We start from the raw sequence: 72089 nt of genomic DNA on the forward strand, positions 1-72089 counted from the left end.
TCAGAGACCCAGAACGATTACAGGACCCACAGCACAGGGGAGGTAAGGATCACTGACTGTGAAAGTCCAAAACGACAGGGCTAGCCTCCTGCCATACACACCCGTGAAGTATCAGAGCTTCCAACCTAGGGAAATCGTGAGAAAACAAGTGAATCTATCATCAGACTCCCTCCATCCAAATTTTGAAGCTACCCAACAAAAACAAAGATGGCAAGATGTCTAAAGGACAGCGTAAAAGCATATGCAAAAAACTCCAAAACAATATGACGTCTCCAGTTTCCAGCTATCCCAAACAAAACAACACAGAGAACTCAAATACAATGGAATTACAAGAAAATGACCTTAAATCCTTAGTAATGAGGATACTAATGGAGGAAACAAATAAAATTCCTAATCAAATACAGGAAGACACAGAAAAACAGGTGAGAGACATAAAAGAATCACTTAGAGTGGAACTGGAAAAATTTCAGGAAAATGCAAACAACCAGATGAAAGAAATAATTAAAACGGTGCAAGCTCTGAAGACCTATGAAGAGGCAATGGAAGAAACTCAGGAATGTACAAACAATCAGTTGAAAGAAATAAAAAAATCAGTTCAAGAACTGAAGATGAAAATGGATTCAATGATAAACACAAAGACAGAAGAAAAACGAGGACGTGCGACATCAGAGAAGAAGGCGAGCAACACAGAGGCGAGCTTTTCTAACAGAATCCAAGAGATGGAAGAATGAATCTCAGGTCTAGAAGATACAATCACAGATCTTGAAGCAACCATTAAAGAAAATGAAAATATGGAGAACTCCTGACACAAAACCTCCAAGAAATTAAGGACACCATGAAAAGAAGAAATCAGAGGATAATAGGCATTGAAGAAAGAGAAGATATCAGTCTCCAAGGCCCAGAAACTATTCTCAACAAAATCATAGAAGAAAATTTCCCCAATCTAAAGAAAGAGATGCCTGTAAACATACAAGAGTCATACAGAACGCGAAATAGAATTGACCAGAAAAGAAAAACTGCGTGTCACATAATAATCAAAACACAAAACATACAGAACAAAGAAAAAATATTAAAAGCTGCAAGGGAAAAGGGACAAATAACATTTAATGGCAAACCTATCAAAATTACACCCGACTTCTCAGCAGAGACCATAAAAGCCAGAGAGGCCTGGCCAGAGACCCTGCAAATCCAAAGTGATCACAGATGCCAGGCCAGACTACTTTACCAAGCAAAACTATCAATAACCATTGATGGAGAAAACAAAATATTCCATGACAAAACCATATTCAAACAGTACCTATCCACTAATCCAGCTTTACAGAAGGTACTAGAAGGAAAACTCCATCCCAAAGGGTCAAGCTACAACCAAAACTACTCAGGAAATAGAAAACTATATCATGGCAAAAACACAACTACACAAACGCTCGACTAGAACCAACATCAAAATTAAGACACTTAACAGTCACTGGTCATTAATATCTTTCAACATCAATGGTCTCAATTCTCCAATAAAAGACACAGACTAACTGAATGGGTGCATAAACAAGATCCAACATTCTTCTGCATTTAAGAAACACATCTCACCCATAACGATAGGCATTACCTCAGGGTAAAAGGTTGGGAAAAAATATTCCAAGCAAATGGTCACAAGAAGCAAGTAGGCATAGCCATTTTAATATCAAACAAAATAGACTTTCAACCAAAATTAATCAAAAGGGATGAGGACGGACACTTCATACTCATCAAAGGTAAAGTCAACCAAGATGACATCACAATTCTGAACACCTATGCTCCCAATAAAAAGGCACCCACATTTGTAAAAGATTTGCTAAAAAAGCTTAAACCACACATTGATCCCCACACAATAATAATGGGAGACTTCAACAACCCACTCTCACTGAAAGATAAGTCATTGAAACAGAAAGTAAACCGAGAAATAACATCATTAACCAACGCCATGGGTCAAATGGATCTAACAGATATCTATAGAACCTTTCACCCAAACAAGAAAGAATATACCTTCTTCTCTGCACCCCATGGAACCTTCTATCAAAATTGATCACATCGTAGGTTACAAAGCAAGCCTCAACAAATACAAGAGGATTGAAATAGTACCTTGTATCCTATCAGATCACCATGCTCTTAGGCTGCAATTCAACAATAACAGAAATAACAAAAAGCCTACACGTACCTTGAAAATAAACAACTCTCTGCTAAATGACACCTGAGTCAGGGAAGAAATAAAGAGAGAAATCAAAGAGTTGATGAAATTCAATGAAAATGAATGAAGAACGTACCCAAATTGGTGGGATACATTGAAAGCAGTGCTAAGAGGAAAATTCATAGCACTAAGTGCCTTTAAAAAGAAATTGGAAACATCTCACATAAGCATCTTAACGACACAACTGGAAGCCCTAGAAAAAAAAGAAGCAGAAAAACCCAAAAGGAGTAGACTTCTGGAAATAATAAAACTAAGAGCTGTAATTAACAAATTAGAAACTAAGAAAACAGTCCAAAGAATTAACAAAACCAAGAGCTGGTTCTTGGAGAAAATCAACAAAATAGACAAGCCATTAGCCAAACTAACTAAAGGGCAGAGAGACAGTATTCAAATGATCAAAATCAGAAATGAAAAGGGAGACATAACAACAGACACTGAAGAAATACAAAGAATCATAGGATCCTACTTTGAAGGCATATATGCCACAAAATTTCAAAATATAAGGGAAATGGATGATTTTCTTGATCAATTTCACTTGCAAAAGTTAAGTGAAGAACAGATAAACAAGCTAAATAGTCCCATTTCCACTACAGAAATAGAAGCAATCATTGATAGTCTCCCAACCAAAAAAAAGCCCAGGGCCAGATGGTTTGAGTGCAGAATTCTACCAGACCTTCTAGGGCAAGCTAATACCGATACTCTTCAAGCTACTCCAAAAGATAGAATTGGAATTGGATATTACCAAATTCATTCTATGAGGCCATAGTCGCATTGATACCTAAACCTCACAAAGACTCAACAAAGAAAGAGAATTTCAGACCAATTTCTCTTATGAACATCGATGCAAAAATACTAAAAAAAATACTTGCAAAACGAATACAAGTACACTATCATTCATCATGACCAAGTAGGCTTCATTCCAGGCATGCAGGGATGATTTAATGTATGTAAATCCATCAATGTAATCCACCATATATACAAACAGAAAATAAGAAACCACATGATCATCTCTTTAGATGCAGAGAAAGCATTTGATAAAATCCAAAACCCATTCATATTTAAAGATTTACAGAGATCGGGGATACAAGGAACTTTCCTCAGATTAATAAAGGCTACACACAGCAAGCCAAGAGCCAAAATAAAAGTAAATAGTGAGATACTCAAGGAAAATCCTCTAATATTGGGAACAAAGCAAGGCTGCCCACCCTCTCCATATCTTTTCAATATAGTCCTCGAAGTTCTAGTCAGAGCAATAAGACAACAAAAGGAGATCAAGGGTATCCAAGTGGGAAAGGAGGAAGTAAATTATCCCTATTTGCAGATGATATGATAGTGTATATAAGTGACCCTCAAAATTCCACCAGAGAACTCCTACAGCTGATAAACACCTTCAGCAACCTGGCTGGATAAAAAATTAACTCAAAAAAGTGTATAGCCTTCCTATACACAAATGACAAGCTTGCAGAGGAAGAAATTAGAAAACCCACACCTTTCACATTACTCACAAGCAATATAAAATATTTAGGAGTTACTCTAACTAAGCAAGTGAAGGACTTGTTTGAAAAAAATTTCAAAACTCTGAAGAAAGACATTGAAGATGACATGAGAAGATGGAATGATCTTCCTTGCTCATGGAATGGGAGAATTAACATAGTAAACATGGCCATCCTACCAAAAGCAATCTACAGATTCAATGCAATCTCTATCAAAATACCTGCACAGTTTTTTAAAGACATTGAGAGTTCAATTTTTAACTTCATATGGAAAAACAAAAAACCCAGAATAGCAAAAACAATTTTGTACAATGAAAGTTGCTCTGGAGGAATCTCCATACCTGATCTCAATCTGTACTATAAAGCAATAGTAATTAAAACAGCATAGTACTGGCACAGCAACAGGCTGGTTGATCATTGGAATCGAATTGAAGACCCAGATATGAACCCATAAACATATGGTCACTTGATTTTTGACAAAGAAGCCAAACCCATTCAATGGAAATAGGATAGCATCTTCAACAAATGGTGTTAGTCTAACTGGATGTCTATTTGTAAAACAATGAAACTGGACCCATACTTGTCACCTTGCACAAAATTCAAATCCAAGTGGATTAAAGACCTCAACATAAAACCAGAGACACTAAGTCAGATAGAAGAAAAGGTGGGGAAGAGCTTGGAACATATTAGCACAAGAGACAACTTCCTGAACAGATCCCCGACAGCACAGGCCTTAATGTCAACAATTAATTAATGGGACCTCATGTGACTGAAAAGCTTCTGTAAGGCAGGAGACACTGTCAAGAGAACAAAGTGACAGCCTACTTCCCAAAGTGACTGGGAAAATATCTTCACCAACCCTTCATCTGACAAAGGTCTAATATCCAAAATATATAAAGAACTCAAGAAATTAAACACCACCAAACCAAATAACCCAATTGAGAAATAGGTCTTGGAACTAAACACAGAATTCTCAACACAGGAATATCAAAGGACTGAGAAACACTTAAAGAAATGCTCAACCTCTTTAGTTATCAGAGAAATGCAAATCAAAACAACTCTGAGATTCCATCTTACACCCATCAGAATGGCTAAAATCAAAAATTCAAGCGAAACAACATGCTGGTGAGGATGTGGGGAGAGAGGAACATACCTTCATTGCTGGTGGGAATGTAAACTAGTACAGCCACTTTGGAAATCTATCTGGTGCTATTTCAGAAAAATGGGAATAGGGCTTCCTCAAGACCCAGCTATTCCACTCCTTGGAATATATCCAGAAGATGCTCCAGCACACAACAAGAAAATTTGCTCAACCATGTTCATAGAAGCCTTATTCAAAATAACCAGATCATTGAAACAGCCTAAGTGTCCCTCAATAGAAGAATGGATAAAGAAACTGTGGTACATATACACTATGGACTACTACTCAGCTATTAAAAACAAGGATTTTCCAAAATTTGTGGATTAATTGATTGAGCTAGAAATGATCATAATGAGTGAATTAAGCCAGAAGCAGAAAGACTCAAATGGTATATACTCACTTACATCTGCATACTAGCCCAAGGGGCATGTCCCATGAAAGCCTTCACTTACAAGGAAACTGGGACAGAAGAGAGGACATCCCATTGAGACTCTGGATGAGAGAACCATGGGGGAATAGCAAAGTAGAAGGATCCAGAGGGTCCTAGAATCCTACAAGTAGAACATTATGGTAGGCATATTTGGGCCCAGGGGTCCTTCTCAAACTAAGGCACCAGCCAAGAACAATACAGGTGGTAAACTTTAAATCCCTACCCAGATCTATTCAATGGTCAGAACAGTCTCCACAATTGAATGGAGAGTGGGATATGACTTTCTCATGTACTCTGGTGCCTCACATTTGACCAAGTCCCCTGGAGGGGGAGACCAGGTGGCACTCAGAGGAAGGATAGCAGGTTACCAAGAAGAGACTTGATACCCTATGAGCATATACAAGGGGAAGTAATCCCCCTCAGGAACAGTCATAAGGGAGGGGGATAAGGGGAAAATGGAGGGAGGGAAGAATGGGAGGATACAAGGGATGGGATTACCATTGAGATGTAACAAGAATAAATTATTAAAAAAGAGAAAGAAATAGGTTTCTTAGGGAGGAGCCTTCAGCCTGAAAAGGGCTAGTGGCAGGAGTTTTACCTAGTCAAGGTGAAGTTCCTATGACAGTTTGGTAAGAGTCTTTTTAAGGAGTGGTTAGTTCATTCTATCTTTCCTGAGGACTGGGGGTTGTATAGGATATGAAAAACCAAGGAATGTTTAAAGCTTTAGATAAGGCTTGGAAAACATGAGAGGTGAACTCAGGGCCATTTTCTGACTGGAGGGATGTGGGTAGCCCAAAAAGAGGGATGATGTCTAAAAGGAGATGGACAGAAACTCTCTGAGCCCTTTTGTTAGTAGTGGGGAAGGCTTCTACCTATCCTGTGAAAGTGTCTACCAGGACCAGGAGATACTGGGCACACTTGACTGTGGGCATGTGTGTAAAATCAAGTTGCCAGTCAGTCCTGGGGAGCAGAGTGAGCCCCTAGCCTGGTGAGTAGGGAAAGGGGTTACAGTACCTTGAATTGGGGTTTGATGTCTGACAGGTCTTACAGGAGGTAGTAATAGTCATTAGGAATTTTAAATCCTTGGAGGTATGCTATACATGACATTACAATGTAAGAGTTTATGTAGATAGGATAGGATGTGACAAGTATTAGGAGGTAAGAGGTGGTGTAGGTTGTAATGTGAGAATTTACACTGGTGGGTGGGACATGTTTAGGGCTCCAAATGCCGCAGACCTAGCTGACTCATCAGCACAATTATTTCCTTTAGAGACTACGGAATTGCCGAGTTGTTGTGACTGACAGTGGATAATTCTAATAGCTGCAGAAAGGTGGGAGGCATTCAGCATTGTCAAAATATGGTCTGCATTAGTTATAGATTTTCCATTTGTTGTTAGACATCTGCAATCTTTCCAGATTGCAACTCTAAATATGCCTTTCATATCCTCTTGTTTAGAGTCTATATAAACATTTAAGGATTGTCCCTGTTCCAAGTTGAAAGGCTATTAGTTTGACCTGTTGATTAGTGGTATGGATAGGGAAGGTCTGTGGCTTGAATACCTCAGTATCCAACACTATGGCATAGGCAGTTTTTGAGCTCCTTTGTTTACAAAGGAGCTACCATCTGTGTACCAGGTATGGATGGCCTGGAGAAATGTGCCCTCCTGTAAGTGTGAGGGATGGGACAAAAGTTCTTCCAATGTTTCAATGCAGGAATGAGATGGAAGATACTTAGTATTAGGTTGGGAAAGGAGATATTAAGAGGTGGGCATGGTTGGAAGGTAAGTGTAGAGTCCTCTAGTAGTGCCACTGGAGGTAGAGAACACTAGAGTGAGGTAGAGTTTGTAAACCTTTATACATTAAAAAAGGAGACATGTTATGAGAAGAACAAACTGTAATGGGTAAACCAAATGTTAGTCAGCAGCAGCTAAGACACATATGCAAGGTGCCTATCCTTGGGTGGTAAAGTCCAGTTTCTTTGGCAGATATGCTACAGGCACAAAGGAAGGTCCCATCTGATGATCTAGCACTCCAAGAGAATATTCCTCCTTTTCTGTTGCATAGAGAGAAAATTGTCTCAGTTAAGTCTGGGAGATACAAAGCTAGTGCCTTGAGAAGGGCCTTTTGTAGCCTATGAAAGGGCTTTGTAACAGGTTTAATAAGGGGAATGGATCATCCAAATATCATCATAACTACATGTGGCTCCCTATTAAAAATGGCTGTGGTCAGGACAAGTGAGTCCAGCTACCTTCGGTTGCTGATGGTCAGGCCTAGGATATCAGCTGGAGGATGATCTGGTAATGATGTCCTCATATCGTGAGAGAAGTGGTTTCACCTATCAGCCCAATGTCCCTCTTGATGGCACCTTCCACAAGGCTTCTGTTTAATGAAGGGGCCCAATGACCATTCTGACCATATTTATAACAAAAACCCAGTGGCCCTTGTCATTCAAATGTGGGAAGTAAGGGAGAATGGGCAATAGCCTGGGCCACTTGGAAGGCCTCGGCCAGCATTTGGTATTATGTTTATGAGCCTTTTCTTCTCACTTATGGTACACCTTAAAATCCAGTGCTAAGACTTACACCTGCTAAGTTAGGGGTTTCTCTCCAAACCTTTAAGTTTAGCCCTAATGTCACGATAGTGGTAGGAAAGAAATAGGTCCTCAAATGTTTGCCCTCTGGATTGTCAGCACCTAAATTAGTATATTGTCAGAGGGCTTTTGTAAGATGTTCTATAAACCAGCATGCATTTTCTTTCTTCTCTTGAATGACCTCTTGGAGTTTCAGAAAAATTTATTGACTTAAGGGCAGCCTTGTGGAGAATAGGCTGTAGGTAGGTTATGTACTGGTTTCTCTTTTCTTTTTTTCCTTGAAGACAAAGTCCATTCTGCTTTTTAATTAAGATCCAAATTGGCAACCCAGTTTTTAATTAAATGTTTGTTTGAATGAAATGTTTTTATCTTTTTTCTAAGATGTATATTATTTTATTAATTTATTCTTGTTACTTCTCAATGGTTATCCCATCCCTTGTATCCTCCCATTCTTTCCTACCTCCCATTTTCCCCTTATTCCATTCCCCTATGACTGTTCCTGAGGGGGACTTCCTCCCCCTGTATATGCTCATAGGGTATCAAGTCTCTTCTTGGTAACCTGCTGTCCTTCCTCTGAGTGCCACCAGGTCTCCCCCTCCAGGGAAAATGGTCAAATATGAGGCACCAGAGTACGTGAGAAAGTCATATCCAACTCTCCACTCTACTGTGGAGAATGTTCTGACCATTGGCTAGATCTGGGTAGGGGTTTAAAGTTTACAGCCTGTATTGTCCTTGGCTGTTTTAGTTTGAGCGGGACCCCTGGACCCAAATCTGCCTATCATAATGTTCTACTTGTAGGTTTCTAGAACCCTTTGGATCCTTCTACTTTGCTATTCTCCCATGATTCTCTCATCTAGAGTCCCAATATGATGTCGTCCCCTCGTCCCAGTTTCCAGTTACTTGAAGGCTTTCCTGGGACATGCCCCTTGGGCTAATATGCAGATATAAGTGAATATATACCATTTGAGTCTTTCTGCTTCTGGCTTAACTCACTGATTATGATCATTTCTAGCTCAATCCATTTATCTACAAATTTCGGGAATTCCTTGTTTTTAATAGTTGAATAGTATTCCATAGTGTATATGTACCACAATTTCTTTATCCATTCCTCTATTGATGGACACTTAGGCTGTTTTCATATTCTGGCTATTATGAATAAAGCTGCTATGAACATGGTTGAGCAAATTTTCTTGTTGTGTGCTGGAACATCTTCTGGGTATATTCTAAGGAGTGGAATAGCTGGGTCTTGAGGAAGCCCTATTCCCATTTTTCTGAGATAGCACCAGATAGATTTCCAAAGTGGCTGTACTAGTTTGCATTCCCACCAGCAATGAAGGAGTGTTCCTCGCTCCCCACATCCTTGCCAGCATGTGGTTTTGCTTGAATTTTTGATTTAGCCATTCTGATGAGTGTAAGATGGAATCTCAGAGTTGTTTTGATTTGCATTTCCCTGATGATTAAGGAGGTTGAGCATTTCTTTAAGTGTTTCTCAGCCATTTGGTATTCCTGTGTTGAGAATTCTCTGTTTTGTTCCAAGCCCCATTTCTCAATTGGGTTATTTGGTTTGGTGGTGTTTAATTTCTTGAGTTCTTTATATATTTTGGATATTAGACCTTTGTCAGATGTAGGGTTGGTGAAGATCTTTTCCCAGTCTGTAGGCTGTCACTTTGTTCTCTTGACAGTGTCTCCTGCCTTTCAGAAGTTTCTCAGCCTCATGGTTTCTTGCTAAAATGCCTTCTGAAGTATTATAATTCCAGTTTGGATTTTGGTCAAGAACCACCTGAGCTCTGAATAGGTGACTTGCATTAGTCTGATGACCTTCAGCTGGGTGTGTTCTTGTCTGTTCCCTAACTCACCTGCATTCCATAGGTAGTTGGTTATTGGTAAGTTACATATAATATATGTGTATGTTTATATATTAAAATTGTGAAAAAGCAATGTGCACCCTATGTAAGCCATCCACCCCAGTGACTTCCTGCAAAGCAAAAACTGAAGCAGTTGTAGGTTGAGTAGAGGGGGGAAGAAGATTTTGCTGCAGAGTGAGAATGAGTGGTAGCAGAAGTAAATTCTTTTGGTGGTGTGAAAGGTGGTGCCAGTATAGTAAAGCTAGGGTGGATTGAGGTAGGTGTCAGGGTGAGGAATCTGAGGAGGGTGGAAGGGAAAAATCAGATTGGCAAGAAGGTCTTTGATTAGGATTGGAGGCTTGAGAATGGGGACTTATAGGTTGACTAGGAGATGAAGGAGAACTTGTAGGTCAATGACAGATAGGTGGAGGTCACTGACAGAACATGGCAAATGATTCCTGAGATTCAGAGTTCACAGCTAAAATGAGTTGAGTAGGAGAACAAGAAGTGCAGAGTGAAGGTTGGGAGGGAAGAAGATAAAAGGATTTAACATATAGGGTACCTCCTTCCATTGTCCCAATTCTTGGCAGTAGTTAAAAAGTTCTCGTATAATATCATGATTTAATGTGTCATTAGTTGGCCTTTTTGACCCATTTTCTTTTTTTTTTTTTAAAGATTTCTTTATTTATTATGTATACAGTTTCCTGCCTGCAAGCTAGAAGAGGACACCAGATCTCATTATAGATGGTTGTGAGCCACCATGTGGTTGCTGGGAATTGAACTCATGACCTTTGGAAGAGCAATCGGTGCTCTTAACCTCTGAGCCATCTCTCAGCCCCTTTGACCCATTTTCTAAGGGATAATGAGGCCAAGTTTGGTTACAGATGGGTGCAAGCTTAGAAGCCTTTAAAGTGGGTGCTAAATGTAAGGGTTTAAAATTCCCTAAAAAGCATCCCAAAGGTGTGCTAGGAGGAACAGGCAACTGAGGATTTCCCATGGGGAAGTGAAGCCAGTAACCCATTAGGGCATCCCCAGAAATTCATAGTGCCTCAAAAAAAAAAAAGTGTACAGACCATTCCAGTGATTCATCAGTATTGGACAGTGACCAAAATATCACAACTCTATAGCTGAGTTAGCCCAGGGACACAGCCGCCTACCTATTGCACTAGGAATTTTCAGAGGCCAAACAGCTCACCCATTGGGAACTGTTCTAATCATAGATCTGTGAAAAGGAACAGCCCCACATGTGAACACTGGGGTTGGGTTACCTCCACTCCCTAAGTCCCTATGAATTGGAAAGGGCAGGCTTTCTCTCTGACTAAGGTAAGTGTTTACACTAAGTAAGGGAAAAAACTTACCTATCAGCTAGTGCATATATGGAAGAAGCCTGAAACAGGAGATCAGGAAATGGATCTCTGAGTGACGGGCCATGTGGGTCGGTGGGCAAGTGCATGGTACAACCAGAGAATTCCTGCAGCTCTTATTTACAGTGGTGATCCCATGGAGATAACCCAGTTGGAATTGGTACCACTGCCAGAAGAGCCTATCTGAAGTAGGTTTACCAAATATTAGGTGGATAGGGTGTATCTGTATGATGAAATGGAAATCACATCAAGCAGCAGATCCACTTCAGAGGTTTATTCAGGGAACAGAGTATAGAGACAGTTTCCGGAGACACTCAAGGGAAAAAGAGAGGGGAGAATAGAAAGAGTTTCCCTTGTAGGCTGCCTAGCACATGTGCAAAAAGTACAAACGCATTCAAAGTAAGTGCACAAGTGGATTGGGGACCCTGAATCCTGACAGAGGGCAGTGACATGTTTCCGGTGATATGTTTCTAAGGAGGCTTTGGTGCTTCCTGTTTTTCCAACATCAACAACAAAATCTATTATAATTTATTCATATTACATCCAGATTATTATCGCTTCACTTGATCCTTCCATTTCCCATCCACTTTCCCTCTTTTGTGCTGTTATCCTCCTCTAGACCTTTGAAGAGGAGGCTTCTCCCTCATTATCTCACCATAGGCTATCAGGTCTCAACTGAATAGTCTTCATCCTTACCCTCTGTGTGCCTGTAGGGCTTTCCCACCAAGGAGACATGATCACAACACAGACATCAGAATTCATGTCAGATGCAGTCAGTGCTACCATCCTTGGAGAATGACCAGTCCATTGGCTATATCTTAACAGAATGTTTAGGTTCTCTGAATGCATTGTCCTTTGTTGGTACATAGTTTGTGCAGGGCCCCTGGGTCTAGATCCACTAGCCATGATGGTCTCCCTATGGGACTCATGAACTCTCTGACACTTTCCATCCTACAACTCTTAAATACATTTCTCAGAACTCCATCTTGATGCAAGTTCCAGTATCTCTCCCAATCCCTTATTGGGTGTAGTCCCTCGGAAGATATCTATGATCAGTAAATATCCACTTATAAGTATCTATATACCATGTGTGTCTTTCTGGCTACCTAACTCAGGATGATCTTTCCTAGGCCCATCCATTTGCCTGCAAATTTAAAGATTTTCTTGGTTTTAGTAGCTGAGTTGTGTTGTACCATAGTTTCTTTATCCATTCTTTGGTTGAGGTACATCTAGGTTGTTTCTAGTTTCTGGCTATTACAAATAAAGCTGCTATGAACATAGTTGATCAAATATCCTTGTTGTATGCTTTAAAATCTTTAAGGTGTATTCCCAGGAGTCGTATACCTGGGTCCTCCAGTAGCACTATTTACAGATTTTTGAGAAAGTGCCAGATTGATTTCCAAAGTGCCTGTACAATTTGCACTTCTACCAACAACGGAGTAGTGCTCCCCATTCTCAGCATCCTCATGAGCATGTGTTGTCACTTGAATTTGTTTTAATTTTAACCATCCTGGTAGATATAAGCTGGAATCTCAGAGTAGTTTTTATTTGTATTTCGCTTATAACTAAAGACATAAACATTCCTTTAAGTGTTTCTCAAGGTGTTTGTGCTGGGTGATAAATATGGATCTACATGGAGTTTTCAGCATGTATATATCCAGATATACCATTTGTTAAAGATGCAACCTTTTTTCCATTGTATGGATTTGGCTTATTTGTGAAAAATCATGTGTCTCTAGGTGTGTAGGTTTATTTGTGGGTCTTAGATTTGATTCCATCGATTGACCAGTCTATTTCTATTCTAACACCATGCCAATTTTATTAATGTTGCTCTAGAGTACATCTTGAGATTAGCAATGGGGGAAGATATTTTTTGTACAGGATTATTTTTAGCTATTCTGAATTTTTTATTTTTCCATATAATGTTGAGAATTGATCTTCAAGTTTGCTAAAGAACTATGTAGGTGTTTTGGTATGAATTGCACTGAATCTGTAAACTGCTTTTAGTAAGATGGCCATTTTTAATATGTTAATCCTCCTGATTCAAAAGCAAGGGACATCTTTCTATCCTCTTCAATTTCTTTCTTCAGAGACTTGAAAATTTTTTCATATAAGTCTTTCAGTTGCTTGGTTATAGTTATACAAAGATACTTCATATTATTTGTGGCTATTGTGAAGCATGTAGTTTCCCTAGGTTCTTTATCAGTCTTTTTTTTTTTTTTTCATTTGGATACAGGAGGCCTATTGGTTTTTTAAAATTAATCTTGTATCTGGTCATGATGTTGAAGGTGTTTATCAGCTGTAGGAGTTCTCTCATGAAATTTTGGGGATCACTTATGTACACTATCAAATCATCAGTGAATAGGAATATATTGATTTCTTCCTTTCTGATGTGGATCTCCTTGATACATTTTTGGTGTCTTATGGCTTAGCTAGAAATTCAAGTATTATATTGAAGTGATATAAAGACAGTGTGCCACTTTGTCTTTTCCCTGAGTTTAGCAGAGTTTCTTTGACTTTCCATTTAATTTTATGTTGGCTATAGGCTTGCTATATACAGCCTTTATCATTTTTAGGCAAAGTCTCACCAAGACTTTAAACAGGAATGTGTGTTAGATTTTTTCAAATGCTTTTTGGCAACTAAGGAGATAATAATGTGGTTTTTTTTCCTTTCAGTTTGTTTATATGGTAGGTTACAGTGATGAATTTCACTATAGAAAACCATTCCTGCATGTTTGGGATGAAGCTTACTTGGTCATGGTGAATGATATATTTTATGCATTCTTGGATTAAGTTTGCAAGTATTTTTAGTCTTTTGTTTGTTTTTCAACTAACAAGCACTCTTCTCCAGCATGCTTTAGTCTTTTATTTGTTTTTCAACTAATATTTTGCAAGCATTTTATTGAGTTTTTTTGAATTAATGTTCATGAGTGAAATGGTCTGAAATTATCTTTATTTGCTGGGCCTTTGTATGGTTTAGGTATCAAGGTGACTGTGACCTCACCTTTGGTAAGTTTCCTTCCATTTATACTGTGGAAGAGTTTGAAGAGTATTAGTATTACCTCTTTTTTGAAGGTCTGGCAGAGTTATGTGCTGAATCCAACCAGTCCTTGTCATTTTTTGGTTGGGAGTTTTGATATACCTCTCCACAGGAGATATATGACTATTTAATTTGTGTACTTGACCTTCATTCAACTTTGTGAAGTGGAATCTAACAAGAAAATTGGCAATTTTATGTAGACTTTCAAATGTTATGGCATATAGGTTTTTGAAATAAGAACTAATGATTCTTTGGATTTCCTTGGTGTCTTTTTGTCATGTTTCCTTTTCATTTCTGATTTTGTTGATTTGGATAGTGTATCTCTGCCTTTTGTTAGTTTGGCTAATGTTGTGTCTATATTGTTTATTTTTCTCAAACTACAAGCTCTTGCTTCCATTGTTTATTAGAATTGTTCTCTTTGTTTGTAATTTATTGTTTTCAGGCATGAGTTTATTTCCAGCCATTTACTCCTTATGCATATGTTTATTTACTTATTTTTATAAGGCTTCAATATGTTTCATTAATTTGCTAGTATGTGATGATCCCAATCTATTTATGAAGGCAGATCCCAATCTATTTATGAAGGCTCTTAGTTCTATGAACTTCCACCTTAGCAATGCTTTCATTGTGTTCCATAAGTCTGGGTATGTTGTGCCTTCATTTTCATTGAAAATTTGAAGACCTTAATTTCTTTCTTTATTTCTTCCCTGACCCAGCAGTCATTGAATGGAGAGTTGTTCAGTTTCCAGGATTATTTAGACATTTTGTTATTTCTGTATTTTGTTGAGGTTCAGATTTAGTCCATGCTTGTCTGCTTGGATAAAAGGTATTATTTTAATTTTCTTGATTCTCCTGAAGCTTGCTTTGTTACCTACTACATTCTTAACTTTGGGAGAAGGTTCTGTGAGGTGCTGAAAAGAGGCATAATCTTTTATTTCTGTAGATATGTTAGGTCCATTTGATTCATGATATTGCTTATTGTCATTATTTCTTGGTTTAGCATCTGTTTTTGGATACTGAGATAAGTGAATGTTGAAGTCTGCCACTATTAATGTGTGTGGATTTATGTGTTATATAAGCTTTATTAATGTTTATTTTAAAATGTGGGTGCCCTTGTATGGGGCATATATGTCCAGAATTGTGATGTCATCTTGGATTAAATTTCCATTCCTGAGTATGAAGTGTTCTTCCTCATCTCTTTTGCTTAATTTTGGTTGAATGTCTACTTTACTAGATATTATAATGGCTACTCCAGCTTACTTCTTTGCCCACTTGCTTTGAAGACCTTCCTTCAGCCCTTTACTTTCAGGTAATGTCTACCTTTGTCACTGAGGTCTGTTTCTTGTATGTAGCAGAATTTTGGGTCCTCTTTATGCATCCATTCTGTTACTCTGTCTTTTTATTGGATATTTGAGACCATTGATGATGATAGAGAATAATGACCCATGACTATTAGGTCCTTAATTTTGATGTTGTTTGTGGTAATGCATAGAATGTCATTAATAGCATCATGGCATATGTCTTGGTTTGGGCCAGACATTGGTTGCACATTCTACCATTTTTGATCTATCTTTATTGCTGTATATCTTTTAGTCTGGGTAAATTTTGTATCAAAAATTTTTGGTGAGTTGGTGTGCTCCTCCCAGCATTAGGAGTCTTATTTAGTTCAAAGGTATCCTCTTCAGTCTCAGCTGCTGTGACTTGGAATCTCAGCTAAGGTCCCCCTTATACTCTTCCAGAGGCCTATCTTGACTTTGGTCTCCAGCTTGTCATAGATACTCTCACTCACAGTTCCTCATTTCTCTGCAGTTCTTCTGCTCTCCTACCACTGCTCTCTTTAGGTCTGAACTCCACCTTAAATTCTCTCTGTGCTCCCTTTCCTACATTTCTCTTTCTCTTCAACCCCTACCTTTCTCTATTCTCTTTTCCCTTCTGAGTGAGATGTAAGCATCCTGCCTTAGATCCTTTGTGTTACTTCTCTTCTTTGGGTATATGCATTGTAGTATGTCCCTCCTGTACTATGTGGTTAAAAACCACTTTCAAAAGTGAGTACATACCATGTGTGTGTTTCTAAGTCTTGGTTAAATCATTCAGGATGATCTTTCCTGGTTTTATACATTTGTCTGAACATTTCATGATACCCTTGTTTTTAATAAGTGAGTTTTATTTGAATGTGTAAATATACCACAATTTCTTTATACATTCTTCAGTTTAGTAGCATCTAGGTTGTTTACAGATTATAGTTATTATAAATAAATCTGTAATAAACATAGTTGAGCAAATATCCTTGTATGGTGGACCATTTTGTGGGTATATACTCAGGAGAGGTATAGCTGGGTCTTGATGTAGATTAATCTTAGGTTTTTGAGAAAGCATAAGATTGATTTCTACAGTGGTTGTACAAATTTTCATCCCAACCCACAATGAAAGAGGGTTACTCTTTATGTAACAATGCGAGAAAGTGCTGTTCACTTGAGTTTATAATCTTAAACATTTTGACAGGTATAAAATAGAATCTCAGAGTAGTTGTGAATTGCATCTCATTGATGACTAAGGATGTTGAGTATTTATATAAATGCTTTTTGGCCATTTGAGATTCCTCTGATGAGAATTCTCAGTTTAGCTCTGAGCCACATTTTTAACTGGGCTATTTTGTTCATTGGTGCTTAATTTTTTGAATTTGTTATATATTTTGGATATTAACCTTTTTTAGGGTGTAGGATTGATGAAAAACTTTTCCCAACTTGTAGACAGCCATTTCATCCTATTAATAGTTAAAATTTCAGTTTCAAGAGCTACCATATATTAATTACTGAACTTAATGCCTGAACTGTTGTATTTTTGTTCAAGAAGTTATCCTCTATGCTAATGAGTTCAAGGCTCTTCCCCTACTTTGTCTTCTAATATATTTAGTGTATTTGTTTTTTGATTGTTTGTTTTTGTTTTTGTTTTTTTGTTTTTTGTTTTTTCTTCTTGTTTTTATGAAGACTTTGATCCATTTGGACTTGAGTTTTGTACAGTGAGGTAAATATGGATCTATTTGAACTTTTCTACATGTAGATATCCAGTTTGAGGAGTACCATTTTTTGAAGATACTGTTTTCTTTCCATTTTTATGATTTTAGCTTCTTTCTCAAAAACCAAGTATCCATAGGTGTGTAGCTTTATTTCTGGGTCTTTGATATGATTCCATTGATCAACCATAGTGTTTCTTTGCCAGTATCATGAAGTTGTTTATTATTATTTCGCAGTTATGCATCATAAAGTCAGAGGTGGAGATTTCTCCAGAAGTTCTACTATTTAATAGGAGTGTTGTAGGTGGTCTGGGGTTTTTGTTTTTCTATGTGAACTTTAAAATTGTGTCAAGGTCTACAAAAATGTTGTTGGAATTTTTATGGTGATTGTATTGAATCTGTACATTGATTTTAGTAATATGGCATTTTTGGTAATCCTACAGATCCATGAGAATTGTATATCTTTATATCTTCTGATATTTTCTTCAATTTCTTTCTTAAGAGACTTGAAGTTCTCATTATACAGGCCTTTGGCTTGCTTGGGTAGAGTTACACCAAGATACTTTACATTATTTGTGGCTATTGTGTAGGGTGTGATGTGCCCAAATTCATTCTCAGACAATTGGTGGTTTGTAAACAAGATTGCTACTGATTTTGTTGTTTTTTTTATTGGTTTTGGTTTTCATTTTTAAATAATCTTGTATCCAGCCACTTTGCTGAAGGTGTTTATCAGTTGTAGGAGTTCTCTGGTGGAATTATTGGCAAAATTTACATATATTATAATATCATCTGCAAATAGAGATAGTTTCATTTCTTTCTTTCCAAATAGTATCCCCTTGATCTCCATTATTTGTGTTATTGGTCTCGATAGAATTTCTAGTACTATAAAGAAGACATAAGGAGAGACTGGCAGCAGCCTTTTCTTGTCCTTGATTTTAGTTGGACTGCTTTGAGTTTCTCTCTCTCTTTCTCTCCCTCTCTCTCTCTTTCTCTCTCTCTCTCCCTCTCTCTCTCTTTCTCTCTTTCCCTCTCTCTCTCTCTCTCTCTCTCTCTCTCTCTATATATATATATATATATATATATATATATATATATATATATATATATATGTTTTCCAAGACAGGGTTTCTCTGTGTGTGTAGCCTTATGACATGCCCTGGCCTGTGGAATAAACCAGGGCTCACCTGAAAGAGGGAGAGAAGATTGAGAGTAGGGTATAGAGAAATGAGAAATAATGAGTCAAGGTCAGACATTTTGATCAAGACTCTCTTTAATGCAGACAAGTAAGGCTTTATATAGCAAGGTCAATAGAATCTATTCTGATCTCTCTTTCCCTAGCTCCCAGTCAAGAAGAACACAATAACCTGAATAGCTCCCTGTAAGAACTTCCTATTTCTGAGTAGCTCTCTGAAAGGATTTTCTTAATCCTCTGGGTGTTTCTCAGTAGTGACTTCCCTACTTCTTTCAAAGGCAAATAGTCCAAGGATGTTCTTTAACACAAAGACCTCAACAACTGGAAGGTCACAGTGTACAGCCTAAGCACGAGATTTCTGACATGGTAGAATTTAGCACAGCTCTGTACATCGGCCCCTTCTTAAAATAAAATTATGAAGAGTCTGTCTTAGGTCGGTGAGTAGGGCACTTATATTTACCAGTCATTGGCACATGCATTTCATAATTCATAGCCTGTCTTAGGTCATATAAGGCTCAGACTCACTCTTACTCATCTCTAGCTTGCCTCCATATCAGCACATGAAGAAGGGCAGTGTCTCTGAGCTCTATGCCATGTTTGTGCTTGTATCAGCTGAGATTGCTGAGACATGAGCTGGGTTAGAAAGGACGGAAGGCACAGGCTATAAATTCGAGCCCTGTCATCCCATCTAGGGATAATCTATGCTGTAGATTACTGTTAATTCTAATGTAAATTCTAAAGAGATTATATTGAATGTAAATCTAGCTGCGTGTTACTCACAAGGAGTCTAGGGAACTCTAACATGACATTGTAACTTGCTCAGTCACCTCAAATCACTGATCTTCTAGTTAAGACATAAACAATATTAGTAAAGCAATGTTAAAAATAATAGTAGATAAGAGAATAATAACAGAACAGATTTTATTACCCAACAGCATACCACAAGTCCATTTTCAGTTATCCACAGTCCTGCAGATGAAACAGACCCTAACAATTTGGATGGAAAAATAATTATAAAACTTAAAATCTGGGTTTCCAGAAGGAAAATATTCTGGAGGGGTCCTTGCAAAGCACCGACTCCAAACTTCAGTCAGGTCTGTAAGAAGGATGACTCATAGGTACTGTAACACTTGAGGCCTCCTTTCCTCTTCAAACACAGGGAAATCATGCAGTTAGTGTTATCTCAAGAAGCAGGTTGAAGAAGAGAAAGATAAGGAATAAGTGTCTAATGAAGCTTCACCTCTGACCTCAGGATCATCAGCAAACTCATCCATGTCAGCATCCACTTGACACACAAGCCTCTTATGTAGCCAGCATGCAGTATCATGTTCATGTGAGAAAACACAAACAGAGCCTAGACCACATATTAATACAGGGTTGAGTCTATCCCTTTGGCCAGTTAAAGGATCCTTCCATTTCACTCTAGGGAAGGATGACTGAGCGTTTCTGTGCCAGAGTAGATCAGCTGCAGAATTTCCTTTGGCATCAAGAAGTAAAAAAATTAAAATAATGAGAACATGATTGGGGGTAAAGTTCCCCCTTCTTTACTTTTTGTAAATAGATTTTTATGGTAGAATAAGCTTGTTCCACCATATCTTGTCCTTGAGGATTCCCCAGTCTTTTTTTTTACAGCATCCATAAATTCTGCTTACCACAACAAATAATCTCCATCTAAGGACACTTTGCTTTAGGTATCCCAATCAGCAGGGACAAGGTTGGCATTCATTAGTGCATCAATCATTGATATGGTAAATGGAGCAGTGGGTCCATACTGAGCACAAGAAGTATTTAATGCTTTGAGTTATTTCCATTGTGTAGGGGCATACTGGTTGACTCGGCTGCCCTAAAAATCTAGCACTCCTACAACTGCAGAAGTGAACTCACTGCTCATCTCCTGTCCTGTGTTTCTAGCTCTTGGCATTCCAGTCTCTAATGGAGACATACTCTGAGGGCTATTTACTAGACTGGAAGCCTTCTTGCTCTGTCCACAATTATCAACCCTTATTCATTCTAACTCTCTCTCTAATTGTTTCCATCTCTTAGCAAAGTTAGCTTCTTCATCCAGGGCCTGAACCTGTCCCCGAAGTTTTACAATGGGATCCTGTTGCTCTGTGCGTGCTGTAGGTGGAGGCTGCCAGTCATGCTCTTGAGAGCAAGAAGAGTCCCTTTTTAGATATTTCTTATCACTATTCCTGGATTCCCTTATATCTCCTTCCAATACATCTTCAGCTTGTAATAATAAATCTCTCATTTTGTCACTCTCATGTCAGAGATCAAGACATGGCAGATATCTGCTCAGATCCATTAGTAACATAGTGATCCTGCAATCTTTTACCAACTTTATCCCACGTTTTTAAATTAATCACTTCTTCCTCAAGAAACCATGGACAAACTTCACTGTCAAAATCTAAAAATTCATCCAACTATCCTTTATTTACTATTTACCCTTATTCCTCATGATTGAAGCTTGTTTTCCAATGTCTTTCTGAATAAGTCTTTACTATTGCTATATCCCATATTTGCCTTGCTTACCTTGCCATTCCTTTGTGAAGTGGATGACTTCAGAGCATAGGGTCCAAATGTCTTTCACTCATCTTTCCACGCAACATCTGTCACTTAATCCCTCATTTTCAGTCCCCTGCTCAGGTGACAAATGAGGTGTCCAAGCCCATGAAACAAATCAAGTCAGGGATCACCTGAAAGAGGGAGTGGGGATTGAAATTAGGGTACAGTGACTCTAGAAATAATGAATCAAGTCAGGAAATTTTTGATCAAGACTCTCAATGCAGACAAGTAAGCCTTTATATAGCAAGGTCAATAGGATCTATTCTGATCCCTCTATCCCTAGCTCCCAGGCAAGAAGAACACAATAGCCTGAATAGCTCCCTGTAAGAACTTGTTGTTACTGAGTAGCTCTCTGAAAGGATTTCCTTAATCCTCTAGTAGTTTCTCAGTAGGAACTTCTCTATTTCTTTCAAAGGTAAATAGTCCAAGGACATCCTGGTACACAAAGACCTTCTCCAGCAAAGCTCAGCAAATGGAAGGTCACATCATGTAACATAAGCACGGGATTTCTGATGGGGCAGAATTTAGCACAGCTCCCCACAGCCTTAGCTGTCCTGGGCTTGCCTTGTAGACCAAGCTGGCATCAAACTCACAGCAATCCACTTGCCTCTGCCTCCCAAGTGCTGAGATTGAAGACATGCACCACCACGCCCACCAAGTTTCTCTACATTTAATTTAATATTGGCTTGCTTTATATATCCTTTAATATATTTAGGTAAAAAGCTTGTGTCCCTGATTTTTCTAAGACTTTTGTCACAAAGGGGTTTTGGATATTTTCAAAGAATTTGTTTCTGCATCTAATGAAATGATTATGTGATTTTTTAAATTCAGTTTGATTATGTGGTGGATGACATTGATGGTTTTTCATATGTTGAACCATCTATGCATCTCTGGGATGAAGAAAACTTGATTATGGTGGACGATGTATTTAATGTGTTCTTGGATTTGTTTTATGAGCATCTTTGCATGAATATTTATGATAAGAATTGGTCTGAAATTCTCTTTCTTTCTTCATTCTTTGGGTGGTTTAGGTACCAGGGTAACTGTGGCTTCATAGAATGAATTTAGTAATGATCCTTCACTTTCTACTTTGTGACATAGTTTGAGGAGTACTGGTACTATATCTTTGAGAACCTGGTGGAATTCTGCACTAAAACTATTTGGCCCATTGCTTTTTCTGGTTTAGAGACTTTTGTAACTGCTTCTATTTCTTTAGGGGATACAGGACTGTTTAAACTGATCACCTGAATTTGATTTAATTTTGCTAGATGAAATGTAACAAAAAGATCATCTACTTCCTTTAAATTTATAATTTTGTGGCATATAGACTTTTGCAATAAAACCTAATAATTCCATGTAGATTTTCAGCATCCCTTTCATTTCTCACTCTGTTAATTTTAATAATTTCTTTCTTCCACTTGGTTAGTTTGGGTAGAGTTGTGTCTAATTTGTGATTTTCTCAAATAAGTAGCTCTTGATTTTCTTGACTCTTTGTATTGTTCGCTTAGTTTTTAATTAATGATTTCAGCCTTGAGTTTGATTATTTCCTAGTCATTACTTTTCTTAGGTGTGTTCGCTTATTTTTCCTCTAAAGATTTCAGGTATGCTGCTCATATGGGATCTCTCCAATTTCTTTAGCAAGGCAGTTAGTGCTATGAAATTACCTCTTAGCACTGCTTCCGTTGTGTTCCATAATTTTGGGTATGTTGTGCACTCATTTTCATTGAATTCTTGAAAGTCTTTAACTTCTTTCTTTATTTCTTCCCTGACATAGTGGTTATTGAGTAATAGATAATCCAGCTTGCTTTTTGGGTTCATTAAATTGGAAAAATTTTTTTTCAACAAGTTACTCTGAGGTAAGATTTATCTTTGTGGCTGATATGTGTTTCTTGTATGCAGAAGAATTATGGATCTTCTTTTCACATCCATTCTCTTAGCCTGTGTCTTTTCATGAGACAATTTAGTTCATTGATGTTGTGAGATAATAATGATCAATGATTGTTAAATCCTGTTATTTTGTTGTAGGTGCCATAGATTGTAAGTGAGTAATATGTGTTTTTTCTCTTCTTTCGGTTTTGCTGATGTGGGTTATGTATTTCTTGTGTTTTCCTGGTTGTAGATAGCCTCCTTGGGTTGAAGTTTTCCATCTAGTATCTTCTGTGGTGCTGGATTTGTTTAAATTAACTTCTTTTGTGTATGTGTGTATGTGAGTGTGTGTATGTGTAATATCTTGTATCCTCTGTCTATGTAACTAAAAGTTTTCCTGGCTATATTGGTCAGGGATGACATCTATGGTCTTTTATATCAGTACAATTTCTCCCTAGGCAATTCTGGCTTTTAGAGTCATTTTGGAGAAGCCAGGAGTAATTCTTATAGGTCTGCCTTATATATAACATAGACTTTTTCCTTGCAATTTTAATATTCTTTCTTTGTTCTCTTGTTAATCTCTTTAGTGTTTTTATTATTTAATTACAGAAAGATTTTCTTTTCTAGTCCAATCTATTAGACATTCTGTAAGCCTCTTGCATATTTATAGGTTACTCTTTCTTTAAGTCTGAGAAGTATTCTTCAATTTTCTTCTTATTTTAAATATTTTCTGGGCCATGGGGCTGGTATTCTTTTTCTCATTCCATTACTATTATTCTTAAGTTTGTTCTTTTCCAACTTATAATTTGGTTCCAAAGTTCTTAGATGATTTGTGTCAAATATATTTTAGATTTAACATTTTCTTTGATTGATTTCTCTATTTCTTCAGTTGTGTCTTCTACACCAGTGATTCTCTCTTCCATTTTATGTATCTTGTTGGTGATGCAGTTTCTGTTCTTTTCCCTAGGTAGTCTGTCTCTAGGACTGTTTCAGTTTGTTTTCTCTACTGAATCTATTTCCATTTTTGGATTTTGGACAGTTTTATTTATTTTTCTTTACCTTTAAAATTCTATTTTCCTGTATTTTATTAAGAGATTTATGCATTTCTTTTATTTGTTTGATTGAATTTTCTTTAATGGATTCATCCATATCTACATTTAAGGTCTCTATCAACTTTACAGATTCAAATTTAAGGTTCATTTGTCTCAGCTGTATTTGTATCTTTAGGGCTTATAGTAGTAATATAGCTGTGTACTGGTGATGCCATATTGGGTCTTGTGATTTTTTTTTTTTTTTTTTTGTATTCTGAAATGCACTAGCCTTTATCTGTATAGTTATTTCTGCTGACAAGTCTCCTCAGGAAGGCAGGCTGAGCATTGTTTCTGGTAGCGGAGAGATAGTGTCTGATAGTTTACAGAATTTCAAAGAAGATATATCATATATCTGTCCTCCTTTAACCATTCATAAAACAATGTATGCACCTACATTCCAATCTGTCAGTTACCTAAGAAATGAAAGAATTAGCATTTATTGCTTTTGGTAAGATGGCCACAATCCATGAAAAAGGGAGATCATTCCATTTTCTCATGTCATCTTCAATCTCTTTTTCAGAGCTTTGACATTTTTTTTCAAACAAGTCCTTCACTTGCTTAGTTAGAGTAACTCCAAGATATTTTTTATATTGCTTGTGCCTATCATGAAGGATATAACTTTCCTAATTTCTTCCTCTGCATGGTTGTCATTTGTATATAGGAAGGCTACTGATTTTTTGAGTTAATTTTTTATCCAGCCAAATAATGAAGGTGTTTAACAGCTGGAGGAATTTTCTGGTGGAATTTTGAGGGTCACTTATATACACTATCATATCTTCTGAAAATAGGGATAATTTGTCTTCCTACTTTCCCATTTGGATCCCCTTGATCTCCTTTTGTTGTCTTATTGCTCTGGTTAGAAATTGCAGTACTATATTGAAGACATATGGAGAGAGTGTCAGTCTTGCCTTGTTTGCGATTAAAGCAGAATTTCCTTGAGTATCTCACCATTTAATTTGATTTTGGCTATTGGCTTGATGTATATAGCCTTTATTATGTTGAGTTATGCATCTTGTATCCCTGAATTCTCCAAAACTTTAAGCATGAATTGGTGTTGGATTTTATCAAATGCTTTCTCTGCATTTAAGGAAATGATCATGTCATTTTTTTCAGTTTGTTTATATGGTGGGTTACATTGATCAGTTTCTGTACATTAAATCATCCCTGCATGCCTGTAATGAAGCCTACTTGGTCATTTTGAATGATAGCTTTGATGTGTTCTTTTATTCATTTTGCGAGTATTTTTTTGAGGATTTTTGCATCAGTGTTCATAAGAGAAATTGGTCTTAATCTTTCTTTCTTAGTTGAGTCTTTGTGAAGTTTAGGTATCAATGTGACTATGGACTCATAGAATGAATTTGGTAATGTTCCATCCATTTCCATTTTTGGGGTAGTTTAAAGAGTATCGGTATTAGCTCATCCTTGAAGATCTTGCACTGAAATTATCTGGCCCTGGCTTTTATTGATTGATTCTATTTCTATAGGGGAAATGGGACTATTTAGCTTGTTTATCTGTTCTTCACTCGATTTTGTCAAGTGGAATTGATCAAGAAAATCATGGATTTCCCTTAGATTTTCATGTTTTGTGGCATACATGCCTTCGAAGTAGGATCTTATGATTCTTTATATTTTCTCAGTGTCTGTTATGTCTCCCTTACCATTTCTGATTTTGTTGATTTGGATACTGTCTCTCTGCCTTTTAGTTAGTTTGGCTAATGTTTTGTCTATTTTGTTGATTTAATCAAAGAACCAGCTCATGGTTTTGTTGCTTCTTTGGACTGTTATGTTTTGTAATTGATTGATTTCAGCCCTGAGTTTGATTATTTCCAGATGTCTACCTTTGTTGTATGTTTCTGCTTCTTTTTTTCCTAAGGCTTCTAGCTGCATTGTTAAGATGCTTATGTGAGAGGTTTCCAATTTCTTTATAAAGGCACTTAGTTCTAGGATTTTTCCTCTTAGCAGTGCTTTCAATGTACCCCCAAAATTTGGGTATGTTATTCCTTCATTTTCATTAAATTTAAAGAAGTCCTTAATTTCTTTCATTATTTCTTCCATGACCCAGATGTCACTAAGTAGAGAGCTGTTTAGTTTCCATGTGTGTGTAGGCTTTTGCTCTTTTGGTTGTTGAAGTACAGCCTAATACCATGGTGATCTAATATGATACAAGGTCTTATTTCAATCCTCTTGTATCTGTTGAGGCTTGCTTTCTGACTACGATGTGATCAATTTTGGAGAGGGTTACATGAGGTGCTGAGAAGAAGGTATAATCCTTTCTGTTTGGGTAAAAAGTTCTGTAGATATTTGTTAGATCCTTTTGATTCATGGCATTTGTTAGTGATGTTATTTCTTGGCTTCTGTTTTAATGACTTATCCTTCAGTGAGAGTGATGTATTGAAGTCTCCCACTATTATTGTGTGTGGATCGATGTGTGGTTTAAGCTTTGTTAAGAGATCTTTTACAAATGTGGGTGGCCTTGTACTGGGAGCATAGATGTTCAGAGTTGTGATGTCATCTTGGTTGACTTTAGCTTTGATGAGCATGAAGTGTCCTTCCTCATATGTTTCTATTACTTTTGGTTGAACGTCTGTGTTGTTAGATATTAAAATGACTACTGCAGCTTGCATCTTGTTAACATTGGTTTGGAATATTTTTCCAGCCTTTTACCCTGAGGTAATGTTTATCTTTATTAATGAGATGTGTTTCTTGAATGCAGAAGAATGTTGGATCTTGTTTATGCATCCATTCAGTTAGTCTGTGTCTTCTTATTGGAGAATTGAGAGCATTGATGTTGAGAGATATTAATGTCCAGTGACTGTTAAGAGTCATAATTTTGATGTTGGATTGAGTAGAGAGTTCGTATGGTTGTTTTTTTGTTTTGTTTTGTTTTGTTTTGTTTTTTGCAATGGTGTAATTATCTATTTCCTGTGTAGTTTTGGTTGTAGCTTGTCACTTTGGGGTAGGGTTTTCCTTCTAGTACCTTCTGTAAAGCTGGATTTGTGGATAGGTACTCTTTGAATTTGTTTTTGTCATGATTTTTTTTTGTTTTCTCTGTCAATTTTTTTTATAGTTTTTCTGGGTAAAGTAGTCTGGGTTGCTATCTGTGGTCTCTTAGGGTTTGCAGGACCATCGCTGAGGCCCTTCTGGATTTTATGGTATCTGCTGAGAAATCAGGAGCAATTCTGATAAGTTTGCCATTAAATGTTATTTGGCCCTTTTCCCTTACAGGTTTTAATATTTTTTTCTTTTTTCCATATATTTTGTGTTTTGATTTTTATGTGTAAAGGAGTTTTTCTTTTCTGGTCTATTTTATTTGGTGTTCTGTAGGACTCTTGTATGTTTATAAACATCTCTCTCTTTTTTAGATTGGTGAAGTTTTCTTCTACGCTTTTGTTGATAATATTTTCTGGGGTTTGGAGTCTGGTATCTTCTCTTTCCTCAATGCCTATTATCCTCAGATTCTTCTTTTCATGGTATCCTAGATATCTTGGATGCTTTGTGTCAGGATTTTTCAGATTTAGTGTTTTCTTTCATGGTTACTTCAAAATCTACAATTATATATTCAAGACCTGAAATTTGTTCTTCCATCCCTTGGATTCTGTTAGACAGGCTTGCCTCTATGTTCCTCGCCTTCCTCTCTTAGCTCTGACATTCCCGTTTTTCTTCTGTTTGTGTGTTTATCATTGAATCCATTTTCATCTTCAGATCTTGAACTGTTTTTATTGATTTCTTTCATCTGATTATATATTCTTGAGTTTCTTTCATTGCCTCTTTATAGGCTGTCAAAGCTTGTATAGTTTTATTGATCTGATTGCTTGCATTTTCCCAATTTTTTTCCAGTGCCTCTCTATATGCCTCTTTTACTCCTTCCACCTGTTAGGCTGTGTCTTCTTGCATTGGTTACAATTTTTATTTGTTTCCTCCATTATATTCCTCATTACTATGGATTTGAAGTCACTTTATATTTCCGTTGTGTATGAGTTCTCTGGAATGCTTTCTTTGGGAAGCTGGGATCTGCAGATGCCATATTGTTTCATTTTTTTGTGTGTATGGCTTTACACTGTCCTTTAATCATCTTGCTGTCTCTGTTTTGGGGAGGTAGCTTCTGGAATTGGGTTGAGGGAGTCTGGGAAAAAATTCATCATTTTTCTCACAAATTCCATAGGCCAGATGCTCTAATATTTCACTGTTCTGGATGGCAGCCAGCCAGCCCCATAGTGTAGGTCCTTCACAGCCAGTGATCCCCAGCTTCCCCGTACTGTGGGTCCTGGAATCGTCTTGGGTCACAGAATGCATGCTGGGTCAGGCCAAATTATCCAGAGCCTTCTGGGTCCCCTTGTGGTACCAGAGCTCTCTGGGGACTGACACAGGTCTTTTGGAGGTGGTCTGATGGACACTCTACTCCCCATCTCCCCGAGATTTCCTTAGTCCTAGGGCTCTGATGCTCCACTGGTCTGTGACTCCCAGTAGCATTTTGGGACCCAGACTGCTCCCATAGTCCAGGTTAGTGTTACAGGGCCCAAACTGCACACATACTTAGTCGAGTTAGTGTCTATGAACTCAATCTGAGTGTTGAGTCCAGTTCCAAGTCTCTGGACCTAAATGGGTCTCACGGCCCAATCCACACGCTTAATCCAGTTAGTGATGAGTTCAGCCAGGGTCTTGGGCCCAAACTGCATGCTGATCTGAGTCAGTGTCTCAGGGCCTCTGGGCCCCAACTGTGAATCAAGTTCAGCTAGGGTCTCAGGACCCAAACCGCTCACCGAATTGAGCTAGGGTTATGAGGCCTAAACCAAGTGCTGATTTCAGCTAGGGTCTCTGGGCCCAAACCATGTGCTGAGCTCAGCTAGGATCGCAGGGACCAACTATGTACTGTGCCCAGTTTGGGTCTCAGGGCCCGAACCATGTTGAGTTGAGCTTGGGTCATGGGTCTGAAACTGAGCACTAAGTTCAGCTAGGGTTTCTGGGCCCTAACTACTCACCGAGCTCAGCTAGGGTCTCTGGGCCCAAATCTGAGCTGAGTCCCCTCTCCCACAGCAATTCCCACCAGTCACCATAGGAATCACCTCTGCCAGAAGGTTCCCAGCTTCCAACCTCAGCTGCTGATGGCACTATTGTCCAAAAACCCCTACACTCCTCCTGTGTTCAGGGGTACAAAAATTTTCTGTATTTTGTTCCCTTTGAACTTTGGAGTACTCCCACTGTAGTAGACTGGGGAGCTTGGTGTTACTGGCTAAGAATCCAGGCAAGTCCCTGAACCATTTACTGGAGAATCTAAACATGGTCCACACTGCTCACTGCCATCTTGGAGTCCAGAACTAGCATTTATTATTTCAGATATTATCTGCTTCTTAGCATTTTGGTAGCCTTTGTTTTTATCATTTTTATATTTCATGATGTCTTTGGTATCTTAATGTTAATTTTACATGGAGGTTTTGCATTAATTTTTATGTATAAATAAACTAAAACTATTTCACCAGAAAAATTTTACTTTTTTTGCATAAAACTTGCTTGAAGCTGGTCATAGTTGCACATGGCTATTTTCCCTGAATTTCATCAGGCAGAGACAGCTGGATCTCTGTGAGTTTGAGGCCAGCCTTGTCTACAAAGTGAACCCAAGACAGCAAAGGCTACACATAGAAATCCTGTCTCTAAAAGTCTTGAGTAGGATGTTTCTATTTTTTTTCTAGGAGAAAAAATAACTTGAAATATTAGTATCTTGAGAACATTTATGTTTTTTAACAGCTAATGTATGTAACTTTCAGTTTTGACCAGAACTGAATCTTGTTTCTGTAAGAGATGCACAAGCTACAGAGAATCTTCATAAATATTTAGCATTCACCAAGAGTGAGGGAATCTTTGATAGCCTGGAAAATAATTGAATATGTATATTTTGAAGTACACTTTTAGTTAGTTCAATGAATTGGAATAGAAATCCATTCAAATTATTATTTTTTAAATCTGGAACATTCTGTTTATAATCATCCATACATGGATCCATTTTCATTAGCTTTTCCTTGACTAAATGCAAATTGCTTGTATGGAGAATGTTTTAATTGACTTTATGATTCATCTTACTTCAAGCATTCAACTAATCAATTATACATGTTTCCTGGGTAATAGTAAACAAATTCTGTGATAAACATTTTGTGTCTTCACATTTTACAGACAACAAAATGTTAGTACATGAATGGAAAAGTTTGCCCAAACTATTGTTTGGCTGTGAAACTGTTGCTCTCAAGTGTCTTCTAGCTTATCCCAAAACCTTACTTTAGTGATTAAAATTATATTGTTCAGTTCCTTTTAAGGCTTGGATAATTTAGTGACTACATCACTTCTATGACACATGTATTTGTTGTGTAATAAACTACTGAAACTAAATTAATTCACTTGCAGAATAGTAATGATTGAAAATAAATTGCAGGTGTTGGCTCCAAGAAGTCATTGGCCATTGCAGTGTCTGGGGAGCAAGAAAAAAAAATAGAGGCATCTAGCCAATTGACCTCAAATTCCACAACCTTCTTCTCCATTGTTACAACAAATATCCCTAATCCTTGTCACTCACAAATACTCCCGTTTATCAGATCCTCCTTCCCTTTCTCCCTCGAAAGCCTCTCATATACTGCTACCCGCTTTCTTTTAAATATATTGCTTCTTTTTAGAAACTTAATTGTCAGGGTGTGTGTGTGTGTGTGTGTGTGTGTGTGTGTGTGTGTGTTTTCCTGTATATTTTCTTAGATATATAAACACAAGCAATATGATGACTGCCTAAGCAGCACCCAATTAATGCATGACACCAACAAATATTTTAACATGGTTGGGTAAAGGCTTTCCAACCCTACACAAAAATAATTATAGGAAACAAGTAGAGAAATAAACATACCATGAAACAAATCGGGGGGGGGGGACATTTCTAACATGTTTTGGCTTCTACACATTCTTGATTACTCCTTTTGTTACTAAAACAGAGCAGTTTATTCATGCTGAAGGTTTTCTCTAAGATTTTGTTCCAGTGTAATAAGTATATGAATATTTGGTGAGTAGCTTTCTGAGTACTTTCAAACAAATGTGACTCTTAATATTCCCATTTTTATGTGTCTTAAAATAAAACTTAAAATTAAAAATATATTTGTATTTCTTGAGTCAAATGAAGAAAAGATACTTTCAGTAAGGAGAGGCATACATACCTGTGATCTTTTTTGGATTGCTTAAACTTTAGTTTAGCTCAGTTTAAACATGTAGAATTCTTTGAAATTCAGATTATCCAGTTTTCTGTACTACTACAGTAAAAATAACTTTATTAGCTTTAAGCTGCTTTAAGAGCTAATATTTTCATGTTTATTTTCTGTATTCTTTTTAGTCAAAGAATATATATTGTTCTATCAGGGTACTAATAACTCCTTATCACATACTTTGTATTAAAATTATAATGGTATAACAAAACTTTTCCTGTGGCATCTTCAATTTCTGCTTCCACATATGTTACTACTGCTAGGAAGGCATATATAGATGTGTAGAGCTGGCAAACCTGGAGCTGTATTGACATGATAATGACTGCCAAATAGTGCATAAGGTAAAGATGGGAAATTAATGCTTTACATTGAGCATCTTTGCTTATAATTGAACTGTGCTATTTTCCAGATGAATTTTGTTGCCTTAGGTTCCTGGGAAATCTCTATGTAATGATTATTGCAATTTCTTGAAAATGCACCTCATTAAGATGAATATATCCAGGTAGTCTACATTATCAGGTGTTTTTTTTTTTTCTATAGCAGGTTAACAAAACAAGAGGATTTTTATGTTAGTTTTTCCCTCATGTATGATATAAATGAAGTAAATAAGCCAAATTGAAACATCTTGTATATAGGGATATATTGGATATGGTATTTAAGAAATATAAACTAAAACACTAAAGCAAATAGAATTCACTAAAATGTAACAGTATTGTGGTACAAAGACAACTAACAACCATGAGATTTGTTTGAACTCACAAATATGAATAAAACTCATTATTTATATCATGTTCAGACTTGCAATCAAAACTGTTATTATGGACCAAATTTTCTGTTTAAATATTTGTTAAAACACAAATAGCTAATGAAATCCATTTTAACTTTTTGTATAAGCTTTGCTATTTCTAACTGTATTCATGATGATAAAAGATAGGTAATAGATGTGAATCTATATTAACAGTTAAAATCACCAACATTTCATATTAGCTGTGAAGGATTATGTGATGTCCATGTTCTGATACCATGGAAAGAGTTGCATCATTGGGTAAATAGCTAGAAGGGTTTTGGGGAAGATATAGAGAGATATAACAGATATAGAGAGTTACCCTGTTTCTTGGGCTCTTTGGGATCTTAAGTCCACAAATGCCTCTCTATAATTATTTGGATCCACATCCTCTCAAGTTTCTTTCTGACTAATTGTTTTAACTCACCCTAGTTGCTGTGCTAGTCAACTTTTGATTTGCTAAATATCATCAGTCATGCTCAGAGGTAGTAGAAAGGCAGCACAATCTCCTTGTGCTTTTCAAAATGGGGTGTAAGGACTACTTCTGACATGGAGTCTGGCCTCTGCACATTAATCAATTCGCCATAACAGAGCAGCCTTGCTAGACCAAAGAGGAAGAAAATACAGGTAGTACAGATGAAACTTGGTAGGTAGCAGACAGATGTTAGGGGAGGAGAGCTCCCCTTCTGAGGACTAGTGGAGGGAGGGATAGGGGATAAGAGAGGGAGGGGATGAGGAAGGTGGATAAATTCAGGATGAGAGGAATTCAAACTGCAGAACCAGCAGGTAATTTATACCATTAATCCCAGTACACGAGAATAGCACTGAGACTGGCTGAGACATGAATGTTTATGCATAGACAATGTTTCCTTTTGGGTACAGAATACCAAATGAAATATAATTAGATACTATTCTTCATATGACATGAATGAAGATTTTTCAGATGTCTTTTTTTCTACTTGGTTTATTTTCTATTTCCCTTGTCTTCCTTAGACTTTCCCTTCTGGTGTAAAGAGCAATGAATGACGGCCAGTTTCTTTTGTAGCCAAATGCTGATAATAAGTCTAAGACCTCTTGTGTATGTTTAGTAGTTTTTCCCTCAACCTTTAGAAATCCTCTTTCCTAATGAAAAGCTCTGTGTTCATGGAGAGTTATAAAAGCATTCCAGCTGTAACTATATATATTAAAAATTGTGTCTTTTCCTAACTGGAGATATTTTGTTAGCGCTATAAGCTTGGATTTCTGAGAAGAAGGCAGTCTCCCAGATGATCTCTATGTCATGACCCCTGCTGCCTCTGCATATCTGGTTTCTTGCCTCATGAAGCTGCTGCCATCAGTGAAATACATATCATCAGGTTCCAACAAGGGCACTTCCATCAGAGCTGGTCAGATTCCATATACTTTTTGTAGGATTTCAGTGCAGTTGTGGAAAACTGGATCTGTGTTGATGAGCAGCAGCATGGCTGGGTTCAGAACATCATTAATGGAGAAACTAATGCAAGTGGGGTCATAAAACAAAGCTATGTTAGCCTGACACTTGTTATCCATTGTTTAGGGGGATTTAAGTACTGCTTCTATTGAGTGTGTGGTGTGGTGATAGTTTTTGACTTTCCCAAAGTTAATTTTTCCACATCCTTGTCCTTGTAGATGCAATAATTCAGAGGCAGCCAGGCAATCTAGAAGCTACAGGGTTTAGCCTCTTAGACACATAAGCTACTCTGCACTTTCATGGTCCCAATTGTTCAGTGAGGATTTCCACAGTCACCCCAGCCTTTCCAGCAAGTAATAATTGAAAGTTTGTTAATTTCATGCAGTGTCCATGCTGGTGACTTTAGGAGGGCTTCTTTGATAGATTTGAGGGCTTTAGCCTGGAACTTAGTCCAGGAAAGACTCTTCACTCTCTCTGATTGTCACATAGAGGGGCTTGGCAATTACTGAAAACCCAGGTATCCAAATCCTGCAGTATCCTGCTTACCTGAAAAACTCTTTGAGTTGTGCCCTAGTATGAGAGGTGGGAATGTTTAAAATGGCTCACTTCAAGGCTCATCATATCTTCTTAGAGTATATATCTTAGATAAGTGATTCCTAGCACAAATACCTGGACCTTCTTGGCAGAAGCCTTGTACCCCAAGAAATTCAAGGTCTGAAGTAAATCACTTGGACCTTGTAAGCAAGAATCAGAATCATTGGTGTAAAACAAGAGATCATCTACAGATCATCTACATAATCGAGAAGTCTTACCTCATGACTTGAGACTCTATAGTCGCAGAATTTCTGATGAAAAGCCTCATCAAAGATGGTGGGGAAGCACTGGGCATGGTGGCACACACCTTTAATCCCAGCACTTGGGAGGCAGAGGCAGGTGGATTTCTGTGAGTTCAAGGCCAGCCTGGTCTACAAAACGAGTCCAGGCCAGGCAAGGCTACACAGAGAAAAACAAAACAAAACAACAACAACAAAAAAAGATGGTTGGGGAGTTTTTAAACTCCTGAGCCATCTTGGTCTATATGAGTTGTCCATTGAAACCTAGCTTTGGATTTTGCCATTTGAAGGTAAAGATGGGCTGATTTTGGCCTCCAGGGCCTAAATGAAGAAGGCATCTCTGAAGTTCAAGTCAGAACAAATTTGAAAGTCCTGAACTAGGGAACTCAGGAGCATATATGTGTTGGGAATGATTGTGTGTATGCCTTTAACATATGTTAATTTCCTTGATATCCTGCAATGGATTATAGTCATTAATTCCTGGTTATTTTTACAGGCAATAAGGGAGTACTCCAATAGGGCTGGCAAGGGACCAGAAGCCAGTGTTCCTTTAGCCCTCTGATTTCATGAATAACCCCTGTTGCTCATCTGGAGCCATTGGATATTGCAGTTAGGGCTGATGCTTTTCAGGTAATCAAAACAAGTGGATGCCCATGAGGCCACACCAGATGAGTTGGTTTCTGCCCCAAGCTCTGGGATGGCTTCCTTTAGTTCTGCTATTATGAGAAGTTTCCTGAGAGCCTGAGAGACAGAGTACAGTCAGTGTTCTTCCTTCAAGTTCATAGTTGGAACAAAGACTTTGGGACATGGGGAGATTGTCACCCTTTGCTGTTGAAGTGAACTTGAGTCTTCATTTTTGTCTGCAAGTCTTTTCACAGCAAACAGGAGCGGTCAGGAATTACTATGGAAGAGTGTAATATATTTTTGGCTCCCAGGTAGACTATTCTTCAGGTGGTCCCTGGATAGAGGGCTGCTCCAGAGGCCTACTGACCCCATGTTTCTGTCCCTCTCAAAGGTCCCAGTGGGGTTGTTATGATGGAGCTTCTGTATCTACTAGAAAATCCAATGGTTTTCCTTCCACATGTATCGTTATCCAGGGCTTCAAGTCCTGTTCTCTTCAGCCTTCTTGCCCAGCTAGTTCAAGGACCTCCTGGCTACTTCCAGGGACCTCTTGCTTCTGATTTTTCTATAGACACTAAATATTACAAAGCCACATTTCTTTACAGTAGCCACAATGGTCCTTTTAAAGGCATGAGCTCTCTGTGTGCTCTGGGTCCCTTGGGCCCTCACTATTTCCCCATGCATTAGCTAACTTAGTCAGTTGCTGGTTTCTGAATTCTTCTAACCCTTTACCTACATCAGTGGCCAATAGCACTTTAGTTAAACTTCAGATTTGTCTGTCCTCAGGTGCTTCTCTGTTGTTATAAACCTTTGTGGATATGGCTACTAATTTTGATAAATTTTTACTTTCAAACCCATCAAACCCTTGGCATTTCTTTTTGATACCTGGAGCTACCTCATTAACAAAAGCCATCTTTACTGCCATCTGATTCTCCAATGCCTCAGGGTCCAGCAGGTTATAGGTCTGGTAGGTGTCCATCAGGAAGTCAAGGAAGGGAACTGGGGACTTCTTTTTTCCTGTACTGCTTGGCTTATGTTAGAAAAATTGTTGGGCTTTCTGGCGTCCCCACAGAGACACCCCACAAGAATCGACTTACAGATTTTAGCCTCTCCATACCTTCTGCCATGTTGAAATCCCATTTTTCCATAGGTCAGGATGAGGGATGTGATTCATTTCTGGTTGTTTCACCATCTGTTGGATGAGCATCATAGCTTGGAACCAGCTTCTGACATTCTCATCGGATTTCTATTCTGTTCCTTTGTACTGAAAAGAATCGGAAGAAACTATTGGCAATAATCCCAACTGGGATGGAGGATGAACCAACGAGTACCTGTAGCTTTTATGTCGGGAAAGGGGCTTTGTGGAAAAGGAGAAGAAAGCAAGGGAGGAGCTCCACTTTCTTCAGGCAGCCCAAACACTCAAAACTACCTAGGCAGCAACTTGAGGCTTTCCCAACCAAGTTTGAAGTGGGCTTGTATCATGCACAAAGTATGGAGGGGAGCTGGAAAGACTGTATTTGATGGCAGGCAGAGGTCTTAGGATATGAGGAGATAGACCTGTCAGACTGCCTGGGGGAATGGTGAGGAAGAAAGAAACTGCCTCTGATGCCATCTTCAGAGGATGGGTGGAGAGTTCTGGTGAGTGCTTCTGAGGTTGAACAGAGTGCTCAGAGGACAAAGTAGAGGGAGAAGGAACTGAAGGCTCAGGAGATGAAGAAGAGTTGTGGGTAAGAGAGGGGAAAACATGTTGATCTGCTGGAGGTGTTAGGCCTAACCAGATTGTCTAGACACCAGATAAAAGAAAAACAGAGTAGAGGGAAAAAAAGAAAAAAAAAAGCAGAGAAACTTACCAATATATCCAAGAATTTCCTGGGGATCAGAAGTGCAATCCTGGACAAAGCCCTAAACTGTTGTGTCTGGAGTTGTGCAAACAAGACACCAAGAACACCCTGTAATGGAGTAAAAAGTAGGGTTGTTAGTCCTTGCAGTTTCATTTTATTTTATATGAGCATTTTTGCTGTTGTTATTGTTTTCACTTTCTGTTTTGGTTTTCATTTTAGTGTTTTTGTGGGACATTGTTTTTGTGTGGGGAAGGAGGTGAGAAATAGCATGTAAGGGTGGGGAAATATCAACATACATTGTATGAAAAAATGAATAATTAAAAATAGATCATATGAATATATGAATTTCCAAAGAAAAATAACAAATATATTCAAAAGTGGAATTTTAAAGCAGAAATTCACCTGAAAATTTAGTGTCATTTGACTACCTGAACATCTAAAAAGACAGAGTCTGATGGAATATTGAAGCCTTTACTCAATCTTTATATTTGTTTGTATAGTGTCATATTGTTTCAGTGACAACCATGAAAATTAATTCCTTGTTGATAAGTAACACTATAGAGAAAGCATGGCATATTACTGATGAACTGAATGTGACAGAATTATAAGATTTTGAAAGTTTTTTGTTTTGTTTTACTTTCATTTTTTAAGCCTGCCTTTTCCTTCACTCTTTTTGTCTCTTTCACATTTTTTCCTAAATATAATATTTTTATTGATTCTTTGGAAATTTCACATCATGTTTGGATCACCCTCACTTCCCACTACCTGTTTATTCCATGTAGACCCTTCTCTCTCCCTTGTGACCTCCCAACACAGCAACACAGCAACAACAACAGCAAAACAAAGCAAATAAAACAAACAAAAATACCTCAAGTACAATTACTGTTATTCATATACTCACTGTAGCATGGTTGAATTCACATTTGGCTGACACCTTAAATTGTACTGAGTTTTGCCCTTCCTGAAGCTTTGCCAGAAGCCCTCAACTGTGGAGAGACACACTAGATTATAGTTATCACAGTTTTAAAGAGTTCTCTTTGATAGCTTCCTGTTTAGGTCTTTACCTTGTGGGAGGGTGTTGGAGTTGGGATAGGAGTTGTCATAGAAGCCTTCCATGTCCCATCCTTCTTTCTCAATTTTGCATCAGTAGCCATACATGTCAATTCCAATGTGGCTTTGTTGTTCTTCACAGTCAATAGGGCCACAGATCATGGACTTCTACATACTGTCTGATGACAGTTCTAACCATGACCTCCAACTGCAATAGGAAAAGTGATTCACACATGCTCCTTAGTGGCATCACAGACCTCAGTGGTCTTTCCAGGAATTAAACTGTTCCTAATCTTGGGCCTCTGTTATTATCCAGAGACAGGGCAATCTCTAAGCAGGATGGCATTTGAGGGTGGAATTAGCATCTTCAAAGGCTCTAGATTGCTACACATCACCCTGGTGACACCAATAGGTAACTCCATGTTCCACCACTGACCTCAGCCATCTCTCACACCTATCACTATTCAAACAACTCCAGATGTATCTCTCTCCACAGTGAATCCTCTGGTCCTTTCTACCAACTTTCCTGCTTCTCTGTCATAGATTCTTTCTTCACAGTGTCATCCTTTTGGCTTAGGCAGATTGTGAAGTTATCCTGTGCTGGCAAGAGACTGGGCAGGTCCATGTGCGTGCATATACAAATATAGGTGTGTGAAAATTGGATTCATCCTAAGGAATGGCCTCAACCTCCTTTGACACAAGGCCTCACACTGTTCTGAGCCCATCAACTTGGCTATACAAGTTTGCTTATGTGCCCCAAGAATAATCTATTTTTCCCCCTCTCCTGCACAAAATGGGCATGGAGGCACACACTTAAGGCAGGCATATCTTTTCAAGTTCAACACTAGTCTGGTCTAAATAGTGAGTACCAGCCTAGCCAAGGCTACATAGTGAAACCCCTATATCAAATAAATAAATAAATAATAAATAGTGGTAAATTTCACATGGTTTTACAAGAATGTTTTGTAGTCAGAAATAAAGTGTAAATAGAGTTGTTTCAATATGTTTAGAATTGATACTGCTTTTTTAAACTTAATATATCTCAGTTACTGCTATGTAAAAAAGGACAGAATTGTATAAGGATATCTACTGTTTGCATTATGCTCATTCATAGATTGAAGGACAAATTGCTTTCCTTAAATTGAAGAAGAGATAAATTTTTTTTTTAGATCACAAGTGGGGGATAAGAAAAAGACTTGTGAGAGAGCAGGTTATACTTATCTCCTTAGAAGTTGAACCACCACGTGGGGGAGATTGGTTGTTAACCAGCTGAAAAACTTCCTTGATCAAATTCTGAGTGGAGATATAAATGTGAGACAAAATCAAGAGGCGTGACCTTTGCACACTTAGAATAGTTCTGGCTGTTCATTGCTCCACTTTGAAATGTTCCTAGAGAGAACTCCTCAAGGGAAGGTCTTGGGGCTCTGGGCTCCCGCTGAGGTTTCAGGTTCTGATTGTTCTGGGTTCCAACAGAAGAAATCTTGCTTATTATGCAAGGAGAATCATTCTTTGCAACTGATATCCTTACAGTTTCATTATTGAATTCTTTGACTTTCTTTTTCCTATTATTTAGGTTCGTTGGGTTAAAAGTGAGGTGCTCTCAGTTAGTAAGTTTGTAATAAAATATATTTGCTAAGAAAATTGAGCATGCATTAAATTTTACTAATTTATCTGTAATAATATTCAAAGCATATATTTCTTCATTCAACATCTAGACTTGAATTGCAACAGGGAACTGAAATGAAATGAGTCATCATACAGAATGCAGAACCATGAAAGAAGAGGGTGCAGATAACTCAGGAAATGGCTGAGAGGTATGAGTCATAATTGTGGACAATAATCAGGGCATCAGTGATGGAAGCCCAAAGAGAAGAGCTGCAAAGACTTATTTTTGGACAGTGCATTAGAACAAGATAATAAAGAAGTCCAGGTTGGACTTTCTTCAATCTATCAAAATTGTTGATGCTTTGGGGCTCTAGGATTACACAGGATCAAGAGAAATTCTGTTTCCTGCAAGATGACCAATAATAACCTGAACAAGTCTTCTGGAAAAAACTATTAGTCCTGGTTAAATATATTACAAAGTGTCATTCAGAATACTTTGCCCAACAGAGAAGTTCTGAAATCAATAATCACAAACCCCACAGAAAAGCAAAAACAAATTGCCAGATAGAGAGGTTGGTTCTGAGGTCAGTCTGCCTTAGGGTTTCATTCAAACTTCAGTAACAATGAACTTCTTATTGATGCAATAAAGGAAAGAGATGGGGTGAAGGTGTAGCTTAACAGAAGATGCTGTATAAATCTGGGGCAAAAAACCCTGAACTGTAAATAGACTCCACTCCATGAAGTGTATGTCCTTTCAACTTTTCCCAGAGTGGACAGGGAATAAGAAATAGTTCAAAAACAAACATGAACTCTGAACTCAGACTGAGTTCTAGAGTAATGTTTTCCATTACATAGATTGAAAATCCTTAAGGCAAAAGAGAACCTGACATTTTTAAACCTTCCAACATCTGGGTCCTCCAAATAGAAATCTCTATGGAGCATGACTGCTCCAACTAGTTATGAGACATTTCACTGACATATGGACATGAGATAGGACAAATTAACAATGACAAATGTTACACACTCCAAAGGTAAGAAAATAGGAAATTTTACCTAAAACATTTAATTAAAACATTAGAAATTCATTTTCTATTTAAAAAAAAAAGAAAGTAATCTTGAAGACAGAGGGTGAGAATAGTTTCCTTCCACCAATGGCAATTAGTTTGTCCTATTACTTCTTAGTAGTGGCAATCAAATTCATTAACTAGGTGAAAAATATATTAAGAATCTCAGAAAATATAATTATTAATCCAGAAATGTGTGCTCATTACAGTTATTTTTTAAAGGTGAAATTACAATAATTTCAAATGTATAATAACAACAAAATTTTACTGCAGAGATTGGAAATTGGGTAACTTTAGAAAGAGAAGCATTAACATTCTACAGATAACATGCAAGATGCAATACCAAGGGCAGACTTTGATAATCACATTAGTACACTTAACAAGTACTTATGGCTAACTCTACTATCATCATATTTATAGAGTTAAAACAGTAAACATAATAAATTAAAACTATCGGGAGCATACAGGAGCATACTGAGCAACTACAGGGTATAAGTATAAATTAAGATATACTAGTAATTATGTTGGATTGGAATTAAGATAAAATTTGTGATTAACTTTGTATTTCACTAATTATTTAAAATGTAACCTAAAGGTCTGAAGTAAATCAATAAAATAAGAATATATAGAGTGAAAAATAATACAATAGGAAAATCTAAAAAAAATCATGTAATAAGATATATTATGAACTACGGTAAAATATTGTCTTATTATTATTCATTCAAAAATAATTTTGTGAATGTTTCCTGGAACCTAAGCACAGGCTTAAGATTGCCAGGCACCTGGAGAAGCATTAAATCAGCAGTGATTGATTGACAGTCCTTGTCCTTACGATATTGACAATGATAGTTTCTCTATTAAGGACTTGGCTGCCTTTGTAAAGATATTGAACATTTTCCTAGCCAAAGATGACTGTAAGAAAAATACAAGGAATAAAATAAGTCAGTTTGTATATAAGGAACATAGTCTGATAAACTATTGAAAGAGAAAAACAGAGTACCAAGGAATAGGAAGCTTTGTGCCTATCCATGAAAATAAAACTGTGGATTGCCTGTATGTATTATTGACATGAGTATTAAAAGAAATACACAAAGACTAGGAGAGATGACTTGGTCAGTAAAATACCTTATGTGTATTCATGGTTTCCTGTGTTTGATCCTCAGAATCATGTAAAAATCCAGGCATGATGGCATGTGTCTGTAATCCTAAAGTTTGTAAGGTAAATATAAATGAATCCATGGAGCTTACTGGTCATCTACATTAGCCAACTCTACAGGATCTGGTTGGTTTTCTGTTCTGTTTGCTCAGAGACACAAAGGATGAAGTGTATTGTTCTATCCTCTCATGAGATTCAGGCTGTTCCATCCCGCACCTCCTGGCCATTTGCATTTAATACTTATTCATTCATTCGTTTGTTTGTTTGTTACTTTTACTTACAAGAGCCTTTTTGTTCTTGAAAAGTGCTAGAGTGTATATACTGCAGGAAGTTACCTGAAGGAGGTACAGATTTGGATGGGTGGATTCCTCAGTGCAGTGGCCATTGTTGGACTCATCCACACTCCTCTAATTATCCATTAATGATCTATAAGTAAACATAGTAAACTCTAATTCATTTATTCCCAAATTTGGACTTTGGTGGAAATATTTTGGTTTGTACTCAGTGCATAATGAGGAAGACGTAGATGTTTGTTTACATCTTCCAAAGGAAGAAGTCCTCCCACCATATCTGTTCACTTAGATATTTCTAACAATTTCCTCTCCTTTTTTCCCCTTACGTTGTCTGTTTTGCTTAAATGAATTTATTTTTGTTTTTTTGTTTTTGTTGTTGTTGTTCTTGAAAAGATACTATGATTATAATTCATACTGACTCCTAACTTGTGATGCTATTACCTCAGCTTCTTGGGTACTGGGTTTGCAGATGGTCACCACCATACCCACCTTCACTTACCATTTTTGATAGGAGAATTACATTTGTACACATATTTGTCCATAGCCTGTTGCTGGTTCTCTGGAACTTTTTGCTCTCTCTGATCATGTGAAAGTTTAATCCTTTCAGTAGGTCCCAGTTTGGCCTTTTAGTACTCAACCACCAGAAAAGTATGAATGCAATTGTAATTTTGATCTTGTGAAATTTGAGTCAAATTAACAATTTATCAAGAGTGTGTTCTGTTATGGAAGAATTAGAAAATTGTAAAAGTGTTAAGGATCTTGCTGAAAAAATGCAATCTGTAATAAAAGCTTCTATTTGTCAAGAGTCTTGAAGCTTCACATTTATAACATTACCATTATAGAACATAACAATTTTGACAGATCTTTCAAAAAACTCTCTTTCCTTGCTGTATTAATACAGGAAGGAAAAATTAAGTTGGAAAAAATGTTCCTTTATTTAATTTTCTTGATCTAAATGTCTCATTTTACTTAAAATTTAGTCTCTAAATCAACTATTTTTGTTATTTTTGAAATGTAAGACTGTTCATTGTTTTCCTCTTTCAATTTGATTGAAGCTAGTATCAAAGTTTTGCCATACTAGCATCTACAAGCCCTGTGAATGTTCAAACAAACTTCAAAAATACAGACATGAAGGCTCACCCTGAGCATCAGCTACTGGCAACTGATAGGTGCTGCAATAAGGAGATTCCAATCAGGTGCTACTGGAAGGCCACACATCCAAAAATATATGGGCAGCAGAAATTGGATTTTATTGTTAAGATAAAAAGTTTAAAAAGTTTGATTGGTAAAGAGGAAGTGTTGATCTTCAAAGTCTGGAGAGGAAAATACATAGGATCAAAACACATTATTATCAATTCTCAAATGACTATTAAAAATAAGCCTTTAGGTCTGTTCTTGATGTGATTTTTTTTATATATACTCTTGATAATTTAGAACGAGAAAAGCATTCTTCCAGGAATCATATCAGCTCCATAGGCGAAGCCACAAATTAAAACTACAAATCAGAAATTCATATGATGTGTATCTAATTCACTAGAATGGGTTCAAGTATGGTTGTATAGTTAAATAGTGTTATACTATCTCCAACTGAGATGAAGAAATAAAAGACCATTTCTCAACTACTCCCACCCTAAAAAAGAATGCTTTGAAATGTTTAGTATTATTTAATGATAGTAAATAGTTTTCTTAGGCAATTTACCACATACTAGTCTGGCATATCATATGTAGGCAATGGCTGTGCTTTGACTGTACACACACACACACACACACACACTCAAGGAAATGAGATTTTATTTACCATCTTCATCTTCATAGTATTTATTAATCCCATTTTTGCTTGTTGTGAGGAGCATGCCTTGGCAGAAGAATCTGTGACTTAGAAATATTGCAGATATAAACTTTCAGTTTCCTTATGTGATTTATTATACCTTTCTATGTGTGTTGGACCTTCCTTAGAACTTTAATATAAAGCTAAATTGATGATTAGGGATGATCTTAAAGATTGGTGCAAGTATTCACCCTCCAAATAGTGTGGTGATATTTTTGTGATTATGCTCATGTGGGATATTTTTCTGTAGCCTTCTTTTCTCTTGAGTCTTACCTTAGCTTTATTATTAAAATAATGACAGCTTTATGGAAGGACTATAGAAGTGTTCTCTATATTGTTTTCTTATGAAATAATTTTCTAAAGTGGAAATGTGTTTGTGTGCTTCTCTTCTTTTGGTTTTGTTGCAATGTTTACTTTTGTGTGGTTATTATCTTAGAGTTGGAGACTTCATTTTAGTATCTTCTTTAGAGCTTTATTTTTTTTAAACTTCCAAATGTTAAACATAAATCTCAGTGCCAGCTTTCATTCCCACATCTCCCTTTCTTAATCATCTTCTCTTTTTGTTACATTGGCACGGATAATGAGCAATATAGAAATCAGCTTTTGAATAATATTTTAAAGGAAAGTACTCTTGAAGAATGAAGAAATTCTACCTAATAGTTCTGTTGTCTTTTTCTTAATTTCTGGGTCACTAAATAGTTAGGGTTTTTATTATTTTTACTGATAATTTTATATATGTATCTGTGTTCTGAGGAAACCCAAATAATATTGATTTTGTTCCAATTTCTCCAATAGGCCTGCACTTTCCCATTGAACTTCATGCAACAGCAACATGGGTCAACAACTATCTGCCACCAAGCCTAAACACCTTACTCAATCATTGGGACTCACACAATGGAAAGAGAACCAACAGCTCCTAGTTACCCTCCTCCTTCTCACTTCTTCAGTCTCTTTCCCTCTCCCTCTTCCTTCCCCTATTTCCTCTATCAGTTTATTCTCTCTCTCTCTCTCTCTCTCTCTCTCTCTTTCTCTCTCTCTCTCTCTCTGTCCCTTTCTTTCTTTCTGTCTCTCTCTCTCTCTCTCTCTCACACACACACACACACACATGGGTGCAGGGAGAGAAAAGACACAAAGATGTCTATTTACTTTTCTATTGTGAAGAGATACCATGAGCAAGGATATTTATAGAAAAATAATTTAATGGAGCTCATCATTTCAGAGGATAAATTCATGACCATAATATCATGAACAATGTTAGCAGGTAAGAAGGCATGTTACTGGAGCAGTAGTTGAGAGTGCAAAGCCTTATCTTCTAAAGAAAGTATAGATAGATAACTTGAAAGTTGTGGGATTCTTAAACTTCACAGCCCATACCCAATAACATGCCTCATTTATAAGGCCATATTTCCCATTTCTTGTCAAACAACTCCACAAACTAGTGAAGAAGATTTTAGTTTCATTGTTTTTTTTTGTTTTTTTTCTGCCTCAATGACATGTCCAGTGTTGAAAGGAAGGTGTTGAAGCCTCCAACTATTACAGTGTGTGTATTGATGTGTTATTTAAGCTTTGGTAATATTTCTTTTACAAATTTGGGTGCTCTTTTATTTGAGACATAGATATTCAGATGAGAGATATATTTTTGGTGCATTTTTCCAATGATGAGTATGAAGTATCCTTCTCCATCTTTTTACTAGTTTTGGTTTAAAGTCTATTTTATTAACTATGAGAACAGCTACTCCAGCTTGCTTATTGCATCATTTTGCTTTGGAAAATTATTTCCATCTCTTTACTCTGAGGTAATGCATATCATTGTTGCTGAAGTGTACCTCTTTTATGCAGTAGAATAATGGGTCCTGTTTATGCGTGCATTCTATTATCATGTGCCTTTTTATTGGGGAAATTGAGTCCACTGGTACTGTGAGATATTAATGAATAATGATCGTTAGTTTCTGTTATTTTGATATTGATGTTGGTAGTGTGTTTGTATGCATCTTTTCTTTTGGTTTTGCTTCAGTTTTTACTTGGGCTTAGGTATCATCCTTTGGTTGAAATTTTCCTTCTAGTATCTTCTGTAGAGATGTACTTGTCCAAAAATATTTGTTCCATTTGCTTAATCATAGAATATCTTAATTTTTTTCATTTATAGTGATTAAAAGTTTTTCTGTGTATAGTAGTTAGCTAACATTTGTGATCTCTTAGGGTGTGTAATATGTCTGCCCAAGACTTCTGGCTTTTAGAGTCTCAATTGAGAAGTCAAGTGTAATTCCAATAGGTCTGTCTATGTTACTTGGCCTTTTTTCTTAGCAGTTTTTAATATTCTTTCTTTGTTCTGTACATTAGTGTGTTGATTTTAATGTGGCAGGAGGAATTTCTTTTCTGGTGTAATCTATTTGGTGATCTGTAAGAATTTATGTCTACAAGTTCCTCTTTCTTCAGTTTGGAGAAATTTGCCTCTATAATTTTGTCTACTCCTTGGAACCAGAGATCTCCTCTTCTATTACTTAGGTTTTGTCTTTTCATAGTTTTCCTGCTTTCTTGGATATCTTCTATTAGAAATTTTTTATCCTTAACATTTTTTGACATATGTATCAATTTCTTCAGCTGTATCTTATATACCTGAGATTCTCTCCTCCATCTCTTGTATTCTTTTGGTGATGCTTACCTCTGTAGTTCTGGTTCTCTTCCCTAAGATTAATCTCCAGGATTCCCTCAGTTTGTGTTTTCTTTATGTGTCTATTTCACTTTTCATATCTTGAATGCTCTTATTCTTTTACTTCACCTGACCGATTTTATTTTTATGTATTTCTTTTAGGGCTTTATTTGTATCCTCTTTAAATTCCTCTAAATACTTGACTGCATTTTCTTATATCTCATTAATGGATTTGTTGTTTCAAGGTCCAGAGCCTGTGTCTCAAGTAATAGTCTCTGTTGGGTATGCCTCAGTTCTACAAACAGGCAGGGTAGTGGGGGTGGGTGATCTTGAAATTGTATAATCTTGAGGTCTGGAAGATCCCCCTGGTAGGTCCATAGGCTGGAGGCAAGAAACATGTTACCCTGGGGACATGACAAGTCTCATCAAGAAGTGTGTCCCTAGAGGCCAGAAAACCTTGGGATGGCAGGTAGTTTTTCCACAGGCTAAATGGATGTGTCATTGGGTCCCTGGAGCCCTCCTTTTAACTGTGAGTTGTCTGGGGGCCAAAAACTGGGACTGTGTGTTCATGGAGCCCTGGAGTCCTCTTTGGGAAGGTGGATAGTCTCATCAGTATTCTGGAAACACTGACACTGGTGTTTCACAGTTAAGAGTGTGGTGACTCATTCATTCTGTAGTCACTGAGCTCCCACTGCTCAGACATGGATGGCATATATAGGGCACTACTGTGACCACCAGATCCCAGCAATCCTAATAAAGTATATCCCAAATATTTCAACATAAGGAAAAAATCCCTAAAACCAAAACAGACAAATATTTCAAAGACATTGAGAAAAGAATCAAAGTTGAAGGAACTGAATAAATGCCTTAAAGAAAGACAAGAAAGAGCAAGCTGAAGAAAAGTGAATAAAATTGTCCAGATTACAAAATGGAAATATGAGCAATACAAAAACAAACAAAAAGAATTCTAGAATTCAATGAAAATGAATATATACCATATATAAACTAATAGGATAAGATGTAAGTGGTAGCAAGAGGAAAGTTCACAGCACTAAATGCCTACCTAAAATGTTGGAGAGAGCACATACTAGAAGTTTAATAGCACAACAGAAAGGTCTAGAGCAGAAACAATGACCACACACAAGGGGAGTGGATGGCACAAAATAATAAAACTGAAGGCTAAAATAAATAACAGAAACAGAACAATGCAAAAAAATCAATGAAACAAAGAGTTTATTCTTTCAGAAAAACACCTAGATAGACAACAATTAGCTAAGCTAAGTGAGTGACAAAGAAAGAATATCCAAATCATCAAAGTCAGAAATGACAAAGAGGATATAACAATAGACAAGGATATTCAAAGTATCATTATGACACACTTTAGAAAACCTGTACATTGTAACATTGTACCTATAACATTGGAAAATCTAAAATAAATGAATAATGTTCTTAATACCACTTAACAAAGTTATATCAAGTTCAGATAAACAATAGACCTATAATCACTAATGAAATAGAAGCAATCATTAAGACCCTCCCAACCTGCTGGACAGTGATGGTGCACAACTTTAATTGCAGCTTTTGGGAAGCAGTGGTAAGTGTATGTTTGTGTGTGTGAGGCCAGCCTTTTCTACAAAGCAAGTCTAGACATCCAAGGTTATACTGTGTTTCTGAAGACAAAAAAATCAACCAAAAAAGCCCAGAGCCAGACAGTTTTAGCACAAAATCCTACCAGACTTTCAAAGAAGAGCTAATGTCAATACTCTTCAAATTATTCTACAAAATAGAAACAGAAGGAGCATTGCCTAATTCATTTTATCAAACCATAGTCACCTTGATAGACAAACCACAAAAGAGCTAATGAAGAAAGAGAATTATGGACCAATTTCTCTTATAAACAGATGCAAAAATACTTGATAAAATACTCACAAATTCAATCCAGAATACTTCAAAGAGATTGTCTACCTTGAGCAAGCAGGCTTCATCCAAGAGATACAATCAAAACTGAACATATAAAAGTAAGTCAAGTTAATACACAGTATAAAAAACTGAAAGAAGAAAACATCACATGATCATCTCACTGAGTGCTTAAGAAAACTCTTACAAAATCCAACATCCCTTAAGGATGAGACTTGCAGAGATTAAGGGTACACAAGAAATACTTAAATATAATAATGTCAACTTACAGCAAGCCTATCAAACTTTAAATGGAGAAAAACTAAAAATATTTTCACTAAAATCAAGAACAATACAAGACTGTGCACTCTCTTCATATCTATTCGATTATAAAGTTTAAAATTGTAACTATAACAATAATACAACTGAAACTAATGAAGAGGATACACATTGCAAAGAAGTTAAAGTATTATAGTATACATAAGCAACACAAAAATTTCAATTAGGGAATGTCTAAATCTGAAAAGCAACTTCAATGAAGTGACTGGATACAGGGTTAACTAAAAAACAGAAAAAGGAAAAAAAAATCAGTATCTCTTTTATATACAAATGACAAACAGGCAGAGAATGAAACCAGAGAAACAACATGCTTCACAATAGCCACAGACAATATCAAATAGCTTAAATTAACAATAACCAAGCAGGTAAAAGACCTGTATTATAAAAAGTTCAAGAATTTAAAGAAAGAAATTGAAGAACACAATAGTAGATGGAAAGATCTTCCAAGCTTGTGGATCAGTAAAATTAACATAGTAAAAATGACCACTCCACCAAAAGCAATTCTTTACACATCATGAAAGGACAATACTTAACTTCATGTTGGAAAACAAAACAATCAACTGTAGGGAATGTCCTGTCCATTGGCTACATCTGAGAAGGGGTTCTATGTTTACTACAAGTACTGTCCTTGGTTGGTGCAGTAGTTTGAGCTGAACCCTTGGGCCCAGATCTGCCCATTATTATATTCTTGTTGTAGGTTTCTAGGGCCATCTGGATCCTTCTGTTTCCCCATTCTCCCATACTTCTCTCACTGCATTTAGAAAAGGATGTCCTCACAACTATCCCAATCTCCTGGAAAGTGAAGACTTTCATGGGACATGCCTCTTGTGCTAGAGACCAATTAAAAGTGAGTATATACCATGTGAATCTCTCTGCTTCTGGGTTAACTCACTCAATATGATCATTTCTAGTTTCCTCCATTTCTCCACAAATTTTGCTATTTCCTTGTTTTTTATATCTGAGTAGTATTCCATAGTGTAAATGTATCACATTTTTTTTTATCCATTCTTCAACTGAGGGGTACTTAGGTTGATTCCAGTTTCTGGCGATTATGAATAAGGCTGCTGTGAACATGACTGAGCATATACCTTTGTTGTGTGGTGGAACATCTTCTGGGTCAGGCTGTAATCACAGGCTAGCAAAACCAATCCTGAACCACAAAATAATTTTTGGAGATATCATCATTCTTGATTTCATGTTTTAGTACAAAGCTATAATACAAATCACATGGTATTGGCATAAAAATAGATGTTAATAAGAGGAATTGAATCAAAGGTCCAGACATAAACCCACACAATAATGAATACCTGATTTTAGTAATGAAATACAAAATGGAAAAAAGAAAGCATCTTAAACAATTGGTGATGGTCTAATGGGATGTCTGAATATAGAAAAATGCTAATAGAACCATATTGACTACTTTATGTAAAACTCAAGTCTAATGTGAAAGAAAGGAAATCTACATTGAGGATATAATACATGAGAGAAGAATTAATAAAGTAACTAAATAAAAGAAAATAAAACTCAATTCTAAGTCTCACTTCAAAAATCTCAACAGAAATCCAGATACACTAAACATGATAGAAGGGAAAGTAAGGACAGTCTTAAACACAATGCACAGGAGATGGCTTCCTGAGAAGAGTACTGACAGTACAGACACTAAAATTGACAATAAATAAATGAAACCTCATGAAATTAATAAGCTTCTGTAAAACAAAAGATATTATCAATAGAACAACATAATGGCAAAGAGAATGATAGAAGACTTTCAGCAACTCCAAATTTGATAGAGGGCTAATAGCCAAGACAATTAAAGAACTAATCAAATTAAACACAAACAAACCAAATAACTGAATTTTTAGAAAGTAGTGTACATGTCTAAACAAAGAATTCTTAATAAAGTAATCTCAAAAGCCTGAGAAACATTTCAAAAAAGTTTATCATCCTTAGCCATTGGTGAAATGCAAATCAGAACATTTTTATATGACATATTACACCTGTAAGAATGGCTTAGGTTAATAACACAAAATATATTAATTATGAAGGTTACTCAGAAAATTGGAAATCAGTCTATTTGAAGATCTAGCGATATCGCTCTTGGGTACATACCCAAAAGCATTTCAGACTGTCACAAAGACAGTAGTTCAACTATATTCATAGCAACTTTACTCATAATATGCAGAAGCTGGAAACAATCTAGTGTCATTCAACCAAAGAATAGATAAATTTTCAGCTATATGGATAGAAAAAAAAATCTGTCTGAGTGAGGTAACCCAGACTCAGAAAGATAGATATGAAATGTAGTCACTTATATATGAATATTAGCTGCTAATTAATGATAATCATGCTACAATCCACGGAGCCAGAGATGCTAAATAACAAGGAGATCTCAGAGCTTGGAGCACATGCATCACCAAAGGAAGAATTAATAAAATAGGTTTTGGGGGTGTACTGGGGCATGTTACTGATGGAAATAGGAGGGATCAAGTATCATTAATACATGGAGGAACTAAAGATAAAGACCACTATAATATAAGGGCATTGGGGGGGTAATGTGGAAACCTAGTGTCATGGAAACTCCCTGGAATCTATCAGGATATCTCTAGCAAGGACTTCTGTAATGAAAGATATGGAGCCTAAACCATCCATCATTTATAACTGGCAAATATTCCAGTGTTTGGACTGAGACACCAACCCATCCACAAAACTTTTGATTCAAAACTCCCAGCATGCAATATGTGCGGAGAGAGTGGTAGAACAGAACTGACCAGTCAATGACTTGTCTAATATAAGGCTCACATTCCACACAGTCCAGATTGTGTAGAATAGAACTCAAATAGAAGCAAATACAACTGGCCAATGATACTTAATGATATTCTTCAATATTTATAGATCTTGGCCTATTCCAGTTGTTATCAGAGAGGGTACCTCTGGAATTTAATGGGAGCAGATGAAGAGAACCAATAGGTAGAGACAGCCTGGTTTGGAAGCCTCCAACATGTCTGTTTATTTGAAGCTCATGAACCCTGTTGGAAGAGAGGGAAAATGAATTGTAGGAGCCAGATGAAACAAAGACACTGGGAGAGGAGCTACCCCTGAAATCAACTAGGCTCATGGGGACCACTGAAGTAGCAATTCCAGAGCATGCTGGATCTGTCCTAGGCCCTCTGTTTAGATTTTATGGTTGTTATTTGTGTTTTGAAAGGTTTCTGAGCGTGGTGGAAGGACTGTCTCTGACACTTTTTAGGTTGTTCTTGAGGCCCTTTTCCTCCTACTTTGTCAGACTTGATATGAACGTTTATGACAGGTTTTATTGTATCTGGTTGTGATGTGTTTGGGTGATGTCTCTGGAAGTCCTGCTCTTTGCTAGGTGAGAATATGAGGATGGGGTAGTGGAGTGGATCTGAGAGAGGGGGTGGGAATGCAGTGAGGAGTGTAGGGAGGAGAAGGATGTATTGTATGAGATCAGAGAAAATTAAAACAGTTTTTTTAATAATAAGGATATTCAAATCTGCCACTGGCCTATTCTGAAATTGGTAGACTATTTGCCATCAATAAAGCAACGTTTAGGATCCAGTAGAAAGTTCTAGAGCCAGGTCATAGAAATGATATGGGATTCATGACATATTGAAAAAAAATAACATACATATGGTAGTTCATGCTTGTGTAGAGGAAAATGCAAATTAAAAGTGAGAGAGAAACAGTGTTTAATCGGAAATGGATTATCAGAGTGCATTGTGTATATTCATTAAAAGCTTTAAAGCTTTAAATTTTGTGCTCAAATAAATCAGAATGATCTATTGGTAAACCTATGGTGTTTTAGGCTTACTTTTGATAATTTAAAGTTTTGATTAGGCTATATTTATTTCAATTATCAGAAATCCAAAGGAATGGAACAATTATAATGTCTAAATCTAATTTTCCAAATGAATATGAAGTCACTAATATCTTAGAAAACAATTAATATAGCTACCTGAAAAACTAAAAGTATTTGAAAATAGCAGTTCTTTAAATTTTCCATGTGGTAATATACACTCACTTTGAGTACAGATTTATAGTTTACCTTATTGTATTTTGGAACAGTGCATAGACTGAACACAAAATGATGAAAATCAGATACTATTGACTTTTTAAAATTTTAGCACAAAATTCCTTCTTTAATCTAGCCTGGCTTCATAAATTTCCTTATGAGTGCCTGAATTACAGTCATTTGCCACCATGCCTGGTCAGAGATTTTTAGTTGGTTTTTAATTTTTCTGTTAAAAAGAATTTCCCATCTTTAAAATTGGAAGCTTGAATCAATCCTATTAAAAATTCATGATTATTATGGGCCTAATTATTTATAACACAATTTTTAAATCATGTACAAATTCTATTTTCATAATGTGTTCATTGTTATTAGTTGTTTCTCTAGACTAGAATCAGTCAGAGTTAAAAAAGTGACTTCTTTGCATATTGGGAATGGAAGAATGGAGCAACATGTTATTCATTAAAATTATTCACAAGGGGTTTACATCTTGATACTGTCTACATTACTGGATTCTGGTAGCAAAGACTCATTCAAACATGCCTGTCAGGATCCCTATAGGTTCCTTTATTGCATTATCTTACTTATGATAATAACTCAATAGAGAGACTACTGTGTGAGATTACATTATGAGGAACATAAATACCCAATGTCCAGTCTTACAAACAATCACAAATTTTATCTTTCTCTTCTTACTTCATCATAAATCAACTCCTATTACTATAACTGAGAGTCCATTGGTCAGAATTTATTACATGGTACTAACTAACAAGGTCCTGTAAAAAATAAGAGTAGCAGGTGAAATAAGGTTTACCATGCCTCCTACAGAAATTCAAGATATTAGAAAGGAAAATTTGTCTCCTACAATGTCAAATCCTGTAAGAGAGGAGGCTGATTATGCAGATTTATTGAAGTATTTAGTCCTAAAGCCAGAGGGAGGAGGATCTCAATAAAACAGAATTTAATGATCTTTGTTTTAACTTCAAAATTGCAAACCTTTGAGAAGTGCTGCTTATAAGCTTCCTTTCCATGGCTTGTTCAGCTGGCTTTCTTATATATCTCAGGACTTCCATCAGGTCTGTGTCACCCAGGATGGACTGGGCCCACCCACACCAATCAATAATTAAGAAACTGTGCCACCTAGTGTGGGGCACTTTTTCAGTTGACATATCATTTTCCAAAATGACTCTTTTGTGTTAGATTGCCATTAAATACCTACACTAAACATTTACATTAATACTGATTGTCAGAACATAGTCTAGGAGTAGAGTCATATGAAGAGAATTCTGAGTGTTTTTGAGAACACCTCAAGAAAATGAGACAAGAGTCTTGTGAACTCAATTTTGCATGCGTTTTTGTGCTCCTCCCAGGTACAGAGAATAGCAGTGAGCTTACTTCAGATTGCTCATCATTGCATCCTAATTTTATTCAATTAAATGTGTAAACTAGCCTTTATATGACTCCAGGAACACATGTTTTTGCCATGTGTAGTTTTATCCTTATGATTTATATAGCTAGCTTGAACTCATAATAAATTTAGTCATGGAATCTTCTCTAAAATTTTAAGTATAAAATTTTTGGGGCTCTAAATAAAGTCACTTTTTCCAGGTTATTGTAGTTTGCCTCATTTATTGGCTCCATTCTATTAGATCCCACTGCCTCTAGATTGGTGAAACTATATAGGTATAAGGTTATTGTATAATTCAAATACTGATTTCTGTACCCTCCTGCCATATATTTTTTCAGTCCTTGTTATAAGAATTCCCATCTTGGCCAGGTGGTTGTGGTACACACCTTTAATCTCAGTACTTGGGAGGCAAAGGCAGGCTAATTGCTGTGAATTCAATGCCAGGCTACCCTACAAATTGAGTCCAAGACAGTCAGGGCTACATAGAGAAAACTTGTCTTGAAAAAAAAAAAAAGAAAGAATCTCCTATCTTAATGTTGTGTAAACATTGCTCCTCAATTGTCCTCTGACATGCCAATAAAGAAGCTTACAGCCAATCATTAAGCAAGAGAGAGGATAAGGTTGGAATTCCTGCCAGCAAGGAGAGGAGTACTTAGAAGAGGAAGTAGGGGATTCAGCTATTGTAAAGGTCCAGGAACAACAGCAGAGAGAGCTGGAACAAGAAATGCTACAAGGCACAAGTATCTCTGGACTGTATCGTGGGAGGAATTCAAATTATTTAGATAATTAAGAATAGAATAAAACATCTCATTTACTCCTCTATGAAGCTTATTATTAAATAAGTATAAGATATCTCAGTTATTTGTATGATATCTGGGTTAAAAGAGATAGGAAGAAGCACAGTTATATACAAACAACTTTAAAAACACTATTAAAACATTTTATAATACCAATAAAAGAAACTGCATATCTTGTTTGCTGATCAAATTCCATGAGTTAAGGAGTTGAGCCTTGAATCTAGATTTTTTCAGATACATATTAATTCACTTACCATATTTAATTTATAGATTTGTGTTTTAGGCCAGGCAAATATTTAAGGCCAACAAATTCTGAATAAAATGAGCAAAGATGTTATCTCATTCTTTCCTTTTATGTGTTACAGAGATAACCAAGTTAACTTTTTTGAGCAAAGATATTAGTAATGCTCATTTATAAATGCCTGAGTCCACTACAGACTTTCTTGTGCTAGACAAGTAATAACAGCTGAAATTTCTTCTACACAACACCCCATTGAACGAAATACTGTGCTCTGAAACCTCAAAAAGATTTTTGAAAAGTTAACAAACCATAGGAGTTTCTTACTTTATTTTTCCTAGTTTCTCATCTTCTTTTTATCTGAACAGATATGATAAAGCCAATATGTATTATATTTAGATGATATATCATATGTATTATTCACAAAATATATGTACATACATATATACATATTTCTTCTGTCCTGTCCTTGTCAAACAGATACTAATAAGTCTCTTTCACAGTAAGTCTTTCTTTTTATTTCTTAAAAAATTAATGTATGGGGATTCCAAGATGGCACCTTTGAAACACGCACTGTATCTGATCTACAGGAAGGAGACTAAGAACCCTACTGAGACCACAAGGCCTGGAGAACACTAGATGAGGGGGATCTGCACAGTGTAGACCACAGATGGGTGTGGTCTCTGGTCATCCAACTACCCATGGAGGATGGCAACCCAGGTCTCCAGAGTCTGGACCACAACCTGCCTGCCAATTGGGAACTACAGCCTTACTCTATATATAGCATTAAATGGGTATATGGGACTGAACTATAGGCAGTGAAGCTCCTGGCCAAGGGAAATCTCAGGAAAATGGGCGGATATGAGCTCAGAACCACCACTCACCCTGCACGAGTCCACAGGAAGCTCCAGATGCACACGGGGGCCTAGGTGGGTGTGGACATACATTATCTAGCCAGAGCTGAATGCCCTAAATGGGACCAGGCAGGAACTTAGCTACAGAAGCCAGCAGATTGTTCATGCACAATTAGGGAAAACTGTTCCAGCATAGTCAGGCTCCACAGTCTAGCAGGGCCTCCAATTCTCTCAGGAGAGGCTGGGCAGGTCTGAGTAGATAGGGCAGAAAAATAAATGGCCACCCCAACCCAGCTCGACTGAGCCACCTCAGGTGCGTGCTCTGAAAGTAACTGGACAGGACCTAGCAACCTATTCCAGGGACTCCATGCACAATTTGGGGAAAATGACCTGGCCTAGCCAGGCTCCACATCCCAGCATGGCCTCCTGTGCTCTCAGGAGAGGCTGGGCAGACCTGAGGAAATAGAGCAGAAATCTAGCCAACCAACAACAATCAGAAGGCAGTATGTGCTCTTTCCCTGGCAAGCAGAACCTAGGCCCTACTGCCTGGATGGATCATGCAGAGACCTAAACAACTACTAGAAACCAGCAGGGGTTCAGGCATTCTAGGGTGATCAAGCCAAGACCCAAAGCCCTAAGACCTGAGGGCAGGGTATTCAAAGTCCAACCAAGAACAGGATAAACATGGACTAATCTTTGAGCTGCAAAGCACCAGCACCTACCTCTGCTGGCCCAGGGAGTTCAACAATGTATCCTGGAGCCATAACCAAGTCACTTGCCTGTCATAGAGAAGAGTTCCTTGATCCCTACAGCCAAGGGCCCTTGGCCAATAATTGCTTACCAACAGTCTGCTCTCAATGGCCAGTGAATGACACCAGAAGCTACCTACCAATATCAGAGACAGCAGGATGACTAAGACCAACGTAAGAACATAAACAACATACACCAAAAAAAATATGGCATTACCAGATGCCAGTTATCACAAAGAAAGAAATCCTGAGAACTCAAAGACAATTGAAATACAAGAAAATGACATCAAATCTTTAGTAATGAAGATGATAATGGAGGAAATGAATAAAATCCATAAACAAATACAGGAAGATGCAGCCAAAGAGGTTGAAGACATAAAAGAGGTCTATAGAGAGGCACTGGAAGAAATTCAGGAAAATACCAACAATCAGAAGGAAATCAATAACACAGTTCAAGATCTGAAGATGAAAATGGAAACAATGATAAAGGTACAGATAGAAAGAAAAAAGGGGACTGAGAGAACTTAGAGAAAAAAAGCAAGCAACACAGAGGTGAGCTTCTCTAACAGAATCCAAGAGATGGAGAAACAAATCTTGGAACAAGAAGATACAATCACAGAACAAGAAGCAACCATCAAAGAAAATGCTAAATCTGAAAAATTCCTGACACCCAACATTCACAAAATCTAGGAAACCATGAATAAAATGAAACAGGAGGATAATAGGCATTGTGGAAAGAGAAGACGCCTGACTTCAAGGCCCAGAAAATATCTTTAACAAAATCAAAGAAAAAAATTCCATAATTTAGCAAAGGAGAAGCATATAAACATACAAGAGGCCTACAAAACATCAGATAGAATAGACCAGAAAAGAAAATCTTCTAGCCACATAATAATCAAAATACAAAATATATAGAACAAATAAAATATTAAAGTGGAAAGGGAAAAGGGCCAAGAAACATATAATGGAAAACATATCAGAATTTCACCCAACTTTACAGCAGAGACCAAAAAAGCCAGAAGGGCTTGGGCAGAAGTACTGCAAACCCTAAGAGACAACACATCCCAGGACAGACTACTATACCCAGTGAAACTATCAATAACCATTGTTGGAAAAATCAAGATATTCCATGACAAAAACCAAATTCAAACAGTCCCTATTCATAAATACAACCTTATAAGGTTCCTAGAAGGAAACATCAACCTAAGGTGAAAAGGCACTACAATAATAACATGGGAAATAGATACCTACACCATCACAAATACATAATTATACAAACATGCTACTGCGACCAACATCAAAATCAAGGGGCTTAATAGGTACTGGTTATTAATATCTCTCCACATCAATGGTCTTAATTATCCCATAAAGAGACACAGACTAACTGAACGGATGCATAAACAAGATGCAACATTCCTCTGCATTCAAGAAACAGATCTCACCCACAAGGACAGACATTGTCTCAGTAAAAGCCTGAAAAAAAGTTATTCAAAGCAAACTGACAGAAGAACCAAGCTGGTGTAGTCATTTTAATATCTAATAAAATAAGCTTTCAAGCAAAATTAATTGAAAGAGATGAGGAAGGTCAATTCATATTTACAAAGCTGAAGTCAACCAAGATGATATCAGAATTCAAAACATCTATGCTTCCAATACAATGGCATCCACATTTGTAAAAGAGCTATTAACAAAGCTTAAACCACATATCAATACCCACACATTACTAGTGGGAGACTTCAACACCCCACTTTCACCAAAGGATAGGTCAGCAAAACAGAAACTAAACTGAGAAATAATGACACTAACCAATGTCAAGAATCAAATGGATCTAACAGATATGTACAGAACTGCTCACTCAAACACAAAGGATTATACATTTTTCTTAGCACCTCATGGAACTTTCTTCAAAACTGATTATATAATAGGTCATAAATCAAGCCTCAACTCATACAGGATGATTGAAATGATAACTTGTATCCTACCAAATCACTATGGTCTAAGGCTGGACTTCAACAAGAACAGAAATAACAAAAAGCTTACACACACATGGAAACTAATCATCTCTGTACTTGATGACACCTGTGTCAGGGAAGAAATAAAGAAAGAAATTAAGGACTTTCAGAAATTCAATGAAAATGAAGGAACAACATATCCAAATTTGTTGGATACAATGAAAGCAGTGATAAGAGGAAAATGGATAGCAGCACTAAGTGCTTTTAGGACAAAAGTGGAAACATCCCATATAAGGAAATTAATGACACATCTGGAAGCTGTAAAACAAAAAGAATCAGAAACACGCAAGAGGAGTAGACATCTGGAAATAAAACTCAGAGCTGAAATCAATGAATTAAAAACAATGAGAGCAATTCAAACAATCAAAAACAAAACAAAACAAAAAATCCCAGGAGCTGGTTCTTGGAGCAAGTCAACAAGATAGAGAAACCATTAGACAAATTAACTAAAAAGCAGAAAGGCATTATCCAAATTAACAAAATCAGAAATGATAAGGAGACATAACAACAGAAATGAACAAATAGAAAGAATCATAAGAACCTGTTTCAAAGTCATATATGCCATAAATTTGAAAATCTAAGGGAAATAGGCAATTTTCTTGATTGATTCCAGTTTCCAATATTGAATCAAAATCAGATAAACAAATTAAATAGTCCTACTTCTCCTATATCAATATAAGCAGTCATTGATGGTCTCCCAACCAAAAAAAAAAAAAAAAGCCCAGATAGTTTTAGTGCAGAATTCTACCAGACCTTCAAAGAGGAGTTAAGACTTATGCTCTTCAAGCTACTCAAAAAGATAGGAATGGATGGAACATTACCAAACTCATTCTATGAGGCCACAGGCACATTGATACCAAAACCTCAAAAAGACCCAACAAAGAAAGAGAAATTCAGATCAATTTTTCTTATGAACATTGATGCAAAACTATTCAATAAAGGACTCACAAACTGAATACAAGAGCACATCAAATATATAATTCATAATGACCATGTAGGCTTTATTCCAGGTATGCAGGGATGATTTGATATATGGAAATCTGTCCATGTAATCTACCATATAAACAAACTGAAAGAAAAACATCATATGATTATCTTCTGAGATGCAGAAAAAGTATTTGACAAAATTGAACACCCTTTCATGTTTAAAGTTTTGAAGAGATTAACTATACAAGGCAGATACCTAAACATACTAAAAGCTATATACAGCAAGCCAATAGCCAAAATAAAATTACATGGAGAGATACTCAAGTAAATTCCTTTAAAATCAGGGAACAGGCAAGGCTGCCCACTTTTTCCATATGTTTTCAATATAGTTTTTGAAGTTCTAGCTAGAGAAATAAGACAACAAAAGAAGATTAGGGGGATCCAAATGGGAAAGGAAGAAATTGTGGAAACTACCCCCTTCATGATCGCCACAAACAATATAGAATACCAAACAAGCAAGTGAAAGGTTTGTTTTAAAAGAAAAACTTCAAATCTCTGGAGGAATCTCTATATCAGGTCTGAAGCTGTATCATACAACAAAAGTAATTAAAACAGCATGGTACTATCATAGCAATAGGCTGGTTCATCAATGGAATTAAATTGAAGACCCAGAAATGAATCCACACACACATATAGCCATTTGCTTTTTGACAAAGTAGCCGAGTATATTAAATGAAAAATTGATAGCATCTTCAACAAATGGTGCTGGTCTAACAGGGTGTATAATTGTAGAAAAATGCAATTAGATGATATTTCTCACCATGCACAAAACTCAAGTTTAAGTGGATTAAATACCTCAACATAAAACAAGAGACACTAAATCAGTTAGAAGAAAAAGTGTGGAGGATCCTGGAACACATTGGAACAGGAGACACCTTCCTGAACAGAACATCAACAGCCCACGCCTTAAGGAGAACAATTAATAAATGGGACTTTGTGAGACTGAGAAGCTTCTGTAAGGCAGAAGACACTGTCAAGAGAACAATGCCACAGCCTACAGACTGGGAAAAGATATTTATCCACCCTACATTTGACAAAGGTCTAAAATCCAAAATATATAAAGAGTTCAAGAAATTAAACAACATCAAACCAAATAACTCAATTAAGAAATGGGGCTCAGAATTAAACAGAGTTCTGAACAGAGGAATACTGAAAGGCTGAGAATCACTTAAACAAATGCTCAACATCTTTAGCTGTCAGAGAAATGCAAATTAAAACAACTCTGAGATTCCATCTTACACCCATCAGTATGGCTAAGATAAAAATTCATGTGTCACCATATGCTGTGAAAGATGTGGAGAAAGGAGAATACTCTTTCATTGCTGGTGGGAATGCAAACTTGTACAACTACTTGGCACATTCTCAGAAAATTGTGAATAGGGCTACCTCAAGACCCTGCTTTTCCACTTTTTGTAATATACCCAGAAGATGCTCCACCACACAAAAAGGACACATGCTCATGCTCAACCATGTTCATAGCAGCCTTATTTATAATAGACAGAACCTGGAAACAACCTAAATGTCCTTCAGTCGAAGAATAGATAAAGAAACTGTGGTACATTTATATATGGAATACTACACAGCTATGAAAAAAGGAAATCATGAAATTTGCAGTCAAATTGATGGAATTATAAATGATCATACTGGGTGAGTTAACCTAGACCCAGAAAGACTCACATGGTATATACTCACTAAGTTGGATACTAGCCAAAAGAGATGTCCCATGAAATTCTTCAATTATCAGGAGACTGTGATAGATCTGAGGACTTCCTATTGGTACTCCAGTTGAGAGAAGTATGAGAGAATTGGGAAATAGAAGTTTACAGAGGGGTCTACTGTAACTACTGTACCAATGAACTACAATACATGCAGTAAACATTGAATCCCTCCTCATATCTATCTAATGGACAGGACGTTCTCCAGAGTTGTGTGGAGAGTGGGGACTGACACTGACATGAGCTATTTGATCACTTTTCCTTGGTGGGGAGGTCTGGTGGCATTCAGAGTAAGGATAAGCAGGCTACCAAGAAGAGAATTGACAGGATGTTACCATATGATGTTGGAGGAGGTCCCCTTCTGTCACAGACCTAGGAGAGTGGAATATGATTAAAGAGGGAGGGAGGGAGGAGTAGGAAGATACAAGTGAGTGGATAAGAATCGTGTGGTGGCACATGCCTTTAATCCCAGCACTTGGGAGGCAGAGGCAGGTGGATCACTGTGAGTTTGAGGCCAGCCTGGTCTACAAAGCGAGTCTAGGACAGCCAAGGCTATACAGAGAAACCTTTTCTCAAAAACCAAAAAAAAAAAAAAAAAAAAAAAGAATTTAGTTATAATGAATAAATTAAATAAAAAATTCATGGACATAACCATTCACTGACCTAAAGATTTTAGGCAAGGTCATACACAATATTTGATCTATTAAGTTCTGTATAGCACTTTCAGTTTTACTACTTGTACCTTAGTCTCAGCCACTCAGTTCATTCATAATTATGAAACTGGAATTCTCTGCCTTCAAAAACCCTGTGTAAATATTACTAATATACCTTGTGTCTTATAGTTCCAGTGCTTATTGTGCCCTGATTTGTTAAGCCTAAATATCTTACTGTATCCCTATTGGGAAAAGTGTAAGTGGAATAGACAACTGTCGATTACTCTTCCCATTAAGTCTGCCACTGAAATTGTCCTAGCTTACTGTATTTAATAAACTGACCTTTATTACAATTGAAGCTACAAAAATCCAGTATGTGCCTAAAGCTTTCTGCATTTTTCATATGTCAGCTTTAATGAAAGAAGTGAAAGTAGGACATTTCAATCTTTCCTTGACTTTGTTTTTATGTTGATTCTGTGTAATTTTCTATTTCAGTTAGCAAATCTTACGTTCTTTGGCTCTTGGTGTTACTATGATTGTACGAGAGTAACAGTGCCTCCCCCATGGCATAGGAGCCATCGCTTACTGACAACAATGACAGACTGTGACTGTGGCTTAAAATTTGGCCCAGATCTGAATGCTGGCCTCTCTCTAGAAAAGAGAGGATATACAAGATATTTTTTAATCTTACCTAAAAGATATGAAAATCATGAAATTAAGCTAAACATAAGGTTTCATAGGAAAATCTCAGTCTTTTTTGTAATCTATGTCTAAGACTTGAGTTTTTCCAGAATTTAAAGTGTCCTTATGGATCATGTTGACTTGAATTTATGGATACTTTCTACTTATATGGAAAAATTTTCAAGGCAGAGCAATCTGACACTGAGGGAACCATGTGTAATAAGCCAGTGAATAAAGTCACTTACATTTTTTGTTAGATATAACTCTGTATAAAAGTTTTATTTAAATGGTGTGATTCATGTACCTCAATTGTTTTCTTTTGAGAAAAAGAAATGGTTAAGTAATCACACAGAAGGACCAGAGCATGACCTGATGTTGATGCATCATGTATTGTAACTAAAATACTCTAGACATTCAAATTATACATTTTCCAAAATTGATCATTAATAAATGAGAAACTAAAGTCACAGAAAAAGAATCAATTAACTTATAAAGTACATAAACAGTGTCATCAATAGTTTTGAATGTCTTGAATTGAAAAGAACATCTTTTGGCAGTGATAACCTCAACTTTCTTTTCTTATACAGTAATTTTCTTCTTTACTTAAATTCATATTTATTTTGTCAAGGAAGCCATCCAAACCTCATAGTTTAACAAACTTCATTTGGGTGTTATTCTTTTTACTTCTAATGCAAATATCATATTTTTCTTACCTCTTTTAGTGGTTGTTTTATTAGGATAAATCTCAGAGATGTCACCTCTAAAGTGGAAGAGCACTCAGTTGTTGTTGTTTTGTTTGTTTGAGACAAGGTTTCTTTGTGTATCTCTGACTGTCCTGAACTCACTTTGTAGACCAGGCTGGTCTTGAACTTATAGTGAGCCACCTGTCTGTGCCTGCTGATTGCTGGAATTACAGAAGTGTGCTCCCACACCTGGCTTCACTTATTTTTATAAATGTTAATTCTATGAACATCTCGCTTCTTTTTGTGTTTAGCCTCAAACATCTTACTCTGACAGGGAAGTCTGTCTTGTGCATAGAAAGGCTTACCTAGCTCTCATTTCTGAGGTGTGGGATATGATCTTCACAGTAATGTACTGTTTACTTGGTTCACTCAGACAGTTACCCTAAAATATTAATCATCTCCAGTAAATGATAAAATAAATTAATAAATCCTAATATTCCAAAATACCATACTTATTCTATGGGAAGGAAAAAAGTTAATGGCTATTTGTCTTTATGTAGCAATATAAATTAATTAATAGTAATTTATAAGATATGCTAAGGACAACTTAGTGCATATCTAAAAAGTTATGCAGGGCCATTTGTTCTGTTGCCACTCTAATATCATTATACTGTTAGATGTTGTAGTGGTTTAAATAGAAAAGCCTTCAAAGGCTCACATGGAATTTGCACTATTAAAAAGTAAGGATTTATTGGAGGAGATATGTTACTCTCCTGTCATGATGATAATAGACTAAGCCTCTGATTCTGTAAGCTAGCCCAACTAAATGTCCTTTATAAGAGTTGCCATGGTCACGGTGTCTCTTCACAACAACAGAAACTAACTAAGACAGATAGATTTTTTTCAACAAATCTTGAGATATTTTAGGCAATAAAGAAAGAGTTTCATGATTAAAAAGGGGAATTTAGGGTAATCTAGAGGTAGAGATAAGTCAAGAAAGAAGAACAAGTCATCTTGTCTTTTTCATCCAGGTTGATGAAAAGGGGGAGAAAAAGCAACTCAGAGAAAATAAAGGCAGATTGAAGATTTGGCAATTTCCAATGTTTATTTGTAGATTCCAAATTTTCAAAGGACAGTTAATGAGAGCAAATCAATAGATAATAATTCTACTGAAGATCAGCATCTCATCCCTACTCTTAAAACTCTTTAAGGACACAATTTTTCTTTAAAATACTTGTGACTATCATAGTTTAATGGGGTCATTTGAATATATATTGTTTTCTTTTTTCATCTTGAATTCTTGTGATGCATAAAAAGCACATATCAGTTAATGGAAATAAAAAGCAACTTACTCTTTTATTTTAGGATTTAATAATGAAGTCATCAATCACAAAAATTAAAGGTATCTTCATAGGTGCTAGAGTCATTGAAATTACAAATATTATTGTTAGAGAATAGTCTTGGTTAAGGGGTTCAAAATAGAATGATCAGTTATTTGGATCCAGATGCAAAAATAAAAGTTTGTCTTGAACTTTCAAAATAACACGTGATACATATATACATTAAATAATCAACAAGTATTAATTGGGTATTATCTGTGAAATTTTACAATCACACAGAAATTCTGTTAGACCTGTGTTAAAACCAAAGCTGGAAAATGGAGAAGTATGCTTTGACAAAATGTGTTTAGCATAACAAGGCAATGATGTTTACACCTATATATTATGAAGCCACTTAAAAGTTCATCACAGATGTGGGAGGGGCTCTCATGTCCTTATTGCTAGCTGAGGAACTATTGGTGTTTGATGGCTGCTGAAAGAGGAAGAGTCATATTTCTTTTAAGACTGTAGCTTTGGGTACAACATATGCAAAAGTAGATACTCCTAAGTACTAAATGAAAAAATTTGTGGAGTAGGAGGTCAATTTTTTTGAGTATAATGCAAGAAGCTGTATAGTTGCATCATATGGTGGATTTAATTTTACCATTCTGCCAATTCTTTCTCACTGACTTCCAGAGTTGCTACACAAGTTTGCAATTCCACAACACTGAATCAGGACTCACATTTCCCCATATCCTTGGAAGTATTTGATGAAAGTTTTGTTGTTGTTGCTGTTGTTGTTGATCTTAGCCATTATTACTGAAGTGAAATTAAATCTTAAAGTATCTCTAATTTGCAATTCTATAATTGCTCAGAATGTTGAACACTTTCTGAGATATTTATTAGTCATTTCTATTTCTTTTTTTGAGAACTCTGTTCCAATACATACCCAATTTATTAATTAGTGTATTTTTAGGTTTTTTTTTTTTTTGCTTTTTTCTCACTTCTTTGCATATGCTGGGTATTAATTTTCTATGATATGTGTATTTAACAAATATTTCTACTCTGTAATCTTTCTTCTCTTGGTTCTCTATGCTGTACAGAAGCTTTATTGTTTTGTCATGTTTACTCACTGTTGCTATTAGTTCCTAACCAAATGGACTGTTATTCAGAAAGTTCCTTCCTATACCTGTATCTTTTAGGGAGCTGCCTGTGTTTTCTTATAAAATTTCATTTAGCATTTCAGTTTTCATATTGAGGTTTTTTTATACTTTGAGTGTTGATTTCTGGGGAGAGTGTTACATATACACATAATTATTTTTTCTATGTATAGATACCCAGTTTTATTCAGCACAATTTGTTGAAGATTATATCTTTTCTGCTGCATATATTTTGGTCAACTTTTCTAATTTTCTGCATTACCCTCCTGAGAGAATAAACTTTAGGAAGCAAAGGGGCTGTCTAGTTTGAATATCTGTACATTTAGAATACTAGTTCTGAAAGGATTTCTCACAGAAACTTATAAGACATGAAAATATAAAAATTTGAATTGATTTTCTTTGTGATTCATCAGAAAGTGTTGACCTGAGATAGTCAGAATTCTAATTAAAAATTCTGTGCTTCCACTACTCCTAGAAAAACTCAAAGGGATACTTCAAAAAATTTTAATAAGTTTCTTATTTCTAATATTGAGTTAGTAAGAACAAAAAAGAACAAAGAGCCCACTTTATGTTTTCTATTTGAACAATTGTATTTCAATGCATGGGCTGTAACTTTGTGGTTGTTATAGTTTCATACTTCTTGTTGTTGTTTAATTCTCCACAAATAATAAATGATAAGTTAGTAGGGAAGGTTGACAAAGAGGCCTGAACTCGCATCTGTGACTAATATCAACTTGTATGCCATCATATACCTCAAGGTACTTGGATATTAGTTTACTGAGATCAAGTACATCAGCAGGCTTGGCATTTATTTCCAAACTTATCTTTCTTCTTCAAGAAGGATTTTTAAATGTAATATGTGGATTGAATTTCAGCACAATTTCCTCCTTTTTTCTTTATGTGTGACTTTAGTTTCTAATATCAGATACGACATATACTGTGTTCACAGTTTCTAGTTATAACAAGGTACAGTTTCAAGATGTGGACACACTACAGTTAATACTGTTGTTTGAAGGGTATTTTGTGCATATCTTTATTTATATTGGGCAAATACAATTCAGAAATTGGCTTTATTTATTCACATCCATTAGAGAATTGCATCTTAGGTGGTCATTGCAAACTACAAAGAACTGCAACCAAAGCAAATCATATTTAATTATTATTTCATATTTCCAACAAGGGAAACAAAAGTAATATCATATACTAATGAAATTATGTAGACCACTGATGAAGCTACCATGGTAGTATCTTCTACCTGTGTACAGGAACTCATTATAACCATCCAAAATTCATGAAAATTTTATTAAAGCAGCTCTTTACATTCACAAACCGTATTTCATGATTAAAAATTGATACTGTCCACAAGTCATTATATTTCACTTTGCACAGAAGAAAATGCCAAATATATATATGAAAGAAGAATATGGGTACTAGTAGCAAGCCAAATAATATTTCCATCCATATCCAACATGTGAATTCCCATACACATAATAGGCCTAAAATCCAATGTTAAATCACTTAGTTGTTGTTACATCAGTCCTGCCATTATTGCAACAATGAACACATCTTGCTTTGCATATTGTACATGCAGATATCCACTGCTGTGGAGAACTTTGGATGACATGTCTTTCACCAACAGTGTCTATTTAAAACTTTCCTGCACTATAAAATCTACCTAGCAGAGAGGAATTTTGCAAATTACATCTACCTTGATTTCTCTATGTCCTTAAATAAGAACATTCAGCAATAGTATCTTACCATCTGTTTTTGGTAAGCAATAATAAAAGCAGCAGTAGCCTAATTAGTTTTTAATTTGTACTTGACCAATATAAATAAGGATATGCACAAAATACCCTTTAAACACAAGTAATAACTATAGGGTGGCCACATCTTGAAACTTTACCTTGTTATAACCAGAAACTTTGAACACAACATATGTCATATCTGATATGAGAAATTAAAGTCACCCATAAAGAAAAAAGGATGAAAATGGTACTGAAATTAGTTTTGGATACTATCTTAGGTCCCTAAGATATCCAAAACTAAGGGATATAGGTCAGGATTGATGCAAGAAATTTCATTTAATCAAACTATGACTTCTGGGAGCATTACCTTCTACTCACAGAGTGTACCATTCTCTAAATTTCTTAACTGTTGTTTTTATATCAACTGGTATAAGCTATTGTGCATATGCCTCATTCACCTAAGTATCATCTGAGCTTTATCAACCATAGGTTCTCAGAATTACATAGATTTCCCTTATATCTTACTCAATTTAATTCTATTCCTTACTACTTATTTCCCTATTTATTACAAATATTTTTTCTCTCACAATATATACTGATTATGGTTTCTCCTCCATTAAGTGCTTCCACTTCCCTTCCTTTTCCCTTGCCATCTAGATCTACCCTGCTCTTGTCTCTCATTAAAAAACAAATATGGCTTCCAACAGATAATAATAAAATATACTAAAATAAAATACAATACAGTGAAAATGACAGAATTGTATAAAACAGACATAAGGAAACGGCGTAAGAAAAGACTCAAGAAACAGAGACCCATTATTTGCACACTCAGGAATTCCATTAAAACCTAAAGTTGGAGCCATGATATATATGCAAAAGACCTGTGTAATAAAAATAGAAAACAAGAAAAATTATGGAGAGTGAAATAAAAATAAGAAAATATTAAGAAAAAATTTTAAATTAAAAAAGAGAAAAAGACATAATAGACTATTTTGAAACTAGAAACTGTCATAGTTTTTTTAAGTTTATATTCTTTTGGCCATCTATTTCTCGGCATACAACCTATAGTGAAAGTAGTTCTTTTCCCCTGTGGAACTCCCTTTTTTGGAAACTGAATTTTTGTTTTTAAGCACTTATCAATTGAAGATTGCATCTGGGTTAGGGATGTACATATGTGTTGATACATTTCATTTCTAGGGCCCAATAGAGTGCAGAATTATTTAGGCTCTATGCATGTTAAAATCATATTTAGGGTTGAGTGTTCTAAAAGCTCTCATTCTTTTCATAATTGTAGGCTGTGTTTCTCTGAATTTAGTTCCAATAGCTGGATGGGGAAGTGTCTTTGATGTTGCAAGTGCAAGTCACTGATCTATTAGTAATGTAGAATGTCATTAGGTGTTATTGTTTTTTCATTTTCTCTTTTTGTCTTTCTTCTTCTTTTCTTTTCTTTCTTTTTTTTTAAAGTATGTTTAGTTTCATTATAGATTCCTGCAATATGTAATCTCTGATTCCTCTTCACCAAAACAATGCTGGATGTGGGTTACATCTCATGGAGTAGGCCATAAGTCAAATCAGATTTGGTTGGTTACTCCAACTAACTTTGTGCTACAATTACACTAACATATCTTGCAAGCAGAACACCATTGCAGATTAAAGAGTTTATGGCTGTTTTATTGTTTACTTTTCTTTTTTCCTAGTGTTTTCATTATCTTCTTGTACCAAGAACAGTATAACATAGGGGTGAAGAGACATTTTAGGCACTAGCTTAACTTTTCCATGTCGAGTTAGTTATACAGATAATGATATATTCATTTCCACCTTTCCAATTTGTATCCTCTTAGTCTCCTTATATTGCCTTCTTGTTCTCATGAAAACTTCAAGTACCATGTTCAAGAATTATGGAGAGAGTAGAGAGAATAGACAACCTTCACTTGTTTCTGATTTTAATGAAATTGCCTTGGATCATCTACATTTATGGATTTTCTGGCTATTTGTGAGCTGTAAGCTATCTTTTTTATGTTGAGATATGTTTCTTGTATTCCCAGTTTTCCTGGATTTTTACCATGAAGGAATGTTGAAAGTCTACAGAACAGTTAGAGCTTAATAATACATTATTTATGGGATGAAATATTTTGCAAAATGTTGGCCCACTACACATTATTCCACAAAAGTGACAGCTAATATCAGAAGTGGCAGCAAAATAAATATTAACAAAGTAGTTAAAAAGGTCCATCATAAAAATATTTTAGCATTCTATCCATTGTTCTCTCAATATATATATATATATGGGATACAGTGGCTTGAGTTGGAGGCACTACCTTGATTAAACTCTTCACAATACACATGACTTCTCAATTGTCTGCCCTGTCTTCTTATTCTAGCATGCTTTCATATTCTCCTATTATTCTGATTGCTTTTCACAAAGTTCAGTGGCATAATATTTGGTCCTTTTCTCTGACTGGCCTATATACAAGGTTGACTATGTCTTTGCAAGCTACCTGATGTGACTCTTCAGTCTTTCTGGGCACAAGTTATGGTTGGCTGCTGACTCTCAATTGACCACATCATAATACACAGAGTGAACTGTTTTCACCCTAGTATATGTTTGTGGATGAAAGAAATATGCACAGGTTAGTCTTGGGCCAAAATCTCACACTCTGGGACAATCTTAATATTTTCACTTATAATGTTCTGTCAGTTAGAGAATCGTTACTTTTTGCTCAGTGTTTTTCTTTTCTTTTCTTTTTTGTTTTTTTGTTTTGTTTTGTTTTGTTTTGTTTTTTTAAGACAAGGTTTCTCTTTGGCTGTCCAGGAGACAAGGCTGACCTTGAACTGACAGTGATCCACCTGCCTCTGCCTCCTCAGTGCTAAGATTAAAGACATGTACCAACAAGCCCCGCCCTTTTTTCTTTTGTTTATTATCTTTCTTTCTTTTTGTTTTGTAAGAAACTGTTTTTTTGTTTGTTTGTTTGTTTTGTTTTTTTCATATCTGAAAACCGAACCCAGGGCCTTGTGTTTGCTAGGAAAGTACTCTGCCACTGAGCTAAATACCTAACCCCTTGTGGTCTGTTTGTCTGTCTTTTTTCTTTCTTTCTTTCTTTCTTTCTTTCTTTCTTTCTTTTATAACACAGTTTTAAATTATTTTCATTTAAAATGTTTTATTTATTATAATTTATTCATGTTACATACTCATTATTATCCCTTCACACATGTCTTCTGGTTCCTAAGCACCCTCCTTCTTCTGCCCTATCCTTTTCCCCTAGCCCTCCAATAGAAGCATCACTCCTCCCCCACCATCTGATCTCAACCTATTAGCTTTCAGCAGAATAGCCTTTATTCCTTTCCACTGTGTGCTATGCATCCAAAAGGCCACTCCACCAAGACAAAGTGATGAAATTGACAGCACCAGAACTCATGTCAGAAACAGGACCCCCCATACCCAATATGGAGACTGAACAGTCTATTGGCTACATCTGATCATTGTGTCTAGGTTTTCTGAAATCATTGTCCTTGGTTGATGAATCAGATTGTCCAGGGAAACTGGCTCCCTGCCTCCACATCCACCAACCTTGATGGTCTCCCTTTGGAGCTCCTGACACCTCCAGGGCCTTCCATCCCCACACTCTTCCATACAACTCTCAATATTTTTTCCCAGATTCCTAGTGTGATTCAAAGCGTCTGTCCCAATTTCATGCTGTGTGGAGTCACTCAGAGGACATCTATGTTGGGATAATATCCACTTCTATGTGAGTATATAACATGTATGCCTTTCTGGTTTATCTCACTCAGTATGAAGTTTTCTAGTTTCTTCAATTGGTCTACTAATGTCAAGATTTTCTTGTTTTTGATACCTAAGTAGTATTCCATTGTGTAAATGTGCCTCAGTATTTTTTTAAAATCTGTTCTTCAGTTGATGGATATCTAGATTGTTTCCAGATTCTGGCTATTAAGAATAAAGTTACTATGAACATAGTTGAGCAAATGCCCTTGTTATATGGTAGAGCATCTTTCATGTATATTCCCAGGAGTGGTATAGCTTGGACTTGAGATAGCACTATTCCCAAGGGTCTGAGAAAGTGCCAGATTAACTTCCAAAGTTGTTGTAGAAGCTTGCATTCCAAGCAGTAATGCAGGAGTGTTGGCCTTTCTCTACATCCTCACCAGCATGTGGTGTCAATTGAGATTTTATGTTGACCATTCTGATAGTATAATATGAAATCTCAAAGTCATTATGATTTGTATTTCTCTGATGAGTAAGGACATTAAATAGTTTTTCAGTGTTTCTCAGCCATTTGATATTACTGTGTTGAGAAGCCTCTGTTTAGCTCTCTACCCCATTTTTAAATTGGATTATTTGGTTTTGTGGTGTTAAATTTCTAGAGTTCTTTATACGTTTTGGATATAAGCCATTTGCTGGATGAAATGTTGGTGAACCTTTCCCAGTCTGTATGCTGTTATTTTATTCTTTTGCCTGTGTCCTTTGACATGCAAATGCTTTACAGTTTCATGAGGTCCCATGTATTAATTGTTTATCTTAGATCTGGAGCCATTGGTGTTCTATTCAGGGAGTTGTCTCCTGTTCCAATGAGTTCA

The 72089-nt window shown here is 36.4% G+C and overlaps 1 long non-coding RNA gene across 1 annotated transcript; it reads right to left on the minus strand.

Moving 5' to 3' along the window:
* Positions 1-18471: 18471 nt before the first annotated feature.
* LOC311603715 lies at positions 18472-43060 on the minus strand. The gene is made up of 9 exons (XR_014781224.1): positions 42896-43060; positions 42255-42472; positions 41798-41888; positions 37652-37845; positions 37489-37573; positions 36597-36695; positions 35864-36010; positions 20861-21024; positions 18472-19805 (listed from the first exon to the last, which is right to left on the minus strand). It is a non-coding gene; the product is annotated as an uncharacterized lncRNA (long non-coding RNA).
* Positions 43061-72089: the final 29029 nt, after the last annotated feature.

Source organism: Acomys minous (genome assembly GCF_964271855.1).
Source record: "Acomys minous genome assembly, chromosome: 8".
NCBI classification, from domain to species: domain Eukaryota; kingdom Metazoa; phylum Chordata; class Mammalia; order Rodentia; family Muridae; genus Acomys; species Acomys minous.